This window comes from Brachyistius frenatus, unplaced genomic scaffold, assembly GCF_029030835.1.
Source record: "Brachyistius frenatus isolate BFR_SWC_R1_liver_20210118 unplaced genomic scaffold, ASM2903083v1 Contig_42, whole genome shotgun sequence".
NCBI lineage: Eukaryota > Metazoa > Chordata > Actinopteri > Embiotocidae > Brachyistius > Brachyistius frenatus.
Genome location: NW_027210641.1, coordinates 2680578 through 2751565, shown reverse-complemented (window position 1 = coordinate 2751565; position 70988 = coordinate 2680578). Strand labels below are relative to the sequence as shown.

Genomic DNA, 70988 nt, shown 5'->3' with positions numbered 1-70988 from the left:
AAACAGCAAATAAATGGCAGTGCTGGGAGAGCGATGAGCTGATTAACTGACTGCAGGGCAGTTTCTCATTATCCCCTTAACCCAGACGGAGACCTACCCAATCTTACACCCTGTCTCACTTACAGTAGGGCACTGTCCTGCGCCAGCCAGGCTGACATTGTCTGGGCTACACTTTCAGTGAGATAGAGCCCGTATAGATGATATATACAAAAAAGTGAGCATATGTGTGTCTGTGCCGTGTGTGTGTGAGCGCTGTGTGGTCCATCTCTGGGGAGACTGCTAATGTGTCAGCTCCATGGCTCATTTCTTTCAATTACGGTGGCTGGACTAGCAGAGCCCACCAGCGGTCCACTGACAGCTCCATATGGGTCCCATCACTGCTTATCAACGGGCCACTCGTGGATAATTCATTTACCCTTCATTGAATATGATATATTACCATTAACAAAAGAAGCTATATATCACACAATTCACACGTTGTTAATTAAGAGCAGGTTATCGTGACAGTCATTTTAGATGCAAAATTATTCTATTCAAACACAGGTCGTATTATTTATCTGAGCCAGAGAGGAGCCTTTTATAATTTACCACAAAATGTGTTGAAAAAAAATATGTTCATTGTGGCATTTTAAAACAAAAGCTTTTCAAAATAAGGTTTACTTTACATAAGTCAAAACTTACTAAATAAAGGAGCTCTATTCAAATAGACCGTCTCATGAAAAAAAAGGGAATTTTCTATTGTAAAATGTTGATTTAGCATGTCGCCTGAATATAAAGCATCATCACTCTGAAATGAGCTGTACTGTTTTCCATTGTGCCTCCCCTTGTGGTTTCAAAGCGAATTAATTAACATGATACAGAAATAGGTAGAATGCAAATGTTGGGAGCCCTCACTTTATGCCTGGGTATCCTTTTGTTCCCCTTTATTGTACCAAATTATTTAATTGGGTCTCTCCGATTGTGCACAGACACAGGAAGGAACACAGGCCATTGTTAGCTTTCATACAAGCCACAATACGGTATCAAATTCAATTCCCATCAAAACGGCAGGCTGCTGTACAGCCCGCAGTGGCCTTGGAGATTAATGAAGATCTGCATCAGGGCAAAGCGCTGGTCTGAGATGGGAGATTTCTCCCAAATAAAAGACCCCTTCACCAAGAACAAAAGGGGCCCCGAAAAGCAACGGGATGTTCTGAGAGGATGAAATAATTCAAAACAAAGACAAGAGTTTTGGGTGGGTGGGGAGGGGGGGGGGGGGGTCCTCTGAAAAAAAAAAAGAAAACACTTTCTTTCTTGTTGATTTATTTCATCCAGTCAACAAGTTGAAACACTGGTGTGATGTTTCGGTAGAAGATAAATAATAATTGCTTAACTGATTTAATTTCTCATTAATAAGGATGTGTATTGTTTTAAAATCCTGTACAGATAGTAAAAAAAGAGGGAAGGATATTCTACATTTTGTTAGAGCAAAATTAATTTGAAAATGAAGCTACACTTCAAACGACATTGTGTTGGTATGAATACGTTGTCAAGAAAAATATGTTACTTGGTGCCTTAAAGGATCAAGGAAGTCATGGTTCACCTTGATTGCAGTGTTCATCAAAGCACGAGGGACTAACAGCACGCTGAAAGCAATGACTGTCAGGGTCTGAAGTGAATTAATACACAGCCTTTCTCTGTTTTGTTCTAACAGTCATCTGAGGAGAAACACACTTCAACTGTATTCAGAGCGTGTGAATGGATTTTTTTTTTTTCTCTCCACTCGCTTTGTACGAACTGCAACAACTGGATGACGAGTTCCCTGAATGCAGCGTTTCGACAGGTGGGCTCCTTCAACTCAACTTAGCACGACGCCTGTTTGGTTGCTTGTCTGGTAGATTTTAAGCTCCGCGTTGGGCTCTCATCGTCTTCGGAGCTGTTTGATAACCGCAAATCGGGAAACAGTATTCGTGAAATAGATGTTCAGTTTAGGCATCGAGACAGGTGTTCCTTTTATAAAATATGTAATTGTTATAAAAGCTACTATTTACTATCACGGTTCCAAAACAGACAACAAAACAAGCACAAAGGGAAGATTTGAAGTTTTTGGCCATCGCCACCTAAACACTGCACTCCACTCTTTCACATTCAGCACATGGTGTGTCCCAGCCTGCCATATTTACTTCATTTCCCCCGATTCATAGATGCTGCTCGCTGGACCAGAACATTCCAGCTGCCACCTCAACATCTCATTATTTTTTTGAAATATCAAGCTTGTATCTTCTTGATAAATAATTCGCAGTAGTATAATGTATCAGACTAAAACATATTTTCAGTGGGGGCACGGAGGTTAAAGTGCCAATCTCACCTTTTTAATTTTTTTTCGCCCCGAAGACAGAGATTTCCATATATAGAGTGACCATGGTTTGTGTTCAACACGAGCAATCGGGATGAAGCGCACGGCGACACATATTGCTGTCAGAGATTGGAAATGAGGCCTGCTAACCTGTAGGCAGCCTCCCCAGACCAATCAGCTTTACACATTCCCAATGCATTTGGCGCCTCTAAAAAGAATTGTGACTGTGAAGTTTTTATCGGAGTAGTTGACAAACATTACTCTTTAATGCAGTTTTGTAGAAATGCATTCTTATCCCTCTTGGAAGGCATTTATCTACTTGAAACCTGCAAAACGGTTGCCACAGGGAAGGATTCCTTTTAATAGACTACAATAGGCTCAGTATGGGACACATTCTGATTTTTGTGATAGATAGGAGCCCCGGCCATATATTCATGGGAAATTGTTTATCTTCAAGCGAGACGAGTGAAAGGCCATTCCTACAATGGCATTTCAACTTTCATCTGAAATGATTCTTTTCACTGGTATAAATTGTTCTGTAGAATTTCAGACAGGTGCTTTTCTTGAAAAAAAAAGAATCCATCTGCAAAAGAAGACGTTACGAAACATGAATGCAAACCACGCTGATAGAGGGGGGGGGGAAATGATGTGTGTGTTACATAAACATTTTACTTATATTTCAAATTTACATATATTAACAAAATATTTTTTTTAATGTTTTATGATATCATAATTAAATGGACAAAACAGCTAAAAAAAACAAAAATGACAAACGGTTTCGTTGAAAAGCAGCGAGTAAACAAAAGCCCTCTGTGGGAGGTAAACGTCCCACGGCGGCTGCAATTCAGACGGAGCTACATTGTGCAGCGGTGCTGTCTCTCAGGCCGTCCTGCAGCTGAGGCTCTTTTCTTGTAAGGTCCTGGTGATGCTCGGGCAGGGCCTTTCCCCGGCCCGCCTCTGTAACAGAAGCCAGCAAACCGGGCGACACAATGTGAGAGCAGGGCCTGAGGACGGGGGGGCCTTGTGCACTGTTTAACGCCACTCTCAGGAAGCGGGGACAATAAATCAATAGACTGTCCCTCTCCAGTAGGGGCCAAATGTAAACAAATTGAAAAGGACGGAGAACAAAACAGGTTGGTGACTGAAACAGACAAACTCAATAGGGGCACTGCAACACATGAAATGTCTTTGTAGTTGTTTCCTTCCAGCCTTCAACACGATGTGTGCCACTCTTAGCAACATGACATGACAGCAGGTGTAACCAACTCCAGGTCGCAGAAAGACAACAGGTGCAAAGAATCTTACACAATTCTTTATATTTAGCATTTTGCAGCAGAGGTACATTTTTCAAAAACCAGCCTCTGAAATGCAGCGAGAAGTATTCGCCGTTGCAGGTAAGTCTAATTTCTCAGCACACCCGTTTCTTAAAGACGTACGCCGATGAGCCGCAGAAAAATCTCAAACTGTATAATGTACGGCGCTTAAGGGCACAAGCACAGAACTCTGTGCATGTCAGAGCTGCATGCCACAAGTTAAATTAATGAATCTTTAAAGGGTTTAGGTTTTTTTTTTTTTAATGAGAGAATCTGTTGTAGCTTTTTATCAAACCTCTTCATATTTCACTGAGGTGGAATGGTGCACCACATTTGTGAGGCAGAACTAATGCTATATAAATCTCAAGTAATAAGCAGGCCCTGGGGACATCATCTAAATGAAGATTTTACACCAATTTAAACCTGCCTGCAATTTGATTCCTGCCTTAAGTGCATTTGTTTAACAGGTGCTGGAGATGCGAGCGCTTCCCTCCAAAGTGTCGCTATGTCTCCTTTATTAATTTCTGGATGGCAAGTGGGCGGGGGAGTATGAAGAGAAAGGGGAGTTGACAAACACTAATCAAAGGTTCAGAGTGGGCTGATTCTACCATAGATCCAATGTACTTTTGCTTCATTTGCAAACTAATGATTTAAAACCCCCACAATCTGTTTGAGGTCAGCTCCTGTGTATTTTGGATACGCTTGGCTATTAGCATCACTGAAAGCTTCAGATGTGTCAAGCCTGCTCCCCCTCTAGTGATAGTCACCTACTTTAATTTCCCTGCAGGCCTCAGAGGGGGATGAATTCAACTAAAATCACAAGCTGTTTTGTTGGCAGTCCTTTGTGGCCTATAATGAATCTAATGAATATAAAGAGAGGAGGAGGGAGGGAGGGGGGGAAAGGGATGGAGGCGAATACATTTCAACCACGCTGTGTTGCTTTTACTTGACGATTTGTGACCCTCAACAATGGGACAATAGCGAGTGTTTTTGTACCCTTAATTTGCCTTTGTGTTTCAGCTTCATCTCTTTCACCGCCGCGCATTGAAAGTCGGCAGTTGAAGAATAACTGCTGACTCCACGGTCTGTCAGACAAAGGGGAGGTTTTAAGATGAATCCCTAACTATCGGCCAGCCAGAGGAGCAGAAAGGGAAAGGGGCTCAAAGACAACAACAGGCAAGTCAAAGGTAGAATTAGCCAGGGTTCCCAAACAGGCCTGAAGCACTTCCTCTCTCTCGTCTAACACACCACAAACAGCACTCCTACCTCTTAAAAGCTGCTGAGCATTTGCGTTCGCCCCTCCGAGAGGTGTTTGGCACATGAATTAAAGCGGCTCATCTGATAAGAGCAGAGGCTAGAGAAGGTGGAGGCCGAGTGGAGACGTGGCGCTGCTGCTACTGCTGGCATATTTGTGATTTCACAGGCCCCTCAGGTGGCAGGATCGCATTAACAGCCTCGTTGTTCTCAACATTAGCTCACATTCAGGTGAAGGCTTAAAGTCACAGAGGCTTTAAATACGTGTTGTATCTATTCGAACAAATAGAAGAAAAAAAAAAACGCTATTTAAGCACCATTGTAAATGACCACAGCAAAACTAACGCCATACTGTACTAAATATTTTGACACATGAACTTTTAAGTGCTGCACTGTGCGCTGGGTAGATGATAAAAAAAAAAAAAAGTTCTGTGTCACTGGTCCATGCCGGTATGCTCCCCAGTCCCTGTAATGATTTCTATTCATAAACATGCAGTGTGCTCTCCTCCACCTGGCAGCTGCCTCTGTGCATATGAGATTACTATTATGCATCTTCCAATCCCAAGGATAAACATCTCTCCACTTTTGAAGTTTGCAAGCATGGGGCATATTTTAGTGCCATATGACTTAAGCATCCCTTCAGGTATCACTTGCAATCTTTTCTCATTCTATATACATTGTTCAACTTTAATGGGTATCTAATTTGTGTTATCAGCTTACAGGGCAGTAAGTAATAATTTGCATGGCTGCCCTAAGCAAATATGCTTCCATAAGCATCCCATAGTATAGACACTAGAATGGATTAACCTCCATATTGGCTATGCCCTGACGGTCAATGCTTTTTTTTTTTTTTTTTTTTGCTTTTTTTTTTGTGTGTTTTTTTTTTTTTTTTTTTTAAAGAAATAAATAGAACAGATAGTTTAGTTTGGTTGCAATTGTTGTTGTGAAAAACGGCCTGGATTTATTACAAACCGCTCTTCTGTACATTCAGATGTCAGGGACAGTCTGGCAACAGTGAAATGGCATCTGTGAATGTATATTTCCAGCTTGGTCAATGACCCGTTGGTGGAACAAACACATAACATGGATTTGTACTTGAAATGCTCTATTTTAACTGGTGACATTCAGCATGTACTTTCACAAGTGGTCTCTTCTCCTTTAATGAACCCAGTTGCCATCTAACTTGGATCACAAAGGGGATCACTCAATGTAGTATGAAGTCCTTCTTTGCGACTATCTCTAGTAATTTTTGTGGGTATTCAGTAATATATTTTTCCCTGCCGTACTCTTGCCAAAGCAGTGATGAAAAGTGTAAAGGACAACAGGATTTTAGCGTGTCTTTTGTGCACAGCGAAGGCTATCACAGCCGCGAATTTCAGTATATTCACAACTAACAGTGCTCAAGATTCAAAAACCCATTCAATTTGCCAAAGAGCTCTTTCCCCCCTTTGACAAGGTCCTGCCAGTCCCTAATGTGGATTTCAAATTAAAGTAGCACTTCAACGTAAACCCCGTATCGATACTGGGGAGCGTAAAGCTGCTCAGTCCTGAGCCGCAGGTTAATCGACGTTTGAAATTAGCCTGCACATGTGCAGCGCGTGTTGCTGTGGTACTACAGGGTAAACAGGGATACATCCAGGAGAGTCGCTTGATATTCTACTGGCTTGCATCAGGCATGTGTGTTACGCTTGTTAGCTTAGTAGACAGTTAATTGCCATGGTGGGTGGTTAGAGTGCTAGGAGCCTGATCTTAGGAATATGTCATATTTGTTAATCGGACATGCAGATGCAAATAATGTATGACAGACTGTGACCAACACTACCGGAACATAAATACTGTTAACTTCAGAAATGTTCTTGGCTCAGAAATATTACTGCATAAAGGCTATAAAGACAACCCACTGTTTATCTATTTATTTATTTTGTTTAGCTATTTCTGTTGACGAGCCAATACGACAAAAGAAATGTGATAACAAACAAAATCCTACTGAAACTGTAGCGTGCCAGATTATGCTTTGTTGGGGGTTTCTGTGTACTACAATCCCACACTAGTTGGGAATTGTTGGCCTGATTACATTATAGCTGCTACCAAGAATTCATGTAAACCATGTGAAATCTGAACTGTGCACACCATGAATGGAGCTGGAACACTCGGGTTGCACAACCTAATTCATATTCCTACAAGGATTTGTAATTTGCAAAACATATCCGATATCTGACAGCAGGGCACAGCCTCTTTAAAACGATGCTATTCAAACTTGCGTACTGTTTGAAAAGCTCGTCCATAGATTGATTAAAGTTGTAAAGATTTTATATCAAAAGGGGTTCTGATTAAAGCTTCACGCCACAGAGAGGCTACTCTTTTGTATCAGCCCTGTAATCTCACGTACTTGGTTGAGATTGTTGTTAATGCAGAAATAATATCAATGCAAACTATATTAATAACCATGGTGAGAGAAGCTGGAGCGCTGTCACTTAATCAATGCAAACAAATCATGTACACCTTGCTCTGATTATCTGAAGGAGTGTGAATATTAATGTCTCGGTCTGAATCAATGCCGGGGTTGCATATATTGCCACCTGTGTTTACTCATGCTTAAGACATTTCTTCCCTTTATATTTCTGCTGCATCTCTTAGAGCAATCAATGAAATGCTAAATGGAGATATGATACCAGCTATTATATGGATTCAAAAACACAAACAAAACATGAGCGATAGTATTATTGTAAACTGTAAAGATGGGATGTTCAAATTTCAATTAACTTTGGTTTGTATTTGCTGATATTAATTAAGAGGGCTTGCAGAAGGACACAAAAGACACTCGTTTATTGTCTCAGATTATTCTCATGAAAGTAGCATCAGTATGTAGCACGACGCCACCTAATTAACTGGCATTGGAGGCAAGACATTACACTGAAAACCTTTTGATTTGTGGGCGGTAATAGCATTGGGCAAGAAACAGATTCTTTATTTCATTATTTGATAAGAAGGCCTTTAATGAAAATATCAGCCCAGGAGCAATGTAAGTCAACATCACTACTTTAGAGTTAGAAAAAAAAAAAAAAAAAAACCTTGCTTCAAGGAGTAGTGTTGGAAGCAATGAATTACTTCATGTCTACAGTTCATTAAATAAAATGTGAAACACACCTGGTGGGCTAATGGAGGTGAAATGTATAAGCAGCAGCAAGAGCGTTAAGGGATGTGGCAATCAGAGACAAAGCAGCACCTCGCCTCTCTGTGACAGGTTAATGAAATGCCTGCTGCTTAGTGTTCATGTTGCGAGACTCGGCTCGGTCGCGGCGGAGCTTCTCCCTTAGTCTGGAGTCAGCGATGTGACAGTATTGTATCAGTGTCACTGAGAGCAATCATAACATTCCTGCCCTCCGAGTCCAAGCCTTGTTTTAAATTCCCTCGGCAGCAGAATGCTTTAGGGGGTCAAACACACCAAATCTCCGAACAATAATGGGCCAACTATCAGTTACATCTCTCACCTGTAATCACTGGCCGGCATTAAAAGCATCTTTTTTTTCTCTTCTGCATACTTGACTGTGAATGCTTTTGAAATGACTATAATGTAATCTGTGCCGCGGATATCTCCTGCTTTTGTGCATCTATCCGAGCAGTGAATGGTCGGGCCTATCAGTTACTCTCTGGAGGTGATGTATACACTCTGTAGAACAATGTCACAAACAGATGAAGGCTATAATATGCTGCCCATTACCACTCTCTCACTTTTCAGGGATATTTGGCTTTTAGAAAAAAACAATTTAGGAGCTGCCAACTTCTTTTATATAGAGAAAGAGGTAAAAGCTCATCTTTATATCAAAGGTATGCAAGAAAAAAACATTTTCTGAGTTTATTTGGCAGCAACCTTAAGATAACTGAACAGTCTGGATGCTTACCAGCAAAGCGTCGTCAAAGCCAGCAGGAACCTTTTCATACGATATCTTATACTTTGTACATTAAGAATCGTAGGTGCCACAAACAGAAATATAACTGTAACACAATGCAAAATGGATGTAAGTGACTTTGCTTCTTTTACAAATCAACTTAATCAATAAAGTTGTGGTACGAACATATAGTGTAACAACAGAAACCCATATTAACGTAACCGACCAGACGTACAATTTTCATTACAGGACATATCATTTTGACATTATCTTCAAGATATAAAAGTTTTTATTCTTTGACTGTGATGTGTGTCAGATTATCCACCTGGCTGTCTATCTGTATTACCCTTTCATTTTCACACTGACGGTTTCAAGAATAAAGACACAGGGTTTAAATACATCTCCCCACCGAACAGACATTCTCCACCAGATGTGCAACAGATAATGTCGGTCTAATCTTTGAAAAGCAACAGCCCCAACTTTACTATGTATTTATTGAAAAAAAAAAAAAAAAAAGGATGATCTTCACAGATTATAAATTAATTCAGCTTTGAGGTTAAGTGTAACTCACTTTTACAAACTTTCTTTGAATTATAGTTGAAGTGCATTTGATTTTCTCACCATCCTTTAGGGGACAAAACACAAAAGTCCTGAAAATTCAATTAGAGAAATTATTGCGACTTTTTGCAGAAAAGATGCATAAAATAATGAGACTGCATTGTTTAAAACAGATATGTACAAAGTAGAGGAAGAGCCCATTTGAGCAATTATAAAGGGACATAAATGGGCCAGTTAGAATACTTTGCCCCACTTTATCAGGCATCTCCAGCATTGTCCATAGGGAGTTAACTTTTAGACTGTTTACTGGCTCAAAGGCCAGGCATGCATCTGAAGCCACATAGGCAAGATAATGTATCCCAGGCTACAAAAGCAGGCAAATCACTGTGCATTAAGACTGGACACACAATAGACAACAATGGCTTGCATAAACACTATTTAGAACTATTCACATGGCATTGAAGAGATGGGCGTCGACTCACTATTGCTGCAAAGCCGGCGCATTGTGCGGAGGTGAAAAGAAGTCTAATGAACAGGAAGCCTTATTTGAGAGAGCTGACAGTAACCATACAACAGCCACATTGTGCGCTTGCCACCAACCCTGTGGGTCTCTACATTAGGAGAAATGATGAGAAAGTAACCCGAAAAAGACACAGTGGGCCCTTGGACCCACGTAAATGCAACCAGACAATAATGGGGGACACAAGCTGTCCCCACCTTTACCCAAAGCTGCACGTTTACATGCACAGAACATCAACCGCTCTCATGGCCAAGGATAAAAGCCCCCTGGCCAGATGGAACTTTGAAGTGCATTTGGGTTAGTTTACTACCAAAGCCTGCAATTTTAGTGCAGCAGCAGTTAAAATATATGTCATACATTTTAAATTAAATCAAACTCTGCAGGGGAAAGTTAGAAACTCTAGAGTTTGGTGCACCAGGCCTGCCCTCACACAGACACACACACACACACACACACACACACACACACACACACACACACACACACACACACACACACACACACACACACACACACACACACACACACACACACACACACACACACAGACGCATTCACATTATGCCCCCTGCCTCAAGCTCCATCAATCTTCCACAAAGAGATGACATCACCAATAAGCATAGCCTTTTATAGCTTTAAGCAATAAGCCTTATTTACTGATGAGATAAGCCCTCGGCTATTGTCTACCCTCCACTCTGCTTCTTTCTCTCGCAGTTGAAGAATCAAACGGCACTTTTGGAAGGTGACAGAGCATGTCCAGGATTTAGGGCTAAAGCATGCAAAGAGGTTTCCTATTTGGTGGCCTTTCAAAGGGCCACATTAGCCAGTTTAGTTCAAAGTAGCAGGGACAGGTAAAATCAGAACAAATGGGGGTTTCTTTTAAGGCATGCTTTTTAATTTCAACAACTTTTGATATGAATAGATTAGCATTTGTTCCTGTGCAAACATTGTGCGCATCAACTTTTTAACTCTACAAGACGTTATCCTAACTATAAAATGGCACTCGCACTCTGCAGAGAATTAAAACACACCACGCCTGGATACTTGACAAAATATAATCATCCATTATATGAGTGACCTGTAATTGCTGTTTGTAGAACTATTACTCAGCCAGTCCAAAAGGCAAGCCGGGGTGGTCACTAAACTGCTGAGGCACCATGATACGGTGTGGCCTATTAAATCTCACATGTGCATGCTGGCAGGATTTTCTCGTAGTTACCGTTTGTGTTTGTTTACAAAGCTTGATCCAAGAGATGCTGCTAGTTATAAGTCCTCTAATAAGTTGGAAATTTACATTTTGGTAGTTCTCAATTTTCTACTTTCACAAAGTCTGTCATGAGGAAAACTAGGTCTAACTAGGTTGTTGCAACAATATAGGAAGTATAGCGTCAACATATTCCGAATTGAGTGCCTATTTTTAACAAGATAAAAAGCCATTTTCTAACACACTACATCCAGTGCCACCACATGTATCTTAAAAATGTGCCATTTGTTGTTTGTTTTTCTTAGCGCTACACAGAGTCACGTCAGTCCTTGGGAACTTGTCAGATATTCAGTTTGTAGTCACTTTAGAAAGGCTGAGCACAGAGTCTCTGGGGAATCGCTCCAGTCTCCCCATCTCCCCCACCCCATGTCACCAGCCAGGAACAAAGCCGCCATAGTCAATTCTCCTAATTTCACTGCAGCCTGTCGAAATCCTGTTCTCCTTTTCTCCTTCTCTTCAACAAGTACTTTATGTTGGGATCAGTCAGGTCTGAGTCGCCCACAAAAACCTGAGGCTCTCGCTTCATCGTCTTTCAGCACCGGGTTTGACACTCCCCAGCTCCCTGCCATTCAGACGCCTTCACCGTGCAATTTGTTTCCATTTGTCAAACAGCAGTATCCGTCACAAAAGAAAATGCTGGCACAACAGAAAGTTTGTGAAAAACATTGTCTCCTCAACCCAAAATGGCCTTCAGACTGCCTACTTATTGGCCCGTAACAAAACAACCTTAAACAATTTGCAGCACTTTCATTTGTTACAGATACTTGTTACATTATTCTTCCCTCAACTGACAATAAAACATATTTTACTGAATACAGCAGGTATCGCAACCTCAGATCAGCACCAACGTATCACTTCTCTCTTAAAGAGTGGACGGGCGAACCGCTGCAGTTTGAATTTGTCATTTTATTCACTGCCTCCACATTGTGCTGACTCTTATTTTGTGTTTTATTTCTTTGGGATTAAACCTCATTGTGTGGACAGACAGGTTTCCCAGACATTTGTTTATTAAAGCTATATCAGCACTATGTAGTCAGCGTTGCTATTCGCACACCTATTCAGATATGTCTTAAAATGGTGCTATTATTGGTGGACGTAGGGAGGTATCTGCTTAATAATACCAATTGTGCAAACTTTGTTGTCCCCATTCTTATGTTGGCTGTTATCGAGGGGAGAGCAGAGAGGATATATGCTGACTCTGATGTAGATAGTGCCATGAGTATTTCTATTGTGACAGCTGCCGTGTGGTGAAGTCTCTGATAGGGTTTCGAATGCTGTCAATGCTGTGTCAGGTGCATTAGCACCTCAGAGACCCGTGATGCTCCAGCTGCTGTGTGCCTATGTCTCCCCGGGCCCTGGCCGCCTGCCTGACACCCGACACAAAGTAATCACAGATCACAGCGTTTAATCACTGAAACAAGCACTCCAGAGGACCCCACTGTCAATATCCCACTCTCTCATTATCTGTTTGGATTGCACATCCACACTGTCAGATAAACAGAGTGGAAAATTAAGATTAAAAATATGGTAATTTCATTTCAGGCAGCAGGCTCCTCTCACTGGCCCATTATGCTATTGATTACCTCTGAATTCAATTTTTCTTTTCAATGTAAACTTTAATCTATTTGCAAGCCAACAATTCAACTCCCACGGGGCTATTTGAGAGTAAGTAACCGTTTAATACGACGCTGGCTGAAGATTCAGTGGCTTTAATGAATTGTGTAAATCACTCAGCTTTTAAAGGAACTGATGTCCCGCAGTTCACGACCTAAATTTGGGCCTGGTTAAATACTGCCTTTTAGACCGAGCTAAGTGTTTACTGACAACAATCTGTGAATGTGTAATCACCAGCTCGGCTCTTGTCTCTATGAAGCCAAATTAAACAGGTCTTTTCAAATGGAGCTGGTAATGACAAAATTACATTTCAGGATTTAATCGTCATACTGCACGACTGACATGCTGAAAGAATAAAGCGGATAGCTGCACCACTTTCCCACTGAAGCGATTTAAAAATCACTCCACTCAACACAATAATCACTAGGTTGTTTTCTTTGACCACTTACCAATTTGTAGCATCATGTCCTCGACCGGTTGTAACCGCTGACTTGAGGCAAATACACCATTCAGACAACTGAACACAGGATGAGCAACAGTGGGAGGAAACGTCAGTGAGTCAGTGCAGTAATAAAACAAAATGAAGACAGTACGGAAAAATTCAAGCAATACTCTTTTATTATATGAAATTGAAAATAAATCTATTGTAAAGTGCAAGTAAACATTGACGAAGCAGCTATAAAGTGCACACTCCCAAAAATATGACCTTAAATAAAACTCAATTTGCGCTATAAACCATAGACAAAAGTGAATAAATACCAAGCTATAAGTAGTCACAGTAAATTCAATCCATATTTTTGCCAGAATAAAAACGTTACATTTTCAGAGCAGCAACGGCACATTTGTCAAAGGTGTGAAGACATAAAGTTTGTATAACAGTGGAGAAAACTCCTCAGAGGCATTAAAGCTCCGTCCCACATTCCTACACGACATGTTACATTTAAACTGAGGTAGACGTGAAACCGCTAGAGTCAAAGTGCAGGAAGACCATTTCGTTAAAAACAGTGCAATTACTAAGAATCAATAGTCTGATTAAGGCACAATGATTTCTAAAAGCATTGGTGTCTCCTCTCGGGTTCTCCTTGTCTTGTCAAGTACTTTTCCAGATAATGAAAAGACCTTATTCCCACTAAACAGTGTTTGCTTTAAAAGAATAATTTAAGCCACAAATAATTTATTACAGCTGAATAAACACATCCAATATCTGCCCTCTTTTGAGCACCAGTGCAGAATTGAAGATACCCAGGAGGCCAGAGCACACATACATAAACATAGCAGTGTGTAATCAATAAAGAGCCATGCAGTAATATGGCGTCAATGAAAGTCACAGCCTGCTTCAGATACTTGCCTCGTTTAAAGGTCTATGCCAGTCACATGCAGCACATACTACACTAGGAAGCCTGAAGACATTTTAATGTACATCAAGGAATCTGAGTGAAACTGGTGGAAGATTTGGTCACTGATGGCTAACACGAGGCCCACAGCGACTCTCCAAACTGTCAAAGAGACGTCTCAAAGATGACACAGATGTCCTTGGCACAGCGCACGTCAGTCACCCGCTTTTTGCTCATGTAAACCTGAAAGCGGATCAAGGAAGCAGTGTCACAGAACAGAAGCACACTGTCCAATCTGAGCTGCGATCTGTTAAGGTGTGATTCATGACAGATCCAGTCAGAGCACGGTGATGGGATTTATCATCCGCTGAAGCATGCCAAAGTGGCTTATTTAGCCTAATAAACAACTGTGAAAATCAGGGGAGAAAATTTGGTGAGATAGATAATCACGGGAATTATTTGTGGAGTTAATTTTCTCTTGAGAGTGGCTTCTAAGCTGAACAGTGAGCCACTATTTGAAAAACCGGATTGCAGCGTTTGCTCAAAATGTCTCTAAAATGTGTGATTTCTTTGTGCAAAGAGGCGGCGACAGATGAGCAATTTCAACAAGGAAAGTTTGTGGAAAAAAAAAAGACAGCAAACGAGGTGAAAGCTTGGCCACAGCTTCAGATACCCAGATACTCTGCCCTCGGATTCTCTTTCAACATGCACAAAGGAGCTAGAGGTTGATATCAGATTATTAAATGTATTTAAAACTTGACTGACAACTATAGAAACTTGACACACAACATGTGGACCGTCTCAGTATTTAATAAGTGGTGGTAGACAGTTATGGATGCTGCAGTAATCTGATCTAAGGAGAGCACCCTACAATAAAGAAAAGGAAACGTAAGGGCCTGAACAATGTCACTACCAATCCGCCAGTGTGCAGGGTAAGACGATACCAAATAATACCACAGTGTGCTGAGTCTTTGAAATCAGTATTTTACTCATTTCACTCCTCTGGCTGAGAAGATACAGTTCCGCTGATAAATTTGTGCGAGGGACAGAGAGAAAATGAAATGATGCCTACTTTTTCTTATTTCACAAAGACCTGTTTGAAGTTGCAATATGGTATCTGTAGTCCCAGACAGATGCACATAAAATGGAATTGAACAATGAATAGCCGGCTCTTATCTGCTCAGTGTCTGAAGGGGAAATACATCACAAATGAATTTCACAGAGGAAAAAAAAAAAATATGGACATTCTCTATTACAGTAATCCCCATAGAAAGTTTATCCCAAATCACGATGAAGTTAAAGCCAATATTTCAAAATAGATATAGTGCAAAGAAAGCTGCTTTTCTAGAATCATCGCGAAAATGATCTCAAAATTACATTATGAGAAAAAAGATTATACGGAAAGTTTCTTTGATAGTATCAGAGGATGTAAATCTACAAAGGGACAATTTCTCTCTTGAAATTAATGTTATGGTGTCGCAATGCTGCGCGTAGACACTTTAAATTAAAATGGTAATCAAGTGTCTTTGCATTGTCAGGGTTACGCACATCTTCTGTTGCTTCGCTGTATTATTTTGGAGGTGAGCAATGAAGTCTGGAGTTAAAGGTAGAATCTGGGATTAGTGTGTCCACGGCTGGACTCTTATTTAGCGACAGCCCCGTCCTGGGACAAAGGTGGATGCGGTTACCTGTTTGGCTGCATGTAGCAGGGAGGTAGCCTCGGCTCGGCCTGTCTGGTGGACCATCTGGTAGAAGAGCCCATCCTGGTTCTGGAGCAGCACATATGGCTTGTCATACTCCCGGATCCGGCCTGCATCCAGAACCTGCAATCACACATACAATAGTGGGTGTGTGTGCCACTGCCTGTATACTTTACTTTGGGGAAAACTGACATTTCAGCTCTTTCACTGCTGAGTGATGCATGCAGACAGTGCAAGTTGAATGGGGAAACGGTAGTTCTGTGCACACAGGAACCATCCATTTTACGTGAGTCATGCCACAGCAAACACCAGTGCCTGCTTCTGCTCGACAGAACCGAGGACAACGAGAGTAACCTGTTAGCAGCGTGAAAGTCTAGCGCGCTGACTCTGACAGACAGGAGATCAGTGATTTATCCATGTATTTATCCTGGCATTTCAGTGGCCTATGGGTGGTCCGCAGTCAAATCCTACAAACACACCTTTAAGACACTCCAGAAAATTACCATCATTCCAGTGTCATCACATGCCATGTAAACCACACAAAGAATAGTGTCAATTCAAGCAGTTTGGAAAACACTACAATTATATCGTAGACAAATTTTAACAAGCCCAATCCCCTTACTGCGGTAATGAGCAGTTTGTTATCGGTAAAGCTCACTTTCAGGGGGTGTTTAGTGTGAAAGGGAGACTCCTGCAGCTGCTGTCATGATCAAAAGTTTAGGAGCAGGCTACCCAGAGATGCAGTTTGTATGTTGGACAACATTCTGCGTCGAAAGACGGCACAGCTGAAGATTTGGACCAGGCAATTCACACAGGTCCCAGTCCAGTTCTCCCGGAGTGTGCGACAATCTGGGGGCATTTAACACAAGTGTAGGCGTGAAACAGTCCCCACTGTGTGATATTTGGCTTTTCTCAGCAACCCCTCTCGGTGACCAAGCAGCCACCAGGTCGCGCCCTGTCCTCCGTAGACACTTAACAAATGCTGCCACAAATGGCACTAATTGGCACCTCTGCAGGCAGCAGCAGGAAAGGGCCAAAGATCAAGTGGCACGAGCGTGGCTTCAGTGAAAGGGAATGCTGTGAGGGAGAAATCAGCCCAGCTGTTGCGAAATAAGGCGAGTGAATTAAATCTGCAGATTGGGAAATGCTGTATCGAGGTGTGTCTGACACACAACAATGGGAGTGAATGTGAGGCGCATGTTTTTGCAGGCAACTTTATATTAAACCACAGATTCTGAACACAATAAGAGCTCAGTTTATTGTATTTGATGAGACCTTCAGTTTATGAAGGAATATCATGAAAAAATATCTTCTCTTACCATGTTTGTTTGTGAGGGCTAAAAGCACTTCAGGGGTGCTCAGTTGGTGTTAAGTAGTTATCTTCTTTCAACTAGTGCTTTCTGTCTATCAGTGTAATCAACTTTTCCGAGGAGCCCAGTCTCATTTTTAAAACACTGACTGAAGTGCAGCACAATGGAAATTTACCGCATCCTCCACTTACCAGTATTCTGTCACAGTCAATGATAGTGTTGAGCCTGTGAGCGATGGTGAGGACGGTACACTCTTGAAACTTGTCCCGGATAGTCTGCTGGATGAGGCTGTCCGTTCTAAAGGAAGAGGGAACACAACACCTGAGAACAAGAAAAAGCTCTCTTCCTGAAGACCCTTGGGCAGGGATTTTACGCAACACACAACAATGGCTCATCAGCAGCAAAATATGTGCTGTAGAAGACACACAAACTAAAGCATGGCAGAGGTCCTTCGCTTTGCAAAGATACGTTTGGTACATTTTACGACATTATATTTTTGGATTATCTCGACCTATAATATTTTCACACAAAAACCTGTTTTTCTTTCACACTAGTAGAGTATCATGTAGGTTTTATAGCTACTTACTGCATGGATATTCTGATCAATCTGTCCCTGAAAGGCACCAGTAAAATAATTAATCTGACAAGGAGTTTGATACTACGCCCACTGAGATTAGACTCCAGCTCTAATAAGCCAAATATATGACTCTTTTATTCCTGAAATGATTCTTTTATGTACTCTGTTTACCACTGAGCAATATGTGCTACAGCTGATACACCTGGGTTTTTTTTTCAAGAGGGTTTTCAAGAGGTTTAATACTTACTGTATGTGCCTCTGACATATTTGTATGGATGCTTAAACATAACTGTTGTTTAAAGAATACCTTAAAAAAAAAAAAAAAATTCCCCTCGGGGATTAATAAAGTAAATACCTACCTACCTACCTACCTAAAATTGCTCTATAAATAAACTATTTGGTGCTACTACAGCTTTATTAAATTAAGCTAAAACTACCCATGTTTACAATAAACAAAGCTACACGTAGAATAGACCGTTCCGCACATTGGTGTGAAATAATGCGCTTTTGAAGTGTCCCCTGACCTTGGGTCCACGTTGGCTGTGGCCTCATCAATAATGAGAATGCGGTTCTTCCGGAGGATGGCCCTGGCCATACACACCAGCTGCCTCTGGCCCACGCTGAAGTTCGAGCCCGACTCAGTGAGCACTGTCTCCAGCTTATTGGGCAGCTCCTCCACCACGGCCTTCATCTGCACCTGCAGTGAGGAGAGCACAGCCCCAACCCTTCATTACTCCTGCATAAAGGCATCCTGTGGGGATGTCTTTAAAGAGCCATCCAAACACACCCATTAACTGCCTGGCACAATGCAGGGCCAGGTCCACTGATGACCTTGGCCAGTGCTCTCTTGTGGCTAGCCTCTAGCTTTAATCCAGGCCACCAAACCCATTCAGAATCAGGACCAGGAGCTGAAGCCCTTCACTGTGGGGGGAGCCTTCATCCCGGTTGGCCTGACTGCCCAAACACATCTCCCCCAGCACTTTCAATGGTTCCCAGTTACAAGCCGCACATTGAGCTGGGCCCCATGGCCCTAATGGGATTTCCCCCCATGACTTGTGGCGAGCAGGGAGGCTGAATGGCAGCATTGTACAGGGGGACAGAGGGATCCCCCCCTGGGCCGGCGAGGGGGAATCATTCAGAGCCACGCTGGAGTACCTCTTGGAGTGCATTCCACAGGTCCTCATCTGTGTGCTGCCTGAAAGGGTCCAGATTCTTCCTCATGGTGCCCGTGAAGAGAACTGGGTCCTGTGGATAGATGAATATAGAAAGAGAAGGCCGTGGCCAGTTAAGATAATGACAAGGGGGAAGATGTATGAAAGGGTTAAGACAGGCTTTATAGAGGACCGCTAGGCAATGTGTGAGGGGAAGATGTTCACAAAGGGCTTGCTCCACTCAGGAGCTCCATTCAATGCTCTCGCCAACTATGCTTCAATAAGTTGATCTTTTTACTTGGAAAACCAGAACTTGTGCACTGGTGCTGGTGGGGAGGAGCTCTGCAAGCTTGTCTTAATATATAACACAACTCAAAAGTGCCACCAGGTCAACATTAAAATACCCCCCAAAAAAATGCATACAGAAGCTGCACTAGAAATAATTATATAAAAATGTCAGCCAAAATGTACAAGCATCTGTCAATAGGGGGGGGCTACCCTCATGAAAGGCCAGCCGCAGATCTCAGACAGCTATGATATCCATGATATGTATTTATGGTTAGCCACACACCTGTACCAAGGTTCAGCCGCACAGCCACCTTTTAAGAGAGCAAATAAAGCTCTTTATTACAGTGTGAAGGAAAGAGCCAGCGATTCCACAAACCCTGTTCCCACATACTACTCTGTTAGTGGTAAACCCGATAAACAGGAGCGGTGCGGCTTCTCCTCGTGTCACGTCAGATAATTCATAAATCCTGCTCCAATGTTGGGAGTGATTTACTGAACACTTGCCGGAGGACTCTTCCTAGTCGGCATAAAGAGACCCTCTTACCTCTCATGGTAAACATCTGCTGTAGATAAGGTTTTCATATGGCATCATTTCGGCATTGTTTTATCAGTGAACAAACACGTCCTCGGATTTCCTATGAATCATTGCACTGAATTTATGACACTTAAATGGTTATAATGACCATTTGAAAAGAGGCTTTAATGACGTGACTGCGTCCGTCACAGTAAAATAGAGGTGACGCGGCGCGGCAACTATCCAAAAGGAAAACTGATGCTTCCATTGTATCCTCATCAGGGTCACGGCAATCCAATAACTCCAGTTTACTCAAGATTTGAATCAGTTTACTCAAGATATGAATCTGACCTCAAATCAAGACACAAAATGTTCACCTGGCAACTGGGAGATGAGACCCGGAGCAAAAGTAGTGTACACAGTGGGTCTAAAAGGCTTAGTGTCCTGCATTAAGGTTAGAGAAGTCCACATGTGACTCACTGTCCACACCTTCATCTCTGCTCTTAACAGGCCAGTTTCAGAGCCGGCGCTGTGACAGCAAAACAGAAAAGAAAAGAAAGCCTGCGCTCATGTGTGGAGGCACACAGATTTACAGTGTGAACACACCTCAAATATAAAAATCCCATCTCAACAAACTGTCATGTTAGTCAGAAAACTCAGGACTAACTGCTCAATTTCCATCCAGAAAAAAAAAAATAACGCTTTCAGGACTTCATTCCTGTTCATACCTGTGCCTAAAAAATTTTTCCACCTCTTTACTTCCAATGAGCTTTTCCCTCTGTCACCAAAATACCACCTTGTCATTAAGCCAGCTGAAGTCCCAATTCAAACTAGTTTTGTGACACACTTTAATTGAGGATTCAATGTTAGGTCGGAAAAACTGCTTTCAAGCACAGCTTTCCACAGACCGATTATGAGCTCCACCAATTCTAAGCCCTCTGTTTGCCACAGAATTCATTTTTTACTAAGTCATTCCTGAGAATTCAATAGAAACTGAAATGGATCCTTTTTAATGCCATATGCTAATACAAGCTTATCATAATCAAATCTGTAGGTGGCAAATAATGAAACTCCTCACTGGCAATGTATAGTATACATATCACAATCTAAATTCCACATGAAAAGTACGGCAACTAGCAATTTATATCAAGATATTTTCCACATGAAGGGATGACTGAATATCACTTCATCTCTGACGTCTGGCAGGAGAATAAAAAAGGCTTTCAGATGAATTTGTGTAAATCCAAGAGAATTCTCTCCATACATAAGTTTGTAGAACTAAGAGCACAGTGCAGAGAAACTCTTCTGACTGCTGCCTACATAATAAAAAATGCCATCCAGTACGTGATACAGATGGGTGTGCAGTGGAAGTTGTGAGTCGTAAACCTGCCACTTTGTACAATCTCTCCCTCTAGGAGAGACAGAAAGAGTAAACAAAATCACATCAAACATACATCACATCCATCTCAAAACTAGTTTGGACTAGGAAGTAAAACTTTATCTGAAGTAGTAGCAATGCCAGAAACCTATCAAATCCACAGAAAAGCATTAATGAAACTGTTTTTGGGCATCTTGGCTGCACCCTAGAAATGTTAGAGACTTGGGCTAAGTGACGGTGTACAAGGGGACTCTGACTGTGAGGATGGGGGAGACTTCTTCTAAGCAGCTTTCCCATGTTTGGGGGGTAGAGGGCTAATCCTCTGTCAGGGATGGGGAACTGCTCTCTTCACAGTACAGGCCGTGGGAGTCTTCTCCCCTCCCTCCACTCTGCTGACACTCACCCGCAGGCTGGCATTTTCTTAATGCCGTATCAGTTTCAACAAGCGGAAATAAAGTTAAACTGTCTCAAGGCATCCGTTTGTCTCACTTTCAGAAATCCCCTGAGTGATGACTGTAATTCTCCTCACTTGTTTTAGCTTTTTAAAAGCCAGGCGTATAAAAAATTTAAAAAAAAAGAGCCGAAGCATGAAGGTTTCCGTTGCCATCGTTCACCTGACATTTCTGCCATTTCTCAATCATGAAGAATCACCTTGCTGAGGCTGTCAAAGCAAAAGTTAAGCAGTTTTACAGCAGTGGCTGTAGTAGATTTTTAATAAATGATGACATCTAATATCTTCCTATTTTAAACAAATTCCACTTAAATGTACCCAGTGGTTACAGCATGGAGTTTCAATTACCAAGACACAAGAGCTGAAAATGTGGCAATTTAAAAAGAGCACCTGCGGGATGATCGACATTTTCTGGCGAAGCGTGTGCAAACCGATCTCAGAAGTCAGAAATCCGTCAATCATTATTCTTCCCTCAGGTTCTGCCAGGCGGAACAAGGCAGAGATCAGGGAGCTTTTACCAGCACCGGTGCGTCCGACGATGCCAACCTACAGTGGAGAGAATTATTGTTAGATCTCTGGAATTTCAACATTGTTCTTCTCCTTTACACTACGAATCACGCTGATGCTTATTATTGAAGAGAACTGTCACTGAGGGAGCATTTCATACGGCAAACAACAATACAAACCCTCGTATGGCACTGAAATTAATAGGGACTGATGTAAAGCACATTCACGTTACTTTGTCAGATAGTTGAGAAAATCCTTCATAAACCTTTGATTCACGTGTATTATTTAGTTTCAAAACAAAAATGTTTTTGTATCGTGATTCTTTTCATTATTAAGCTTTTTTACACGGTGTGTCTTGATGCTGTGTCAAATAACTAACAAATGATAATATTCTGTTGGTTAGAACGTGTAGTTGCTCATTATAACTCATATAAGAGGTGAAACCGTAAAGCAAAGCTCTATAATCTCTGTAGGTTTAACCACCCATCTCTGTATATTTGTGGGTATAAAATTTGCATGTTCTATAATTCAGAATGAACCCATTAAATCCATGAAATGTAACTGAGGAGGTCTTCACTCACTTCTTATTATGTGTGTGGTGGAATATCAAAGTCGTCCTGCCATTGCTGTGGTGGAAATACCTGTAGGTCTTGCCATTGGCTGTCCCTTCAAGACTTCTGCAAACCCAAATTATGCCATTCACAGGTTTCTGCTAATGTTATAAGTAGACCCGAAGAAGACTAATGTAAGTAGTGAAGAACAAACTGTTCAGAGGATTTTACTCAGACAACTTTTGCCTGAAAGCTGCCACCGTAAGATTCAGACAGTAGGTTTAATCCAGTGAATAGAAATGGTGTCAACGGGGGGAACAACTGCGCAAATCATCACTTGTTACACTAAACTCAGCTGATGATGCCACACACAGCTGCCTGGCAGCACTTACAGTAGGCTTCTTATTTTAAACAGGGGTCCACCAAAGACACAGCAGACACAGAGCAGTGGTCTTTCTTCTCTTTTTCTAGCTGGCTCACTTTGATATTTTTAGCACGCGGATACAGAAAGATAAATGGTTAGACCGGCAGAAATTAACTATTGGCTGAAGCCTGTTTTTTTTCCTACCACATTCTCTAATGAGCTATTGAGGGAACCCACAATACCGTTTTTCAAGAGCACAGGTCTAAGTAAGGTGTTCAGCATTGCTCGCTTACCTAAGCAACAACATTGGTTATTGGTAGGAGCCTATGTGGAAAATTAAAAACATTACTTTAATAACTGTGTCTGTTGAGCTCCTGCTTTAGTTGAGTTATGGTTAAATCTGACCAAGAATTTGGTTAAGGTTAGGAAAAGCTTTGACTTTTTTTCAATTTAGTTAAACGCAAACTGACTGCTTCTTTGAGATTAAATCCAAACTCTTATCTCTACATGAAAGTCAAAGGTTTTGTTAACCTCTCGATCCACCTTGCACTAAAATAATACCATCCTGCTTCCTTATTGGTCCTGAATGTAAACAATCATAAAGCATTTTAAGCTATCAACCAATAATGTTTTTTTTTTCAAGAGGATACATCAAAACCCAATAAGAAAGCATGACGTGAAACTACAGTTGAGACACGAGTGACGACTGTGCACATTTCTTGTTTGTAGTGTTGTGAAGAGTTGTGTGTTTCTGTATGACTGTAAACAGTATCTGACTGTTGTGCAGGACAGAGTGAAGGGATGTTGAGCTGTAGGTGGTAGGTGCAGGTTAAAGGCTGTCAGGGGAACTGTCAGGATGCACAAAGCCTTTTACCCCCATAGTATGCGGCAGAGATCCCTCCCATGGGCTGTCAGAGCCAGGGCCTCTACACTTATCAACCCATCCATTGTGAAATCAGCCGCCCTGGCCAACCATAGCCATGCAAAATACACCCCCTGCATTAAACACAATTTCAATCATCCTCAACCATCTCCCTCTGCCCTCCTCTCTCTCTCTCCTCCGTCGCCCCTCTCCCTCGGCCTCTCCTCTCTCTTATAGTGAATAAACAGTTGTCACCGTCAGGTAGCTCAAAATGCAAATTGGAAACAAATGGATCCACTTGAACAGTCTTAATTACATGATATGTATTCCATGAATCACAAATGGTATAGTCCTGAAGATTCAGCAGCACAATACGGTGTCCCTTTAATAATTGATTTGAAAATAATGCCACATAAAAAAAGAACCACCGCGCACCCGCTACACTAACTGGATATCAACCTCAGTCATGGGCTGTGCACACCAGTAAGCATGCAGTGGTGGGAATGGAGACAAGAACCTTTTCTCTGGCTGTGAAGACGACAGTCAGGTTCTTTAGGACCAAAGGCTGACTGGCACTGTAAGAGAAGTTGACTCTGTCAAAGGTGATGGAGCCTGTCTTGGGCCAATCACTTGGAGGTTGTTTGTCCGTCTCCCACGGTGCCTCACTCTCCAGCTCTGCGTACTCAACCACCCTCTCCACTGATGTCATCTACAAACATAATGTGCGTGTTAGGCAATTTTTTTTGCAATGAATTTTGCTCTTTTGAACACTTTAAAAATATACTTTAAAAATAAAATTTGCCACTCTTGATGTGGATGTCCAATCGGTGCTGAAATTCCTCAATAAATTATCTGCGTCTCTGGAAAGCAGCTGCAAAAAAACTGTTCTTCCAGCACCAGCGCCGTCATTTGTTGTGTACAGTGACGTAGTTGATGGTTGAAAGAAAAGGCTGATTGAGCTTTCTTGTCTTTTTCTCTCTTCCAACAACATTTTCTGGCTGCTTATCATTTTGTGGGTGGTACAAGGAGAGAGACTTTTCAATGGTAATTGAAGAATTTAATACCTAACTGTCAGAAGCAGAGACAAATTTGAACAGAAGGATATAACTCAAAGTAACAGAAGCAGAAACATCCTGACTTTTATTCTTGAGTATGAGTCAAGCTCCAATAATACTGAATCCTACAATTTCCATAATACAATGTAATAGAGTCTTTAATTAAACCCTGGCTCCCAAATTGGCACCTGAAACCTCACACACTCCGTTTGTATTGTGGGTCTTTTGTTAAAATCTTGAATATGTAATAGCCCTCTCTTTAAAAACACAAGAGACATCAAACCAGTTTTCGCAGGTTGAGTAGTACTCCTTGTTACGGTAAATTTAACTATAAAATCCACAATTCCAGTAAGATTGGCAGAGATTTTTGAACATGTTTCACAGCTCATCCAAAAAGGTTCCTTCAGTTGGAAACCATCTGGGTTTCATAGAGATGCAGGCAACTCAGGATCCTTCCCAGCAGGTTACACCTGAGTTCCACTGTGAAAGGCAACACGGAGCCCAAAAAAATCCGTTGGATGATTTCGAAACAGCTGCTCAACAAGAGAGTGAGACAGGTTCATTTCACCATCGACGCACTTAAAATAAAGACTGGCCAGATGCTCTAGGAGCTGACATCACATCTACCCTGTGAAGTCCTCAAGGTTGTTGAAAAGACACCAAGGACAAGAAACGACAGACAAGTGAATTCCAAATCAGAGCTGAAAAGATGAGAGGTGAAACGTCTTCAAGAATGTCAAGACAGTCCAGCTGTCTTTGGATAACTCTTAGATAGACCGTGACCTGGACGCCTCAGAATCCCACAACACAGTTTGACACCGATTAAAAATTGAAAAGAAAGCCAGAAATATGTTTTGTAATGTCCAAACAAAACTGGATGCTAAGTGAGCAAATGTAAATGTGCTCACCATGTTCTCAACCTCAGCGCTCTGCCTGACGCCCCACTGGAACATGCCTGTGAGTGTAACAGCATAGGACAGAGCCAGACCCACTGCACCCGGTTCTAGTCCTATGACATCAGACAAAAAGTCAGTGTGCAGTCACACATTCATGGGTTTATCATCATAATTTAAATGTGTCAGAGGTCAATAATGTGCTTCTTCTTGTATTCAAAAGCTCATACATTACCATCTCGGAGATAAAGGCAGCCAAATGCAGTAATGGTGACAAAAATTGAGCAAATTCCATCCAGACGCACTGCAAACCAGCGAGAGGTGGTCAGGAATAAGAACCAGGCCTCTGTTAAAAACACAACCACACTGATTAGGCAGCACAAGTGATCTTTACAGTCTAAATGTTGGATATAAATATAGTTTTTATAGCACGAGTGGCTTTAGTTTCAGCTTCAGTTTTCACTGTGATTATAGTCTGGAAACCCTATTCGCAATAACATTCGCTCAGCCACTCTGAAAGGGGACAATCAGCGACCGGTGCGATGACATTGAAGAGTAGCCTATTTTTCTCAATGTGGGTTCAGCGGTGGTGGAGTTTCTGTCGGTTTTGGCACATACCAATCGGTTAAAACTATTCCAATCATCTTAAAATGAACCCGAGGCCCACGCCTAGTAAGATGCAACAACTGCAAAACCATCCCCGATGGAACGTACGCAGACCCATATATTGACACAGTAAATATGGGTCTGATATCATCAGGCTAGCTTTGCATGGGTGTGATATCAGTACAATGTACTTAACGGAAATTAATGTTTTGCCTTTTGGACCTTTTAACTCGAATACAAATTTTCATTCTCACCAGAGTGAAGATCTTGATACTCATCAAACATTTGCTGAAACCTCTGCTGAACCTTGAAGGCACGGATGGTGCTGAGGCCTTGGAGAGAGGAAGAAAGATGGGAGAAGACCGGACTCCGAGCTACAACAAATAGAAACAAGCCGTTGTTAGCAAGTGGACCAACAAACATTTGTAAAACCAACACTTGGTTTAAGATTTTCAAAAATGAATTCCTTACTTTATACTACGAGGTGTGATCAAAGTGTTCAGAGACTGATACCGTTGTGCACAAACAGAGGGTACAGTGATGGACATTAAGCAGGGCAAGCTATAACTTTTGTAAATATTCCAACTCACATTGCTTGATCAACATTTGCACCTGTTAAACACACACTTTTCTGAACCTGAAACTTGTGCTGAAAGTGCACATCAAACTTAGTGTCGGGCCTCAGACTGTATATAAAAGTGTTTGTAGCTTCCGGCTCTGAAAAATGAGGCCAATGTGGAAGTACCTTAACCTGTAATACCACCGGGTGCCGCTAGAGGTCGGCTTCAAAAAGCCTCCGGCTCCATAGACTCCCATTCAACTTCTCTCATAAAATGCTCAGTCAGTAAAAATTCACTCTTCCAGATTAGTGTTCTGGCCGTCCATGCTAAATTTCCCCAGTGTGGGATTAATAAAGTCTTATTTTATAAGGGGGTCTGTTTGATTGACAGGCCATTGATGCAGTCAGGTTACGGCTATCGGTGGGCGGGACGTAGTATCGCCGGGTTTCCAATCCGATCGAGTCAGATCCCCCCCCCCCCCCCTCCCCAACTCGCCCAAATATGGTCACTACCAGCTCCAAATTGTGTCTATATTACAGTCAATTAAATTTCAGGAAACCAAACTAATAATCCCCTTCTTTGATTTAGTGTGTTTTGAGGTGTTCTACTTGATATATTGATATATGAGAAAGTGGAGACAAATAAAATGTGATTTGGTATTCGACAGTGAATGTATGTCTACTCAATCATACAAACATAAAACATGCTGATTTAGCAAAAGTGTTGCAATTCAGTGCTCTTTTGTTTCTATTTATTAGACTCACAAAGTCACTGACCAAATCTTAATGTTTCCTTTATGCTTTTTAACAGAACTTTTGTTCTAAAAGATGAATTGAACCTGTTGGTCAGTATGCATCTAGGCTCTGAGCTCAGAATAAAATGGATGAACTAAAGCCTGCTTTGGCCTAGTCATGCCCACTTGGCATTTTCCCATTGTATGTGATGTCATGAACTCCCATCCCTTGAGGAAACTGCGTGTGGCCGAGCCACAGGCCACCGCCACCTTTAGCCTTTATGCTAATGATTATGACTTTCTTCAATGGTCTATTAGCATTCCCGTGGTCTGCTTTTGTCTAGTCCCACAAATGGACAAGGCCACCCCCACCCAACCCTAGAATAAAAAAAAATTACTGGTGGACTCGAGGCGCTTGATGTCCCTGGAGGTCTTCAGGAAGTAGCATCGCAGGAACAGGAAGACGGCAAGAAGAGGAACAACAGGAATAAGTATCCAGGGGATGATGATGGCCGCTACTGCAATCACTCCAACAACTTGGAGAAATACCTGGGAGAGAAGGAGAGGTGGGAGCCCAACATTAACCAATATCAACCGAGTCAGAAGCTCCACTGCTGCTGCGCGGGCTACCGTCGGGGCAGTGAGGCCTATTTCTTCAGGCTGAACAAGAGAAAATCTTTCAGCTATATTTGTGTGAGACCACCACAGACGTACAGTAAGGTAACAGCAGGTTGTGGGACTGAGATTATGTGACTCACAGTGTGAAAGGAAAACGATCGCAGCGCTAATTCTCACTTAGGAGCAGGTGAGAATTTACCACTTGGCCACTGCAGCTCATATCCTTGGCTCTCTTGGGCTTTCCCTTCAACACTTCTGGCCTGTAAGCTGCCCTGGCAGAGCAGCCAGCCAACAGGCATGGCCACAGTGACTGGCAGAGAGCTCTGGGAACCACACTGTGGGTGTCTGATACATCGCACTCAAACCACACAGCCCTCAACAACACAGTGACTCATCACCCGTGCTAATGGCTCTGTGACACATCTAAACCAGGATACCAGAGCTGCCTAAACAGGATCGGAGGCAATGACAGCTTTCAAAGCACCCATACCTGTAACTGTGTTTAGAAAATATCATTATGACTATTTATATGCTTATACTGTAGCCCATCTGTGGTGGTAATTGTCAGGACCTTGGGTACATTTAACCAAGGCAAATTTACTGTATTTCCTTTACAATACAGATAAAAAAAAGATTGAACTTTTAACTGATTTTGACAGCTGTGGTTGCTTTTGACTTTTCATTTAAAAATGTTAATTAAGAAACATATGTGATCCATTCAAATGAACACATGTTTCTTGGGGCGAAAACCCTATTGTTCTTCAAAGAATTCTTCTTCCCTATCATTCTCGTTCCTTAAGCTTTTTGGCGGCTTTAACAAACTCAAAAACTCATGAAACTTGGACCCCGCATCAGTCGTAGCGAAAATTGCTTCGTCGAGCTGATTGATACTTTGAACCTAAATTCGGGTCAGAATAGCCTTAACATGTTGATGTCAAAGGGCGTCACCGTGGCGATGCGGCAAAGTTTGATACATCTGATATGTGTTTTGCCCATGGGTGTGGCCAAATGACTCGCTAGCGCCCCCTCAACACAAACCCCGGCACCTAGTTTAACCTACACACACCAGATTCGTTGGACGTGTCTCACACCGAGATGTACAAACAAGTCTCTTGGCATCATGACCTCAACTAGCATATTTAGCTATTGTATGATTTTTTTTTTTTTTGTCAAATTTTAGACGACATACTGATTTTTTTTTTTTATCACATTTTGGACGACATGGCATAGTATGATTGCAAAAAAAAAAAAATTGGAAGACGTGCAACTGTATATTGTCTGTTAACCTAAAGGAGGATTTGAACCTACAACCGTGTGGCTGAAAGGCTGCAGCACTTACCCCTACAACAACTTCTCATCAACCTTCTAAACAATGTGCTATAGTATGAATTTTCGATCCTATTTGAGACAACATGCTATAATATACGGGGGGTTTTTTTTTATCACATTTTGGACGATATGCTATAGTATGACTTTTTTATCACATTTAGGACGACATACTATAATATGATTGTCATTATATTTAGGACGACATGCTATAGTATGACTTCTTTTTTTTTTATCACATTTAGGACGACATGACTTAGAAAAAAAAAAAAATTGGAAGACATGCAACAGTATGCTGTCTGTCTCTTAATTGACATGTGAGCCATAAGCAGAATTCAAACCTAAAAACATCTGGCTGAACGGCTGCAGCATTTACCTCTACACCACTGATACGCTGACTTCTTTTCATCCTTCTAAACAACATGCTATAGCATGAGTTTTCTATCACATTTTGGACGCATACTATAACATGCCTTTTATCATATTTCGGACGACAGGCTATACAATTACTTTTTCATCAAATTCTAGACGACATGCTGTACTGTGACTTTTTAAGTCATATTTTGGAAGACATTTTATAGCATGACTTTTTTTTCATATTTTGGACGACATGCTATATTATGACTTTTTATGATATTTTGGACGACATGCTATAAGTATGGCTTTTTTTCATATTTTGGAGTATGCCCCGACCCGCTGGCTCCCTAACGTGCAGCATGCGAGGGCCGCATATCACTGATTGCAATTTTAATTTATTTTTGTACCCTGAATCCAATTTTGTTTTTTGTTTTTTTCATTCCCGAATGTTTTTTAGGATTTCGTTAGTATACTCAAATGGACGTGGAAAAGCAGTAAGAAGAAACGTAGAGCCCCTCTACATTGGCAGACTATTGCTGGACACTTATATGGAGCCAAATATATGTGTTTGTACATTTGTACATTGTACATGTTTGTACATGTGTTAAGTGTAAAAGAAATTATTTATAAGTTATATACACTTTGTCACTTAAAATACCTGACCGAAATTCAATATTCCCATGAATATATGGGTCTGGCTACACCCCGTTGAGGGTTGTTTCCAGTCGTTGCATACTGGTAGGCGTCACCTCGAGTTATTTTTGAAGTTATTGGTGCAACCTTTAACCAATGGGCATTAACGCCCATACACTGTATGTTTTGCGCTGAAACACTACCACCACTGTCATTGTCAGAAAAAAGGCTTTACTTCAATGTCATTACAATACCACTGGTCGTTGCTAGGTCCGCCCCAAACAGGGTTTCCACACAATAATCACAGTGAAGACTGAAGCTGCAAACACTAGTTGAGCGGAGTCAGGCTACTAAAAACATGCCTGAGGGGAACACAACAGATTTAATATAGGCGTGAAAAAGTACGATAAGATCCATCTCTTTTTTTGTATTTTTTTACTTTTATATTTTTGTATTTAAGCCCCAAACCAAGTACTTCTGATTTTTCTACTCACAGTACAAGTACATTTTGTGATATTTTCACTGGCAGGACTTTTAATTTTAATGCCGTGTTTCTACAACGTGGTATTACTTTTTCTTAAGAAAGGGATCTGAATACCTCCTCCACTCCTGAATATATGTGTGAGACCATCTTTACTTAACTGAAAGGTATAGTGTGTTCCACATTTCATATTCGATTGATACATGATAAAATTGAAACCTCACACCCTGAAATTAGATGCATCCTAAGAGATGAATCCTAAAACGTGGAGATTAGGATCGTACTGTTACCTTCAGTGGTCTCAGACTAGCCCAGAGAGATGAAAATTTAATTTAGCACCTTAATTACGGATGTTATCTGCCACTTAAGCACACATTTAAGCATGATCACTTTCAGTGTAGTTTTATGATGAAAAGCCACTCAATTCCATTTGCAGTTCAGATAAGAGGGAATTACTAGTCTAACCATTGCTGTGGTGGAGCCCACACAATCAAACAGTGAGTCGAAGCTACTGAGCACAACTGATCCCAAGAATTTCACAGTACATAAGTTTCAATCTTAGCCTTGATGGAAGGCTACCAGACTGCAAAGTGAGATGATGGCACACGGGCCATTACTGCATGTTATCCAGCCTTCCCTTGAGGGGATCAAATATTAACTCAACAAATGTCTTATCCTGTATACCGTTTTTCTTTCACTCCCCAGCTGATGATTGGTGACACAGTGACACTGCTCATTCATCTTTGCTGGTTAGTTAATTTGAATTCCAATTGAGCCCAATTTTTAGTGGCGGCCACGAAGGCCTGAGCCAGGTCGGCTTATCTGACAGCGGGGTCATCTGGGGGGACGGAGGAGGAACAGGAACTATTAGATACAAGTCTTGCCTCCTCCTGCTCCCCAGGGCCCGCTGTTGCCAAGACCCTGTTTGATCCATTTGCGTGGTTTGGCACTTATCTTGTCAGCATCGGGAACACCGTGGCCCCCACCCACACTTACACACAGATGACTCCGATAAGTGATCCTACAAACACACACCTCACCCTCTCAGACCACATCCATATCTCCCATGAAACCACACAGGAACAGAAAACTCCCAAAGCCACATCCCGCTGCACATAAAAGTGGATAAAAGGATGAAAGGTTTTGTATACAAACAGTTTAAATAAAGAATTACCACTAATAGCTCTTTAGCAAGAAAAGAAAGCTACCGCACGCATGCGATTCAGTCATTCAAGCAAACTGGGTGCACTGCTGTGTCCAAAGACCATTCAGATCTCTGCTGACCGTAATTGCTTTATTTTCTCAGTGATTCTATCAGCTCTTTGATGTCTAAATAAATCTAGAAAATTGAAGTTAATTGCTATATTTGTGTTCAGCAATGATAGCGACTGTTGTCCCACTGCAGAAAATAAACTCTTGCCTTTAATTAAACATCCCTCTGGACATAAGAAATCATTATGCTTTTTACAACCTCTTTTTCATCCTCCCTTTCTTTACTGACAGTGTGGAATATTTGCCACTGGGAGAAAAAAAAAAGTACAAACAAACAGGAAATGAAGCACGAGCACAGCAAAGAGAATTTCTCAAAAGAAGTCCTCTGTCATCACAGGAATGTTTCTTTTTTTTTTACTCCACACTTTCTGTGGCAGAGCGAACAATACGTTGCAAGGGTCAGTGGTACTGAAACAAAACAGGGCTGTTCCACTTGCGCTCTGGAACAATAGAAGTGACCCAATCCATTCTCGTCTGTGTTTGGGCTTTATTTTAGCATTAAATGCCCAGATGCTGTGGCTTTTCTTTGGGAGAAATGACTGTGGACACCTCCTTCACTTTTTCCCTTTCTGGGCCATTTTCACTTCATAAAGCTGCAGTCAATGTGTTTTGTGTGCGGTGAGGAGGGTCTGACACATACTGTGGTGGTCTCAGTCGCTGTCTACATTGGTGGCTCAAGTAGTCCTAGGATTAGGCCTTTGTGTGCTGTGAAAAGGTAAAAGAAGTCACTTATTTGGGCTCAGTCAAGCTGCTGATTTCCAACCCCATTTTGGAAATAAGAGAAAGGCTTTGAAATGCGGCCTCTCTCACTCCCTCGCTCTCTCCTATAAATCACTGGTGTCCGGTAAATTCATTCATTCAGTCATCGCTTCTTTCTCCTGAAAACAACACTAAAACATTTTCAAATACACACACGCACAGAAAAAAAACAATTCACACAGAGAGAGCACAGAATGCATTATCGTCATCATCCAGACATAAGGTGAGATTCTAGATTAGATCGGGACTTTTGTTATGCAAGTTCCCAGGCTCGAAGGACCCCGGGCCTGGCCTGGACGTCTGAGTCAGAGCAGCTGAGGTGCTGGACCGCAGCATCACGGGAGACCACACATACACACACGGGAAGCTTTTGCTGGCTGACGCTCGCCATCAAATGACCGTGTGTGGTATTTGCTGAGTGGCCAGTTAATTACACCCATAAACACCCGCACACATGACGATGTTTTCTTGTGTTTTGGTTTGTATTTACACCGATTCAGCAGGCAAGCGAATTAAACAGAAGAGATCTTCTTAAGACGTCTCATCTTTCCGTGTCTCTTCTTGTTTTTCACCTTGCGCAGGAAAACAATGGTACTGTCATAAAACAATGCTCACAAAGGGACGTATGGCACAGCCTTTATATTTCCACACTCCTGTGTTTCTCAGGCTAACCTTTGTAATGCCTGAAGCCAGAGCATTCTTCACTCCTTCTGTCACCGGCGTGGTAAAGAAGCAGAGAAAGCCGGTGAAATCTCATCCTACAGCGCTCACGGTTACGTCAGCAGTTCTCATATCCCACAAAGCCACTGAAGAGGACTGACACACAATGTGCCACAATATACAGACTCACAACGATCCACCCGCCAGTGTTTTTAGACAATAGCCATCTTTGCTCAGTGTTTGCGTGCGTCTTCGGCCCTTTTGTGCTGTTGTTTTTCTCGCACACATAACTATTTTCTTTCTGCAGATGACTGTAGAGAGCGCCATTGTTTATGCATCCTTATATGCCATAAATACTGGAGAAAGCAGGCTAAGTCACCCTTGAAATGCAAGTAACTGTCAGCTGGTGTCTTAGCATAAACATCCTGACAACACAACTCAACTCAACTTGTAGAAATATAGGTTAAATTAAATGAAGAAATTTAAATTGCAACAATAAAACAATGTTATAAGAATCAATAATTAAAATTCATGGAAGTAAAGAAAAACACAGGATAAAAACAATCATCAAAATTTTAAATCAGGATGATAAACATCACTAGAAAGCCAGATTAAAAAGATAGGTCTTTAGTTTCCGGTTAAATACACTCTCCCTTTGCCATTCTTGATGTCTGAAGGCAGTCAGTTCCACAGTTTAGGGGCAAAGTGAATTTGTGTGACAAAGTGAATTTGTGTGGACAAGAAGGGCTATAAATGCAGTGCAGGACCCAACAGTTGGTGGTGTGACTTGGTCAAGAGCCTTCACACAAAATCCACTGAAAGACCCCTGTACTCACCCCTTATTGTCTTTCCCTCCTCCTCTGCCCCCTCTGTGAAAATAGAGGCAACCCAGGATTTAAAGGTCAAGTCCACACAAAAGCTGACAGTCCCCAAACCCTGAGGTGTTTTTAATTGACATTTCTGTCTTTGTCCCGTGACCATAAAGAGGAGAGAGAAAGAGCCTTTTCCCCCAATATACTAAATTACTACTAAATGAGACCTGTGAAAAAATAGAGCTCTGGGGTGTAACCAGGTTCCCCCAGCTCGAGGGAATCCCCTTGTTAGGCGGGTATGGGGCAGTGCTGAAGGGCTGTGAAGTGCTTACTCCACCATAAAGGGGGGTGGGGGGGCTCAGGCACAAATCCCTGCACAGAAGCGGCCTCTCTCCATAGAGAGAGATAAACCAGTTAGGGCATTGTTTATGAAGTTTCACTTTATTCCCCCCTGACAACCATTTAAACAATGACTGTGGGGAAATGTTCCTCTGCGAATGAGCAACAATAGTCAAGATCAGCAGCCTTTTCGAAGCAGCTAATACGTTGATAAAAAGAGTGAAAATCTTCCTTCCTGAAAGCATTAAAGACTGCTCTCTGAAAGACACCTGCAAACAAGAGCAGAAAGCTTTTGTCCACGATCACAATCACCTCCCACTTTCTGTTGCAGCAAAGGACCAACTGAAACGGGCAAATTACACATCCAGTCTTACTTTGACACAGCTCGCTCTTCACTTGTTAAATGCAACTTTTCACCGCAGTGCTAAAACAGTTGAAATAGTTTTGTGGCTTGTTTTTTGACAACCAAAGGTGATGACTACTTTGGTAGAAGAGATATAAAGTTAAGTCAGTCTGACGCAGTTCACTTTTTTCAGTTGGACAGCTGGGCCCTCCACAAAGTTATTATTTTACTTTAACCAGTATTCACCTTATTATCAAAATGAGGAGAACTATAGCAAACAAAAAGCTTTTGTGCGTATGATCTTTTGTGCTTTCAGCGTTTAAGATGGCTTTTGTCTACTGTGAGATGGGTATCTGCCACAAACATCACTCAGGCATTGTGGAGGGGGGATTCATTTTCAGCGTGTCTTTGTTCTATTCTTTGGCCCAAACCAAGGAGCCACGCCTGCTCCTCTACCTCGAATTGTGCAGCGAACATTCCCTTCTTTGTGGCGCTAGGTGCATGAGCTGGCTCATCTCCGCGGGCTTTCGTGGGAGATGGCTGTCACGGTGGCAGGGTGGCATTTGGTAACCTAACCTGGTTATGCACCAGGGTGGCCCTCGGCTACCAGGCCTTTAAGACTGTAAAGCATTAGGTGAATTATGCTGAGAGGGGAAAGTCCAGCTCGAGATCTGTTCCAACTGACCTGCCCCCCCCCTCCCCCAGCCCCAACCCCCTTTTCCAAGGTCCACTCCTGTAAACAGATCGTACGCCCACTGCTCGCGTTTTTTTCCCTTTGCTACCCGACGCATCATCCTTGTCACACCCTCTTGGACTCGCCACTGTTTCATCCCCTCATCTCACCCATCATAATGTGGCTTTATGTCCTCTTTGGTTCCTTTTTTCCTCCCAATCACTTGTCTGGTCTCCATACACATCCTCTGAAGATGCCACTTCTGTTGTGTCACACTATGGGAGCCACGCCCTCGGCCTATGTGCAGACTTTTATTAAATCTGTGCAGGCGCTGGGCCGCGCTGGCGGGTAATCCTACAGTAATTGTTTCCAGATTAGGCGACCCGGACCACAAAGCAGGTTTAGCCAGGCATGAAATGGCCTCCCCATGCTGCAGCGCCAGCGACCAAACCTGCCGAGGTGAGACTCACCTGGATAAAGTCCACAAACGTCCATGGAAGCAGAGAGTCCAGGTAACCAATGTCCTTCGAAAACCTGTTGAGGATTCGTCCTGAAAAACAACACCACACAAAAGAACAGATTACACGAGACCAGAGTTTAATAGAATCACACGTTTGACAGCAGGGTTTTATTATATTGGTTAGAAAGATGTTGTGCCGTTTGTATATTCACATTCAAGTCGGCTGAAAAATTTGGCGATTACTTGGAGTATTTATCATGTAATGTAATGTCGAGTTTCAACTTAAATGAATCTCACTTGACATTTGGAGCAATGAATTAAACACAGATGCTTTATCCATTAGCCACATTGCACCGATAAAAAAAAAAATATTTAGTTTGTTTATGTCAGTCTCAATAGACTACTGAGCAACTCTTCACAAAGTCCCCTTACATTTTCTAGAACAGAGCTTGAGCTGTACATTCAGCGTAATATCAGATGGAAAACACCAGCTTATCTCTATCAAACAATGAATCTTTATTCGTCTAGTATTTCATGAAGACCGCCCGACTCCTGGCTGAATACTTGAGGGAACTTTTTGTTTGGAAACAAAAGGGCAACAGAGGCTGTGTACCTGCCTTTGTTGTTCTGACTGGCAGTGTCAGTGACGTTAATTGAGTTGCCTCCAATCTGCTCAGGTGTTCATTATTTTGGCTGGTGCTCTGCAGGTGCTGTGGCAGCCCTTTATTGTCACTCCTTTAGTAACTTTGCTCCCCCTATCCTGATCCCGCAGCACATAAGATTACACTCCAGCTGCTTTCACACAGTGTTTACTGCAGGGTCAGTGATAGCCAATCCCCACAGTACACTTCCTAAAGGCAGGCAAGACAGAGAGGCTTTTACTATCCGTGTCCCTGAAGGAAGCCCTCAGACTCTCAGAGGCAGACAGCAAGCGTTGCTAGAGCTAGACCCGGGCTTCACGTTAAAAGCCACCAAGTTGGAGAATGTGCAGTTGTAGATTTTAGTGAATTTTCCCCGTCAAAGGGTCTCCAGTACGGTGTCATTATGTTTTGAAAAGTACTTAAGCAACCAATTGTCTGTCGACATGACACATCTCGAAGCAAACAATAAGAGCTGTCTGAGGAGAACGCAAATAAGCAGTACTCACAAATGTACCCCTGATGAAGTGAAACTAACAGATGAGTTTCTCTCGGCTCACAGAATAGGCCATGGCACAGAGTGGGGTAAAGTACAAAGAAAGGAACAGCTGAGCGGCACATTGGCAGCATGTAGCGGTATGGCACCCTGGAGGCGTGGTGCAGCCATGGCACCGCTGACCTAAAAGTTGCCTCCCAGCCTGTGAGTCAGTCCTACGGAGGTGGGCCCTGTAATCACCTCTCTCCACGGCCGTAAGCAGCTTACAGCTTTATCCAAAATGCCACTCCCGCCTAAAAACATGCATGCAGACGAGGCCGGGCTCCCCATAACAGCCATTGCATAAACCTAGCCAGAGCATTATTCCCCGCAACAACCCAGCAATGCTCCAAATCAGTACTGATTCAAAGTCAAGTGGCGTAAGCATGTTGTACACTTGGAGGCAGACTAATCTTATTCACAGTGTGAGTGCCCCTTTAGCATACAGACATCCCGAGGGGAGGGTTCAAGCAAGGGGGTAGAGCTGCTGCTATACCAGTGTAGAATATCGCCGCTTTAGTCTGGGAATGGGGGGAGTGCTTGTCAAACTGTGTTTGTGAACGATCCAATAATATTTTATGTAATTTTACTGTCTAAGCCATAGATGACCCAAATTCATGCATATCTGACAAACAATGGCAACAAGAAAAGGATAGGTTTCCGCGGGTTACATCATACCATGGTTAGAGGGTGTTAGAGCAGAGCACATCAGTCAGCTATCAGCTGTTTGACAAGCGGCTCAGTTAACAGAGTTTCAGAGGGGATGAAGTAAAGATCCTTCTCCATCCCGCCAGACTATAGAGGGGATACATTACAGTGATGCAGTTACACAAAGACATTCACTGCATGGAAATGCCTATGAGGTAAGATCGGCATGGGACAATGGCTTCAATCACTCTGGGTGGTTGTCAACAATATCACCTATTGTGTAGAGAGGGGTATAGACGTTTCAGGATATCAGCAGCATTAGTATCAAACAATTTCTCATGCTTTAAGACTCCAGGGGTGATTTGCACCACTTTTCAGGCTCAGGAAATATCAAGCCCTCCCAACTGAGGTGGCCTCTTAGGTGGAGATATTAGGTGAGCAGGGCTCCCAATCACACTTATAGAAGTGGAACAGTGGGGTCCGGTTAGAGCAGGGCGTGTGGCAAATCGCTGTTCCCTGTAAACATCAAGATAAGGGGACGACTCAGAGCCGCGCCATGTGTGGGCCCCAGTGCAGTTGGAGGGGCCTTTCAGTGAGGCAAGTGTGATAATGAAGGAATACTGGGGAGGGGGCTGCCAAGGCTGGAGGTGGCACAGCTCACCTGCACTTCCATGAAGGGCCCAGAGGCCTGGGGCAGCCTCCCACCGCCGGCGCCTTGCTGCCAATACTAATACATTCTAAATCCATTCTCTTCGCTCACACCGCCAGGCTCCTGCAATCTCCTCTCCTTCCCTTTCATGCAATTAAATAGTGGAAGTGCCGAGCGAGGGGGAGCCCTATCAGCCATACTGCACACACACACACGGCTCCATCTCCACATTCAATTTACACACTTCGATATCATCATCCTCTCTGCAGTACTTCCTTCACTTCACTCTTAACACTCTTGCATTCCAGACCTAAAATACAGACATTAAAAACATTGCCTCCGTGGACACAATTAGAATCTCACATCAGTGACTACTGAAGATCTAATGTTCCCTGCATCAACAGCAACCGCGCAACGCCCAGCTCTGAGCTGGCCCACTATGCTGATGTGAAACAGGGACTGTACACGTGTGTGTGTGTGTGTGTGTGTGTGTGTGTGTGTGTGTGTGTGTGTGTGTGTGTGTGTGTGTGTGTGTGTGTGTGTGTGTGTGTGTGTGTGTGTGTGTGTGTGTGTGTGTGTGTTGACTAAAACTCCACTCCTCGACTGTGCTGATGAGCTGAAGCCCTGGCCTGCAGTCTCTGAGGGGATTAGCCCACTCAATGACACTAAATTACAGGGATCAACATCAGCTCAACACATCCACCGCTGTCTGCGCTGCTCTAACTGGATCATATTTGGATGAACTGTACATATTACTAAAATTGAGCAACATGAATATTTAAAGTTATAGGAATTCATAGAGTAGAGGAAACAGCTGCTTGTGTTTTTATCAATTTTATCGAGCTATCTTGAACGTTACCGCACAGTATTGTTCAAGAATTGTTCAAGAAAGAAGGTTTTAATCACCAAAAAGAACCAACTTGGAAATCTCGACACAGCACAAAAGATAACGGATTCAAATGGCGTAGAGGCATTCAGAGGCAGGTACAGAAGGTCTACAATGCCTTCTCCATCACTCATAATTCACCACAGATGTGCTCTATTGTTACAAACCACATTCACAGAATAACAAATTAGACCTTTGTGCAGTGACGCTTGAAATGGTAACCTTTAACTCTGAGGACAGCTATCAAACAGTGGGCCTGTTCAGCAGCCCCGGCACACCTATCACTTACACGTGTAAACAGCTGTCAAATCCTTAACAGCACATGGGCACACAGTTACACATTTCTCACAGTGACGGCAAGACAGCAGCGGATGTGGAAGCTGTGATGGAAGTGGCAGTTATTGTATGAAGGAAAACAAAAAAAATTAAGACAGAAGCAAAACATTAAGACAGGAAAAAAAAATAAAATAAATAAAAGAAGCCGGCAGAGCTGACAACAGCACGCTTTTTTCCTGATGTTTTTCTATTAAGATTTTACTCAGGGGAATGAAGGAGTTTGAAAAAAATACAGAAGAAGCAGAAGAAGAAGAAAAAAAAGCAATGTAAATAAGTGGGACTTATTAATATTGTAAAGATAAAAATGGTCATATTCATGCTTAATCTACTGTTAAGTGCACAAAGGAAACAGACTCAGGGACATAAATCCAGTCAAGCAGAGTGTTATTTGCCAGCTTGGAGGCCAAGTTGTAATGACTGGACTGGTCACACAATGGTTACTGATAGCAGCACAACAGCAATCAGATAGCAGTGTCTGTTAAGCCTCTCCTTTGCTGCGCTATTAAACAGATTATTACATTATTCAAAGTGTTTGTTCTCCTCCTGTGCATAGATTACCAGGCAAGGCACACCCAGATAAGCTGTAAGGTAGTCCAATGCACAACACAACGGCAGGAGGAAAAACAAGTCAAAGATTAAGACATGCGGTGTTTGCTCGCAAACACAGCTCTGCAAAGGAAAGCTTTGTTGCTACACCCACCTCTAATGCCAGTAGAAACCGCAAGCTCCTGAACTCCCTCAAATCATATTTAGACTTGTGTTACCGGCTTATTATGACTCATTATACAGATACAAGTTCCCTTCTTGTTGAGAATTCCCACCCGAGCTGATTGTGTTGTACACGCATGTCACTATGAAGAGATTAAACTGGGTAATTATCGGCTGACAGGTGAACAATGCTCAAAGTTATCAAAGTGGGCCACTTGACAGTTGACTTTGGATATGAATGACAGATTATAGTGACATTACCTAATTAAAAGAGGTCTTTAATTAATACAGATAAAATATCAAGGAGACCAAAAATTTTAACGAAAAAATTGTAACAAATCTTTAATTATGCTCCCGGTTTTATTGGTCTCTATTTAAAAAAAAAAAAAAAAGTGTTGTAAAATTTGTCTAAAGAATAAAAAAAAATAACAGCAGCCCTGCCTGAGTAACGTCAGACGCGTTTGGCGTGTTTTCTCACTTTAAAAATCATGAGCATCTGCCCACTCCATTGACCCGGCAGCTACAGTCTGCAAAGCTAATGAAATAATCAAAATTTCTGATACAGCGCACAAGACAAATATGTATGTATTTACACAGCGTTATAGTCCAAACACAAAACTGCCCGAGATCTCCTGCAAACAGTAGTTATTCAGTTTGATTGTTTGCTTTCTCTTAAACAGGCACACAATAGAAAAATATAGCACTCTCTTTGCACGCTTTGAATAAATTATGCTTAAATATTAAATCATATAAAAATATTTTTTGACTTAAGTGACATCTTCTTTGCACCGATTTTACTTCCCAATAGGAACTTTTATGATACCAGTTCATTCACACTCAAATTTTAAACAATCTTACTCAAAAATGACAGTTTCTATATTATAGACATTGGAGTCTCTAATTATTATTTATCAGATATCAACACTATTTATGCACATTAAATGAGCATTTAGATATATTTATATATAAAATCTCTTAATAGAAAAAATATGTATGGATTTAATAGCAAAAAAAATTATAAATGTAAATTAATATATCATATGGGACTTGATAGCCATGACCAACTATGGAGTTTAGGGGGAAGCATTTGGATGTTTGTAAGTGGAGCTAAACATGGCAAAGTAAGTAACAGTCTGCTCTCTAGTGGTGAGATCTTACAACAATAACTTCTGCAGCAGGTCCATGTGGATGTCAACATTTCATTATCATCTCATCATTCACATACAACGTTTGACCATGCTGTACATGCAAGTTCTTCGAGATTTAAATGAGAGACTGACACGCTGGTGAGCCACCTACCAATTGGGTTGATATCGAAAAAGTGTATTGAGGTCCGCAGGATGGCGTTAAACATGCTGTTGTGAAGGGTTTGGGCTGAGCTCACCAGGACATTGAAGAAGATCAAGCTGCGGAGGAAGCCAAACACAACTGAAGTGGCTGTTAAACCTAACAAAAGCACACAAAAAAAAACAAAAAACAAAACAACATTAGTACACTACAATGCAATAATAGTGAGTGTTCTAAGATCAGCTTTGCATCGAAGGGGACAATATTAAAGCATAATATATGATACAAAAATAAATATATTCCACTTCATTTTTTCCTTCAACTGTTTTTTTCCCCCCTTGAATGCTGATTTATCACTGTGAATACAAAAGTCTGAAAGAGTGAAGAGTCTGGGAGTCACAAGGAGACAATCAGAGCAATCCAACAGCAGAGAAGAAGAAAGGCGCCGCTATCTCCCTGTACAGCTGAGGCCCATGTACACATACACTGGGCCTTGAAGGCCTTGGGCCACAGCCAAAGAACTGTGGATGTGTTCATTGAAAGGCTGCCGTATTCAGAGCCTCAACAGTACACAAAAAGCAATGTGCGCATAGTGAGCTTCACCTGCGTAAACACCTAGGTACAGGTCAAGGTCCAGCTGCCGAGGGAAGCTGCCATTGAGGTGCTCTGTCACACTGATGTGCTTCTGTTCAGAGGCCCTGCAAGTCAGTCACAAAAGAAACAAAAATCCACAAGGACAAATAAACACAACGAAGAAAGAAAGCTGCAACATGTAGGCACTATACAAAATACATGCCCCCACATACACAAGGTTAGTTTCAACAAGTGACAGATAATGTCAAGAAAACCTGTTTGCTTCAGTCATCTTCTAGTAAATCATCAACCATTTTCAGTTGCAGAAAATACATTAGTTTGCCTCCAAAAAAAAATGGTAATTTTCAGATTTCTTGCAAGCATTTTTGTTTTGCACAAGTGTGTAAAAAGACAAAATCTCACCAGCACGCAAGCCACCAGTCCTGCAGAACAAATGTGATCTAAACATGACACAAAAAAAATCATTGAGTTAAACAATAAAACAGCAAAGAATAAACACATTAACCTAAATTTGACTCTTAATTATTAGATCATTCAGTTTTATATCAAATTAATTTAAGATAAATTATGTCTTACAATACTGATAGAAAATACACATCAAATCAATTAAAGAAATGAACTCACATGTGCTAGGGCATTGAGTAAAATGAGGACCAGGAGGACCAGGAAGTTAGCGCCTGCCATGAAATATTTCACATACATATGAAGGCCGACGTTTCCTTCCAAGCGGCTTTCCTTCTCTGCTGGTTGCACTACCTACAGATAGACACTAGTGTCAATGCCAGCCATCCAGCATCACTTCCAACCCGGCTGTAATAAACAGCACAGAAAAGGCGAGTATCTTCTGCTCTCTAGTGGCTGAAAGGATGCACTACAAGCAGTTTCCCACAATTACATTTTTCTACATTAAGATGGCTAAAAACTGTTTTTTGTTTTTGTTTTTGTTTTTTTTACCAATTATAGTCAAATTTTGAAAATACCTACCCCTGCAAGCGGCTCTACTCCGTCAATCAAAGAGAAGTGAGAGGAAGAAAGGGAAGACATAGAGGAGTTGTCCGAGAGTGTCTGTGGGGTGCCGGGGACGGGGGGGACGGGGACAGTGTTCGTGTCCGACCTCTCCTCCTCCTGGTCCTTATCCTCCTTGAGCAGGGTAGTGAAGTCTAGTCCAGAACCCTGCAACTCACTGTAGGTTCCCCGGGACACCATCTGGCCCTGACAAAGACAGAGAAGAGATGCAGTTAACTCCCTGAGAACTGGCTCAGTCATAGAAACTCCAGCATTCGTGGGCGACATCATTTGCAAATATTACCAATAGCAAAATTGTTTATGCAAATGTGTTTGTTTTACCAATATAAGTAACGGAGAGACAAATCCTCAGACTCACTATTTCCTCAAATGTGTCCTCTAAGTCAACAAGTGATATTGTAATGGAGGCTTTTCAAAGAATGTTGTGAAATGTTTGACACCACCTTGCGAGAGGACAAACGTACTGTGAAAAACAAATTGCCTAGTAACAGTTCAAAGAGGTAAATAATGCCACGTCCAGTGTTTCAATCAAAGCTATAAAGATCAAATCTGAAAATCAATATCAGGCCTGTCGCAGTTCTTACATACTTTCCTGATTGCAATTTTAATGGTAATGGCACGAGAAGAGAATTAGAGTTCATCTCGAGGTGCTAATATTCAACAGACCATATTTCCTTGAGCATCTATTGACATTAATATTATGGATTTACCATGAGTGAATAATGTCTGTTCTTCTTCATGAGCTGTGTGTGTCTTATTAAGCTAGGGCTAAACTATATTAGCATAAATTGAATAGAAAAGACAATTAAGTCATTAATCGCAATTATTTGTATGAAAATTATTGGTCAGTTAAAATGTTATCATTGTGACAGCCTCGGTTAATATTATTTATCGTTCTATTTTATATCACTAGATAAAATGGCGACGTGCTCGTTAGATCAGATGGATGATTTCGGTGGAACCTTTTTTAACAGAAAGGCTTTTTTACATTATTGTTTATTTTACAGTTCACACAGTTGGCATGTCCTGTAACAAATAAAAATGCATACCGTTGCAGAAAAATCCTCTTTTGATCATTATTTAACATCATAACTGACGGAGAGATTGTGAGCATATTTTGCATTTATGTCGGATTCTGGATTGGTGACACTAATTTTGTGTTTATATATCTTTATGTCACATAATGGATGTCAATTTGCAACTTGAGTGATTGGTGGAGGCTTGATTCTAGTTCTTCTTTTCACATTTGAACTGCTTAAAAGGTACCGAGCTGAGGAATGCAAAGGAATTAGACATGAGGCAAAATGTTGAGGCTGTTAATTGTGGCAGAATTATATCCCTTATTAGAATCATGTCCCTGATTAAAACTATTTGAATGCACATACCTCCTTTAAGACAACAATCTGATCTGCAGCCTTCAGATACTGGAGCTGATGAGTAACCAGGATACGAGGCTTCTTCCTTAAAAGTCCACAAATGCACCTGGTGACAAAATGTAACAATGAAAAACCTTTTGTTATTATTGAAGAACAAATGAGTAATGGAAATGTCATTACACATTTTCACACACAATGATGTGACGATAGCAACAGGACTCACTCTTCGAAGAGGTGCCGGCCCACCTCCGAGTCCACAGCACTGAGCGGGTCATCCAGGAGGTAGATATCTGCATCCTGGTACACTGCTCTAAAAATACACATACGTGGAGGTTATCTCTGTCACTGGCGCCAGAGAGGAAGGTGCACTGCTGTATTATTACCAGCACACCTTGCCAAGCTGACCCTTGCTTTCTGTCCTCCACTGAGGTTGGCCCCTCGGTCCCCGACCAGCGCCAAGTCACCACCTGGCAACAGGTCCATGTCCTAAGCAGGGTCCAAATGTAACATGATGTACCAGATATTCATATTTACACTGAACTCAATACGAGCCAGATGAGATCAAACTTTGCCTCAACTACACAATGCAGCAGGGCATGTGATAATGGAGAACATGATCCAAAGTGATTCTCACTCTCTTCAGGGCGCAGGCTCTCAGGACTCTGTCATACTTCTTGGGGTCGAGCGCCTTGCCAAAAAGGATGTTGCTTCGAATTGTACCAGGTAAAATCCAGGGTTGCTGAGATGTGTACGTCAGCTCTCCTTTGACTTTCACCACACCACTTTCATGACTCAGCTCTCCCAGTATGGCGCTGAGGAGCGAGGACTGACATGCACGAACAAAAATTAAGATTTAAATGACAATTTTGACTTTTTGAAATAACTTTCCGGTATGTTAAATGAGAAGATCAATACTACTGGAACTCAGTATCAAACTGGAAATGGTAGTTTGTGTTTCCGTATGAATTAAACAAACTTACAACAGCTTTAGTGCCAGGTTGGCTGCTATAAAATTGGCAGTAGATACAATTCAATTTCAGTATTTTGAGTTACTTTACATGTATGTGTGTGGCTGAACCTGAGACTAGAGAACAGCTCTGACCTTTCCCGCTCCAACAGGTCCAATAATAGCCAGGAGCTGCTCGTGTCTCACTGTGAAAGACATGTTCTGTAAAGTTGGAGTTTCGAGATTCTGGAAAAAAATAAAAAAATAAAATAAATGAGCTGGAACATCAGTATGTAGTGACTTAGTCAGTTAATGTTGGGTTTACTTGAGAGGGTAAATGCCAATTCTTGGCCCACAGATTCCTAAACTACGCAGAGGGAAAAGCTGTTTAGGTGTTTAGCAACGGATCCAACCTAATCCTAACCCTCTAACCCGACTAAAACATACCAACCAATTAGTGGTGCTCAGTCCGGATATGCAGGACCAGCAATGGCATTCAGAACTCAACACCACAAATTTGTGGTCTCCTCAATTTTAATGCTCAAGGCACATAAAGACTGCATGTGATGCTTATTGACAGCAAGATTACAGGGAGAGACACGTTTCCCACAATGTTTCTCACCTTATCCCAGTGGCATATTAAGTCCTGAATTTTCACCATACAGTCCTTCTTCTCTGCCACAGGAAGTCCCAGATGGTGAGGAGCAACTTCATCCAGCAGCAGAAATGTCTTCGAAGAATAGTAAATTTAAAGTTTCAGTTTTTCAAAAAAAAAATAATCAACACACACTGGTTGTAAATGAAGCCTCTGTGTTGGATGTATTTACTTTAATCCTTCGGATGCTGATGAGAGACTCGGAGACCTTCTCTATGGCAAACGGAAAAAAGAGCGTGATGGTGAGTCTGACAGCCCCGTAGAGGGAAACAGCCATAAACACTTTGCTAGCAGACAGCTTGTTTCCCGTCAGTACGTAAACACAGACGGTGATGAAGATGATGATCTTGCTGGCCACGAAAAAAGACGCCATGTTCAGGGCACGCAGATATGAGCTTTTCATGATCTTGGAGATTTCCATCCTGCACAAAACAAAACATGTTGTGAGTAAATGCGGTTTTATCCCTTTCATTTTTGTAATCTCCTCATTTGAACTCCATTAACTATTTGTGAACTGTTTTCAGCTTAGTTTTTGTAGAAAGTAAGGCATCAGAGTTTATAACAAGTAGTCATGAAGAAGAACTGCTGAATCTGCACAAAACTAGATCTACTGTACCTCCTGACCTCGTCCACCAGAGCAGCGAAAGGCTTCTCCCACCCATACATCTTTATAACTCGGATCCCAGAAATAACTTCATTCATTGTGCGAATTCTGTCATCCGTCAACACCGCTGTTTCAGCCCTAAAACAGAAGACACAAATTGCAGCAATGAAAGCAGCAAGGCCACGGAAAAGTAGAAAACATTTCATTAATACGGAAAACAGATGTATTTACTCTTGATAAGTCTGACAAAAGATTACAAACCTGAGACTTGAGAACAAATGTCCAAACATGGTCTGCACTGGCATCAGAATGAAAAAGACAGCCATCCCGGCAAGACATGATGGGCCGATCGAATACATCAACAATAATATCACAGTAACTGCTTGTAGAGGACCAATCCACAAAAAGTGCAAGTACAAAGTTACCTGTAAAAAGTGATGAAGAAAAATATCATAAAGTCTGTATGTGTGCGTAAGTCAAAAGTAAAATATTCATTTAAAAATCGTGCCAGTTTATTAGTGTTACAACCCTGTAATAAATCCTGCCTTCACTATGGTTTTGACTTTTGTGTTTTTGTTTTTACTTTCTTTGATGTAACTGTGGTGGACAAAATAATAGAAACAATGGTCAGAATAATGCCATTCATTTTAACACCGCCGCTCACAACAGCCTTTAGAATGATCATAACCATTCAATCAATACCTCTCTGAAATGGCTCCGACAAAAAGTAAACACAATATCCTCAAAGAAGAATTCAAACTAGAAAATTGAGTGTAAATAGCTACCTCATCAAATTTGTTGACATCATTGGATAAGAGGTTCACAACCTGTCCTGTGGTCGTTTTGGCCATCGCTGAGCTGTTTAGAGAAAGAGCCTTCGCAGAACAAAGGTATTAAATCAAGTTAACCTGACGGAACCAAATTAACACGCTCAACAGGGTCATACAAACTACAGCGATGTGACAGATCCAAACATCTGTGCTTTTATAAACACAGGCGTGTCATAGCGACGGACCTTCCGATAGATCATGTGGCACATGGCCACACGAATCTTCATGCCTGCTCGTTGGACGTGGTAGAAGTACAGGTGATGAAGCACAGTCAGGCCGACGGTGGACAGCGAGATGCCTGCGGCGTAGCTGTAAGCCTCGTAGACTGCGACTTGGTTCTCAGGGTCGTGACTCTCAAAGTATTCAATCAACTTCCCAAGAAGCAAGGGCTGAATGACTTTGATAACTTCCTAATAGAAAAAGGAACGCAAAGCAGAGCGGCATTAAATCAAAACGTACTTTATAATGCAACATTGGAAACTGTAGACGTGTAGCTTTGCTGTGCGACTGTACTGTACCTCTATAAAGATGTATATCCCAATGAATAGGTAGGACTTCCAGTAGCACTGAACAAGAGCTTTGCTAAGTTTAGGCGGCCGCAGATCTTTTGCTGCCTGTTGAACTTCTTTATTCCAGTACCTTCAAAAGCATGTAAAAAGAAAAAGTCACTGTTACACCAAGTTAGGAAGCTTTTTAGTAATAAATGATACTCACAGTAATGCTGGTGATTCTCAGGAAGACAATAAAATCTACTGAATGTTTCTCCAATGTTTCTCCTGGATGTTAACTAACGTGTGATCTACGGTATCAAATGCTTTGGTTTGCTCCACAAACAAAGGAACACACACATCGAATTTTCTACACAATAGAATATTCTAATGAGTTAGTCTGATATTTATACGACTGTAGCACAATGGGAAAGGTCTATTTTGGGCTCCACTCGGTATTAGCAATTCTGATGCCATCAAACCAGATGAGAGTATCACCTGCTCTTAAACAGAAATTGCCACAAACGGAAACACTTCATTCCTCAGCTGTGACTTTATATCCTGTCCATGGAAATCTCACAAGCCAGGAGAGGGACTGACCACGTAGATATACAGTATATATAAATGAGTTCGTGGCAACAAAAGGCAAGGCAAGTTCCTTGGTAATATACATCACCTTTCAATACTCAAACTGAACACACTTTGCCTGCAAAGCCAAGGTCTCCTGAAAGGGGGAACTCCTACAAGAGTCAGTATGACCAGTGTGGGGGAGGAGCCTGCCTGCATGTGGGAGTTTGAGAAGTACTGTCTATATATAGGTGGGCCCACTTCCAAGAACATTGTCCACATTGACACCAAACTCTTAGAAAGGGGGCAGGCCTCCCCCCCCTTCCCTCCCATAAGCAGGCTGAAAGGTGCCAAGCAGCGGAGGGGTCATTCGAGGGTCTGTTGTTGGCAACTTATACACTTGGATCTTCTCACAGTGGAAAAGGGAGTGATTCCGATACTACTGCTGCTGATTATGACTGTACAGCTCTGGCTGTTGTATATAGTAGTGTAGGGTACTCTGCCTTGGGGGAAGTAGTCCCTAACCATATACTGTTAAACTGGCAATGACTAGAAACCCTGATGTGGCATGGATGCCAAGAATGTCCTCTATGATCTAAATCGGAGTCACTTGTTGTTGGTTGACATCTCTGCTCGTCATGCGTCCAGAACACATGCTTGGCAAGTAAGAGCCTCACTATAATATGTTAAAATGTGTTATTGTGGGTCTGACCACGCTCTATTTGAGATCGCTTCCAGTAGTTGCATCCTAATCGGCGTAGACATCGAGTTATTTTGAAACTATTGGAGGAGCCTTCAATCAATCAGCGTTGACCAGCACGTAGCATACGTTGCTCAAACAGGTTTTCCAGACTATAATCACAGCAAAGACTGAGGCTGTGAGCAATAGTTGGACAGAGCCAGGCTCGTCAAATGTAGCTGGTTTGTTCAGTTTATATACCAAAATAAAATCAAAAAGGTGAGATGGACCATTTTCAAAATCACTATCATTAAAGCAGATGCCAATAACAGACAGAAGGTGTTTTTTGCTCATCCTCTCGAAAACCTCTGAAATAAAAGATAACATCAGCAGGGAAATGGGAGAGTCAAGTTATGGAGAGCTAAAGGGTCCTGAATGGCCAGAAAGGTTGCATTCACATTATACATGTAAATAATATTTCATGTATATTTTCAGAATAGCAAAGTGTTTCACAAATAGCCTTATAAAACGCAAGTATAAACAACAAAGACTAACTGAGTATAGGAGCAGTTCAAACAAGACAAGAATAAGAGAACAACCTGTTGTGCAATTTGTGATGGAGTTTGAAGGGACACAATGATGGTCGATAAGCCCACAGCTGTGGTGAATGTGGATCTGATCCAGTGTTTATGACCCTGCTGCTGGTTCATGTTGCTCAGATTAATATTAAAAGGTTGAAGTTTTATCAAATCCAGAGTTCAATGGTTTGTATAGTTTGACCTTTTGGATAATAACTGTAAAGATCTATTCAATTCAATGCAATTTATAAAATAATTCAAAAATTAAACTAAATCAATAAAAGACACTCTCATCACTCACCACTGTAGTTCCTCTCCAAGTCGATCAGATGCGTCCTCTGGGAGAACTTTGTACATGTCATCTTCTTCCAACTTCTTCTTGTACCCGACTTTGAACAAGGGGTTCAGCCAACTACAGAAAATGTAAACGAAAGTACAATCAGTAGAAAACAATAGTTACAGAAATGGCACTTTATTTAAAAGGAGTTACTTTTTACCGTATAAGTCAGAGGTACACAGAGATAAAACTGTGAAATGTTATTTCAATAGAAATAAACAAATCTGAAAAATATGATCTTGACATAAACGATGAAAATTGGTTTAGAAGATTGATGATCATAGAGCGTTAAAATCCCAAAGGAGACAGAAAATGACATGACATTGCTCGATTTTAAATGAATACACTTAAAAGCTACTTGTTACACAAAATTCAATGAAAGGATTTATTAGAAAGATGTTTCACTTTTACTTCTTTGATTAATTTAGTTTCTAATACTAGTTTCACTGAAATATAAACTAATATTACTTCTGGAGTACTGCTACTTTTACTTTACTGCACTCTTTGTTGTATTATTATTATTATTATTATTTTTCCAAAGAGCCTGAGCTCTCCCCTTCGTGCCAGAACATGGTGGTTTATGTTTATGCACGGACGGATGCTCTGCAGCTATCACATCCAGGGACAGGCTGCTCTCGAGTAGCGTCCACAAACTGTCACACAGGAGAGCTCTCCATTCAATTAATGTCACACAAAGCTGTCAGTGTGAGGCCGGTTTTTCTTACCAGAAGAAAATCTTGGAGAGAAGATTAGCTGAAGCCGACGGATTATCCTTCCCCTCCTTCCGCAGAGGTTCCATGCCCCCCCCCCCCAACAGTCAAAGCAACCTGAAGACTTTCTCTGCGGCCTGTGTGGCAGAGGGATATCGATAAACACTGAAGAGGAGGAGACACTGAGAGAACAGCTGCGGTAAAGTCGAATGTCTGTCAATATTACACCTACCGACATTCAGCACAGGATTACTACAGGAGGCTGACAGCCGGCTCGGCTGCGCAGCACCGCCCACCGCGTCGGGATTGGCTGACGCAAGTCTCCATCAAACGCCCTCGTGTCATCAACTCCCCTATCGACCCCGCAGCGGTGCAAGTGTAACTTTACCATATACTTATTGTATATTAAATACTTTTAATTTATTCCCCGATTGTTGCCTAAACAATCCCTAATATGCAGCCTTTAAACATTTCTGTTTAAGGTGGCGATTATCTGTAATACTTAATATCAGTAATAGAGTGCAAATGATAAATGTCAGATGACAATTACGGAGTATTGATTTATTTACTATGTCATCTCAAAGCCTCGTATTGATCTGCTACCATTTGTGCTGGTAATAGTAGTCTCAGTAGACAGAAATCAGGCTTTTATTGTGAAACATTTTCAGGAGTGTGTTGTGACTGAAATCAGACAATCACACTTTAGATGTTTTGTCAGTGACACCCTTTGGGAATTGCACGATTCTCTTGTTGACTTTATTAGATTAAAGATAAAATAATCTAGGCAACATCACTGACTATTGGAGCTCATGTAAACTTCCATCCACATGAATTACACAACCTTAAATCTTAACAGCGCGCTTCACCTGGAACAAAAGTATGATAAGCTCATAAAATATATGGATAAAAATTAAATTAGTGATTTCCAACCATTCTGACTCAAGTTACAAAAGAACAGTGTCTAGTTGGGCCCGCTGTCACAGAAGTCTAAACATTGTTAGTCACTGATTTCCCCTCTAAACATTTCACAAGGTTTTACTTAAATAGCTGTAACTATCCTAAGTTTTACAACAAAATAAAAAGTTAGAGAATTTTTTTCAAATAAACTTGCAAAAGAATTTTTCTTACAACCCTTTGATTTATTTGGTGCCCTTCTGTAAGGGGCCAACCACAAGTTTGGGAACCACTTTGATAGCTCGCTGTTTACAAAGTAGTTAAACCTGAATCAATGAGCCAGGATTAACAATGTGAAGAAGTCAAATAAGTATATCAATACAAGTTATATCATTCACAGCAGGGCAGAATGAGTAGTGAAGTCAAGATCTGAGTCCTTCTTCGACTGGAGATCAGCTTCTGTCCAAAATATTTTTGAAATAAATGTGATGATATCTTTTTTTTGTAAAATAAAAGAATGACTGATTCCTCCCCAAAAATCAACACTTTTCAAGGCATCATCCGTTTATTTAAATGTCTACTGTTGCATGGACACATTTAACCAAATTCAGGTCATAATGGAAAATGTAATACATGTGTTAGTCTTTCAATGAGGGAATATAGTGACACCTAAAGGTCAGTTCTCTTCTCAACCTGCCCACAAGACAGCTTGCATTGTATCTCAAATAAATAAAACCTACAACCTCAAACAAAGTGAATGGAAACCCATTTTAGCCACAAGACATGTAATTTAGTCTCAAACAGTTTTTCTTCCAAAGGATTAGTTTCTGTACTGATCTCTCACATCTCTGTAAGATGATGTAAGGACATCTTGGAAAGAAAATGAGTGGTATCTTCTGTTATTGCTGAGGTCATCAGGTCATCTTTGATCATCTGTTGAGGCTAGAGGAGAGATTATCTCTGAATAATTTATGAATATGATTTAGCATTTGTTTCAAGAGAAACGTATTACCTGTATGAAGTCATTGGGTAAACATTGTCATGGTTACCTCCATTCAGCATGTTCACCAGCAGATTTATAAAATGTTTATCAGCAGGATAATTCAGTATTGATGAGTATCTAAGTCACTTTAATCTTTATTTTCAGGAGAGAACAGGTAACATGGAAAACAACATACATGTTCACATGTGAGCTGGCACTCATGAGTCATGCAGTTTCTGAGTATCGTGGGCAGAAATAGATGAACCAGTAACTGGACTTTGCCACATTGTCTCCTGTTTTTAGGATTACTGATTACTCCTTTATTATTTTTTTGCGTTAATATGAGACTTGATGTTATTTGCAGGTGAAAACGTGAACAAACAAACTGACTATTTCCCATAATCCCCTTCCAAAATGTAATACCTAACTTCCAGCGGATGTTTCCTTTACTATTTCACTTTGAGACAACAGTGTCCAACCCTCTCCACTAGATACGGAGACAAGATTTCTTGTCTGTTAATTATTTAAGTGAAACACATGTTAACAGTGTAATTTACCCGCCTGAAGAGATTTTATTTCTTCTCGTTTCTTGAATCTGCAATCTCTTGAATCTTGAATCTCTTAAACCACCAAATGACAGTTTTGCAGATTCTGGCTTTTGTCAGCGGCCTGGCCGGGCTGGGCGCCATTATGGGGGCCACCGTGTCCAATGAATGGAGGGCCACCAGCCGGGCATCCTCAGTCATCACAGCAACCTGGGTGCTCCAGGGTCTGTGGAAGAACTGTGCTGGAAATGCTATTGGAGCTCTGCACTGCAGACCACATCATTCAATCCTTCAGATGGAAGGTAAGCGCATTAGGTCATTGTTTCACTGCTGCCACATACGTGTGTCTGTTTACCTCAAATTAAATACTGAGTACATTGTGTTTGTACATCGATTTTAAGATAATGTGTTGTGTGTGTAAATTGAAGGCGCTTTATGAAATGTTCATAATGGTGTAATAATACAGTGTAAAAAAAATTTGATAAACACTAAAACATAAATGTGTGTCCTTGGGTTAAAAACTATACATAAGGAATCAAGCTGCTCCCCAAATTATTTTAAAATTCAGAGTTTACAGAATAAATATAGTTCAAAACTTTGGAGGTTATAGACAGCGAAATTTTATTTAAGTTCAATTAGTAATCCTGAATGATGCAAAGAGATGTAAATCTCAGGGGATAATTGCCAAACTGAGAAAAAGAGTGTCTTTGTTTGAAAGTTTGTGCGAGAGGTCATCTTGTCGAATATCATATTATGACATTTTGTCACTCACAAATAGCATCCATTTTATATTTTTTTAAATAACAGAAACTATACCTGAATATATACCTATACCTAAAATAAGCACTGAAAAAATAATCAAATAATCAAAGCGTTTAATGAAATTCATTTCTGTTACAGATTATTTCTGGTGTCTTAACTGTGGCAAATGTTTAATCTTCTGTCAGAAATGGCAAACTGGGAGCGTCCAAGCTGAGAGACAGTAAATCAAACCATTTAGGCAGAAACACAAGGAGCCAGTGAAACAGAAAAGTACACTTCATCTCCAAAATCAACTTCAAATCATCTGATGATAGTTTGTGAGAATCCATTTATATTTGATGTGGGTGATGATAAAATTATACTGACTTCCATTTTCTGAAAAAAACAATGATGAGGTAAAAAGTGTGATCTCTATAAATTTCCCTGACATTCGATCTTATCAATTTCTTTGTACAATTGTGTGCAAATGTTTGGGCACCCTTTGTTGATTTTTGAAGTGAAAATATACAAAAACAACACATGCAGCAAACACTCTTTGAAAAATAATTCAGTTTGGTGTTCTGAGATGATTTTAGACTGTGCTGAATTGGTACAGTATGTTCGGACACACCTACCTATTGAAGATGATGACCTCATGAAGCTGATTAAAATGATGCAAATAGTGTGCAAAGTTGTCATCAAGGCAAACAGTGGCTACTTTGAGGATATCTAAAATATAAAACCTATTTGCATTTTATGTTTTTTTTTTTCCGTTGTTGTTGTTGTTGTTGTTGTTGTCTATATAAATCCATATTTTTTCATGGTTTTTGTTGTCTTCAATGTTGTTTTACAGTGTAGAAAATAGAAAAAACATGAAAAATCCTGTGTCTAGTCATCAGACAGTAAAGATTCCTTCAGTTTAGAGTCTAAACTGTGATGACTGTAGTCTAAACTTTAGACCGTGTTTGTGTATCAGTCAGTCGTGCACCACCACTCCCGTGTCAGCTAAACCTTCCAGAAGCTTTTTGCAGTCTTATGGTGGCTTTGCTTCTTTCTGCTTGGCACACATGCAGTTTTATCTAAAAAAAATAATAATTATTGGCCCAGATTTTGTCTTCATTTCCACAGTTCCTCTTAAGTGCCATTTAATGACAGTTTGATGTCCTTTTATAGCCCTCCTTTATTTTGTCAGAATCAGTTCGTTCCATTTTCAGATCCTCAAGCTGTCGCCCAGACGAGCCCAAGGTTGTTTAACAACAACACGTTTATCAAGCAATTTATTGGCTAAAGTTATAGGACCTAAACATTGGCAGTTTTGTTTTTTATAATAATTTTTTTCAATAAAAATGATAATTTTTAATGTGTGTTTGAAGCAGAGTTGTATTTATTTTTTTCCAATTCAAGAATCAGCTAAATTTGTAATGTTCCCAAGGGTGTCCACATTTCTGCATGCAACTATATGCTGTAGTCCTAATTATCTTAACCAGTGGGCGACAGGGTGGTTTGAGATTGTCAGCGCCATCTGGTGGTGGTAGTGACTTTACCTGCAGTGTGCAGCCACCAGATGGGGCTCAAATTCATATTCCAATAACTTTGTGATTTCATTGTTGGTTGTTAATTTCCCTTGTTTGCCTCAAGCAGTGACATCCTGATCTTTTTTTTTGTATTTATTCTTCTCTAAACACATTTCCTCCGGTTGCCAAGACATCAGTGACGTGTTGTCATCTAAACTGGATATTTTAAGTCCATGTGGAAGTTGAAGCACTTTTGTTCTGTATGAATTATAGGTGCCAGTGCAAGGTGGCAGATAGATGGTGACATTTTATTCTCTCTCAAATGTTTTGTATTGGCAGTTTCTCATGTCAGCTTTAGACTAATCATGCAGGGAGCAGAATTCAAAGACCTAAAGAGAGCAACAAAAATAGCTTGACCTCAAATAAATATTACTTATGCAAAACTTAAAATGGTCATTTTTCCTTTTTTTTCAGTTTATATTGACTTTACATTATAGACTAATCACAATTTACTGTCAGCCCCCACTTGCCCCAAATAGCCACATAATATTCTGTAATGTTATGTTTAAGTTAACTTACTCATCAGTTACAATTGTTATAACACTGAAAAAAAAAAAAAAAAAAACCTTTCACAGGTTAATACATTAATAATTAAACACTTCAAAATAAATTCTGAGTTTAATCCAGAGATGCAATTATTTTTACCGGAGCAAAAATGCTGCTGTCAATGATATTTTTTTCCCCCTCTACATTAGAACTACTTTTACTTTACTTTTAAAGTACACACAATTACCCATCCACTATGAAAGCAAAGAGTTGCGTGTGTAGTGGCATCATCACAGCACCTTTCAACCTCCGGTGTCTGAGTCACAGTGACGTTTGGGGGGAGGAGTGGGGAGGAGGGGGGGGGGTGTTGAAAACGCTTTAATAGACTGTTGGCCATTTAGGACCAAACTCCTCCCTACCGAATATAACAGTCCACAACATATTAACTATCAATCACAGCCATTGAACCTACTGCTACAACCTAGAAGTTTTACCAGCCAGGGAACCATTAATCAGCTTGAAGTCCCACCAGTTTAATTAGCAGCCTCGGTGGTGTGGACGAGTCTTCTCTGCAGCATGAGCAGCATGATTCAGGAGATTTTAGCCTTCGTTTTATCCACCTCGGGTTGGGTGCTGGTGTCTTCCACGTTGCCGACGGACTACTGGAAGGTGTCCTCACTTGATGGGACAGTCATTACCACGGCTACCTACTGGTCCAACCTGTGGAAGACCTGTGTCACTGATTCAACAGGAGTTTCCAACTGCAAAGACTTTGCCTCGATGCTGGCACTGGACGGTCAGAGCTGTTCCGTTTTCATCAGATGATCTATCTTTGACTGTACCTGTTTTGTTTTTTTAACTTTGTTAAGCCATCATTTGAACATGTTAACTTGATTTTTCTGTGTGTATGTGTTTGATTCTCAGTTCATGAGTAAGTGGTTACATCTGGAGAGGGTGTAAATGTTCTTTTAACCTACTTTTCTATGTTTAGCACTGATTTATCATCCTGGTCTTGGTGCCTCAAAATATCAAAACTTTTTCTGTTAGTTTTGCTGGAAAATTCAGGTTAAAGCTCATTGCTACTTAAGACTAATAAATATGATGAAGCCTAATGCAGGTGACCAAAGAACAATTCATTTACCTGCCAATGTGTCAATGTTTAGCCATAGTTCTTTGAGCTCGAAAGCCATAAAGGAAATTTACTGGGAACATCGGGCAGTTTTGACCACGGCTGACTAGTTTCAGGAGTTAACTTTGAAGGTGATATTTGCTTCAAATTCGCATCTCAATGGCAGGTTTCATATTGACACAGTCACCACCTTTACCACAAAGTGCCTAACAGCAATTAAAGTCACTTGTGCCAAATTGTATTTCTTGCTTGATGTGTAAATTGGCCCCAAGGTCAATAACTCATTGACCTTATGCGCAGCTGTGTGACAGAATGCAAAACCACCTAAACGAAGCATAGGACAGAAAACTCTTGATTTCATAGGTTGTAAGTTGTTTTCTGATTCATGTTTTCAGGTTACATCCAAGCTTGCAGAGGTCTGATGATTTCAGCCGTCTGTCTGGGTTTTTTTGGTTCTGTATTTGCCCTGGTCGGAATGAAATGCACCAAAATTGGAGGGACTGAAAAAAATAAAGCCAGGATGGCCTGCGTTGCTGGTGTAATTTTCATTTTTAGTGGTAAGTATACATGAACTTTTCGTTTAATAGCATTTCTATTGATTTAATCTAATTACTTTTCTTGTTTTTTTTCCCAGGCCTCTGCTCACTGTCAGCGTGTTCCCTTTATGCACACCGGATAACGTCAGAGTTTTTTGACCCAATGTTTGTGGCGCAAAAGTGAGGAGCACATTTGATCTGTAGTGTTTTAATTTAATTTAATTTAGCAACATTACCTTGAAGTACTATTGTTTGTCTCTAGGTACGAGCTGGGAGCTGCTCTCTTTATCGGCTGGGCAGGTTCTGTCCTCTGTATTCTGGGAGGCAGCATATTCTGCTTCTCAATTGCAGATACTTTTACCAAAACGTAAGTATAAGTAACACAAACTGTGTTTACAACGTTTTACATTGAAAACATATCATTTAATAAGTACGACCCCAAAGGTCTTTGGCGCCAGCAGCTTTTTACAGCCCACAGCTACGTTTTATGCAACCTCTAGCGCTTGATGATGTCTATATGATGGGAATTTTACTTCGTTATAATGTTGTTTGGGAATTCAGGGACTCAGTGCGGTTGGCATTTAAGCCACAGAGGCTCACAAATTTGGCAAACTAGTCCGCGGGTAACATAATGCAGTTTTTCTACTAAAACATCAGTTTTTAGCCAATGTGGACCTGAGCGACTCCATTTCTATGGAATTTTTAAAAGAAACATTAAGAAATATCTTTTTAGCCTGACTTTTAATTGAGGGTTTTGCTGTTCAATCTTTGTTTGAACATTGAATTGTTTTTTCTTTATTGCTGTTATTGCATTTTTTTTAATTTTTTTTTTGTATCTTGCTCTGGGAAGAACTTGATGATGCTCTGTTGTATAAAAGGTGATATACAAATGAAAACTGAGGGTTTTTCTTCATGACAGAGGGAATAAATGAGGCCATTGAGAACATTTTGCTCAGACAAAATATTTGATGTAGATACACTCTATTCGACTATATTGACTTGCCATCCAATGATAAATGAACTTCTACAGCCTCAGACGTTTCTGAAAACATCAGCAACAACAACACAACTCGTGAACTCTGAGCTTTCAAAAAAATGTATAGATCTGAGATAGTGAATTCAGATGGACTTAAATACGACCCCATTTGAAGGCAGCATGTGAAGCATTGGGTGGATGGGTCAATACAAACCCAGATTTAGGCGTTCACTTCCCATTTCCAACCACAAGTCAGGAGTATTTTTTAAAACCGTGTTTACTGTTGCCATGGTGACAATAAGGCATTAGTAACTGTAACACACAACATGGTTCAAGTCATCATTTTTACCCAAACCATTATCTTTCCCAAAACTAACCAAGTGTTTTTTGGGGTTTTTTTTGTGCCTCTACCTCGAAAAAAAAAAAAAAAAAAAAAGCCGCTATATGGTCGTATGGTTCGGAGGACTTGTTTAGATACATTAGCCTTTATAGGTCATCGTACTGTATTCATAAGTTTTGTGTGTGTGAGAAGATTAATTTGTGTTTTTTTTCTCCTTATAGTCACAGTCAGGTGAATTATATCTACGGAGGAGCTGCCTCACGTTCCCATATCTCCTCCCACCCGAGAGGACAGGAAACCTCTGTAAACCAGAGGCCGCCTCCGGACTACAGAAGCTCCTCCAGGACGCAGCACTTTGATAAGAACGCATATGTGTGAAGGATTTGACTTTAAAACACTTTAGTGTACGCCCCTGGTGGGTCTTAAGAGATATACAGTACACTAAGTACAAAAGATACAGCAGACTGTGTTTAAATTGTTTTTTGTCTATCAACAGCAGAATCACCAGTAATTGAGTTTCAAATATTTACATGTTTCTTCCAGATGTATGACTTTAAAGTTTTCTGAAACAGTTTACTCTCTGAACTTGGGGAATATATATTTACTATGCAGCAAACATTTTCTATATTTAATAGTTTTATGTACTACTCAGCATTGAATGTTCAGATAATTAAACACCAAAATCAAAAACACTTGGTCCAAAATGGACCCCTCTAATCAAATGTCTGCACCACTTTCTATTTTTTTGTATCTGTAAATGACAATATACTTTGCGTGTTATACTGTATTTTGTAAGACATTGGTTTGGTTGGTTGTATCTTTAAGGTGTGCGTGTTGTTAATCTGTAATGACAATATTTAAAATGGTGTCCGGCAGTCATTTTATCTTGTTTAACATGACATAACCATTAACTACTTTTGTAATGTCCAAACTCCAAGAGGGTATAATTTTTTTTTTTTTAAAAGCACAGTGAAATGTGTTGTCAATAATGACTCGTCTCAGTTTCTTAGCATACAACGTTAACAAAGTGAATTAATAAAGTTTAGTTCCAACAGATTGTGTTATGTATTTTGTGTGTTTTGTTGGTGGATGATGTCATATCTGCTCCTCAGTGATTCTCCAGCATGTCTGCAGAGGGCAGCAATTATAATATGTTAGTACGGTAGGCCAAAAGATCTGAGGTGATTGCATCATGGAATTTGTTGCAAGTACTAATATATTTCTGATAAGGATGTGTCTAGCTGAAAAGGTAGATAGAGGTGGTGTTAAATATCTGAAGCAGCAGGCACACTCCTCAAAGTTGACAGTAAACACTTCATACAATGGCACACAACCCTCATCAACAATAAAGGCACACGGCGCAGACTCCCCGTGATCCCGTCCACTGTTTGACATGAAACGAGAGATTCTGTCCGAGTTGCTCGTCCTGCTGGAGTGGACGTGAAGCCCGAGGGGATTTTTGTTCCGAGCAACTCAGCAGACTTTTTGATTTTCAGCAATGAGGAAACGTCTGATTCAAATATCTGGTTTCCTGATTTCAACGCTGGGATGGCTGTTTGTGCTGTGCACCATGGCAATGGACTTTTGGAGGATCACCCAACTCGGAGGACAAGGAGGCTCCTTCATCATCAAGGTGGCCTGGTACTGGTCCAACCTGTGGAAGGACTGTTTTACTGATTCCACAGCTGTCACCAACTGCAGAGACTTCCCAGTGCTCTGGAGTGTAACCGGTATGTTGCATATACCTCAGCAATAATGTCTGTATACTACATAATAAGCTTTGTAATACTGCTTCAGTTATTCTTTCACTCTGAACACAAGTTCTGCAGTCCTGTTGATTAACGTTGATTAACATGGTGCAGTTATAGACAGTTCACAGTGAAATCAGTGCTTAAAGTGAGACTGTGGGACACTTGAAAGAAGAAGCTACATCATTTTTGTCTTTGAAATGAAACAGTTGAATTCATTAGCAATACAATGCAATTGGTTAAGTTTTATTTCCAATAATTTCAGAGGTTTTGTAACCACAGCGTGTTTTTTTTTGGACTGATATAACTGGTAGCTTTTGGTTGCTAATGTTGGCTAACCTTACATTGTATACTTAAGTCTCCGTTTGTATAACCTCTTTCTTAACTGAATTTAAATTGAAATGTATTTAAATTACCTCTTTGGGTGTCTTTCACAGAGGTGAGGCCTCTTTTCTGTCTGAAAGAAATGTAATATTGCCCTGAAACATTTGTTGTTGTTGTTTTGTTGAATTATTTCTCATTTTATCCATCCTGAACTCTTCTTCTTTCTCCTGAAAATCAGCTTACGTCCAGGGAGTGAGGGGATTGCTGATGTGCGGGTTAACTCTTGGATTCTTCGGTGCAGTGCTTTGCTTTGTTGGGATGGAGTGTACTTACATTGGCGGAGCTGATAAAACGAAGGACAAACTGCTCTTTGCCGGAGCAGTGTTTCATTTTGCTGGCGGTGAGTACAGGGCACGAGGTGCAGTTTGTCTTTGTAAATGACGGAAATGTTTTGCCCTCATTTATTTCTTTGTTTCAATGACACTTCTGGACGCAGGCGTGTCAGATATCGCGGCCTACTGCTTGTACATCAACAGGATCGCCAGAACGAGCTTTTCTAACACTTTAGCACCAGGAGTCTTAAGGTAAATTGTTTTAATGATCTATGTTACTTTTTAGTTTAAAGTAAAATACAAAATAATTGTATTTAAATTATATTATGGATTTTTTTTTCTTACACTTATTTCAGGTATGATTTAGGAACTCCCATATTTCTGGGGTTGGTGGGAAGCTTCTTCATCCTGTTGGGAGCCGTGTTTTACGCTGTGACAGTCTTCCAAGTAATCTGCCCTGAAAGGTATGTAAGCCATACATTCACTGTACATCCTTATTTCTGGGCCAAGTGAGGTCATACCACATTATTACGCAATGTCAATGCTTTGGTCCTACAGTAAAGTGGTGGAAGTCTACGGAGAACACACATACATGGCCCCGGTCTCCAGAGAAAGAACCCTGTACAATGGATACTACAGATCCTCCAGGCAGTACCGATCTTATTATGGCTCAGGACGATCCGGCAGCTCCAACCTATCAAAGCTCTCTCAAACAACACCAACAAAAAAGTCAGAAAGAGATGCATTTGTGTAGTAGGTTAATTATTTTTTTTATTGTTTTGTTCACAGGCTGTAGTTCTATTTTAACAAACTGGACATGGTGTCTCTAAATCTAACAATCAGCATAGCTCAAACTGTAGAAAACAGGAACTATTATAATATTGTTTTGGTGTCGTGCCCTTGTCCTGTTTTGATTTGTTTAGTTTTTTTGTCTCATAGGTCACATTCTTCATAAAATATAATCCTGTATATAGTCGTGTTTATTCTTAATATGTTAATGTTATTGTGCTTTAATCAAAGCATGTATTACAGTTAAGAATGTAGCTGGATTATCAATGATGTCCTGTGAATTGATAATAAAAAAATATTTTACTTTTCAATGAGGTTTGTGTCTTTTTAGCTTTTCAGTAAATTAAGTACTGGTGTTACTCAGGGCCGGATTCAGCACCGGGTTTAAACCTTTTACACAAATACATGTCAATTATTCTTCTGTAAGCATCATCATCACTTAAAAAAAAACAAGAATTACCCCCTTGGTGTTTGTACACGATCACCCACATCTCAAGTTTTTGTTTACATCCATGTTTGTCCAGACTCCTGAAATAGCGTGTTCATAAGCATGAGATGAACATGAATCACAGAGACTAGAATTGGACAGATGTTAGGTTACAGCAGATAACTAATTATCTCGGTGTTATTAGTCCTGGATCAATAAAGAAACCTGGTACCTCACAGATATAACTTAACAGACTGATATCACAAGGTAGCTACTCAATGCATATACTAACCATTTAGCCTTTAAAATCAATGAAAACACCCAGAAACCGTTTTCAAATTAAATACAACAGTTTCCCACTTTAATTTAAGGCAAAATTAATCAAATAAAAAAAAGTTATCCAGCTGGGTTAGATAGCAGCAGGCTACAGTCCGTCCACGTGGCTGATCAACTGTATTAACGAGCAGAATACAGGTCACAGAAATATCAAAGTTCGTGTAGAAATTCACTGCTTCTTCTCCAACAGGAAGTTTTACAGATTATCTGGCTGATAATTCAAGATTTAAGAGAATATTATACTTTTCCTGACCACTTTGGCAAAACTACGCCAAGACACCGCTTTTCTCATTAGATTACATTCTGTGATATTGTGTTCAAAAGAACGGGATGGACGGATGGGGTGGACGTGAGGTCACAGTTCTTGACCTCTGATCTTCGATGACGAACATCTATTCAAGTCATCCTTGAGTCCAAGTAAACGATCGTGCCAAATTTGACGGAAGTCCCCACCTGGGACGCATGTATGTATGTACAACCTGAAAACACAATGCTTCTGGCTGCAGCTGTCCTCGGTGTTGATGAAAACTGAATCTAATAAAAATGACTCCTGGGCACCAACAATAAACACATTAACCAAAGGGATCTTTCCAAAACACAGGAAATGCAGTACAAAGCAAAACATGATGATGATGTACACAAACCCAGTTTGTCCTTGTGTGTGTGTGTGTGTGTGTGTGTGTGTGTGTGTGTGTGTGTGTGTGTGTGTGTGTGTGTGTGTGTGTGTGTGTGTGTGTGTGTGTGTGTGTGTGTGTGTGTGTGTGTGTGTGTGTGTGTGTGTGTGTGTTTCCATCTTTATGCAGCAACTGATGAGGATGTTTAGAGCAAACGTGTCTGACAGTTTGAATCTGTTATTTCTTTTTCTGAGGTGGCTGAACGTGAAGGAAAGGAAGGACTGGTGATGTACACGGAGACTGGCTGCTGGATTTTTGTGCGTCTGTATTTGCTTTGTTTTTGCTGCTTTCTATCAATCAGTTCTGTTCTCAGGGGGAATTAACTTCTGCTCGAGTCACCTTCGCTGCAGGGATAAACTACCTTATTGGAGGTAAGACCTGGAGTTGTTTAAATGAAGTCCCATTCAGATACACTATACAATTCATCTTTAAATTAGATGTGTGCGTATTGTTTCAGGGATGGGTTCCATGATTGCTTTTTCCAATTGTGACAACAAAATTCCTGCGAACCACACAAAATATACACAGCTACTCGTACACTGTACGTCCTTATGGTTGCTGGGCCTTCATTTTAAATATCTGTGGTGACGGCATCATGACACTTTTCAACATCCAGAATATTCAGTCCCCATTGGTATGACGTGTACAATATGAGGGGGTGGAAAAAGCTATAATAGACCATTGGCCACCGTTTTGGGCCAAACTCCTCCCTAAACCATAAAACAGTCCACCACACATGAACTGTCAATCACTGCCATAGAAACCTGCTTGTGCACTTCTTTTACCAGCCGGGAAACCGTTTATCAGTTTCAGGTGCCACCAATCTAACTACCAGCCTCAGTGGTGTGGAGGATTCTTCTCTACAGAATGAGCAACCTTTATATAGAGATTTTCGCCTTTGTTTTAACCACTTCAGGGTGGGCGCTGGTATGTTCCACGCTGCCAACGGAAATCTGGAAGATTGCAACACTTGATGGACTAGTCATTACCACAAATGCCTACTGGTCCAACCTGTGGAAAAAAAAAGAAAGAAAAATTGTCTAATCAACCAAAAATTTCACGGACCCCCTGCAGTACCTCCGCGGACCCCCTGTTGAAGACCTCTGCTCCGGGACACATATATGTCCATTATTCTTCTGCCAACATCTTAATTTTCAAAAAACAAAAGTTGCACCATTAGCCTTCTCCTAGTTTCATGTGTGGCACATCTTCAAAATGGACTTCGACAAACTGGTTGAAGTAAAAGCTAAATATTCTACAAAACTGAATCCATTCTGTCACCCTCCGGGTACCAACAACAAAACTCACTGACCACAGCGATCTTTCCAAAACACAAGGAACACCGCATGGCAAAACATGTGATGATGTACACAAACCGAGTTTGTTCTCCTGAGTGCAGGTGTTCAGGTGTTTAGGTTTGGGGCAGCTGAGGAGGAGCTATAGAGCAGGCAGCTCTGGGCAAACAGATGTCCCACAGTTGGTGTTTGGGAGATTTGGACTTGTTACTTCTCTGTCCAGCGGCTGAACTCGAAGGCAAGCATGGGTTACAGGACTGTGGTGATGTACATGGAGATCGGTTGCTTTGTGGTCTGCGTGTCTGGATGGATCCTCGTCTGCTCCACGATGCCAACAGAGATCTGGACTTGGTCTGAAGTCGACAGCATAGTCCTGACAACGTCAAACTACTTCTCCAACCTGTGGAAGGATTGTGTATCTGATTCAACAGGAGTGTCTGACTGCAAAGGAATTCCGTCAATGCTCGCACTGAACTGTAAGTAAGATGAATTTCAGAAAAAGGCATATCCACGATTAAAACCAGTGAATTTAGTACCTCAATCTGCACCATCAACTGTGTTGTACATTGTTTCTGCTGCCTCTGGATAGGGGATATTCACATGTGCCGGGCTCTCATCATCATCTCTATTATCCTGGCTTTCTTTGGATCAGTTTTGGTCTTGGTGGGAATGAAGTGCACTAAGATTGGGGGGTCAGAGTTTGCTAATGCAAGAGTAACCTTTGCAGGAGGGATGAACTACCTTATAGGAGGTAAGAGCCGGAGTTGTTTGAATGATGTCACATTGCAATAAACTGTATGATTATTTATTTAGATAAATGTGTGCTCATTGTTTCAGGAATGTGCTCCATGGTTGCTTTCTCATATTACGGAAACAGAATTAGATCAGAATTTCAAGACCCGCTCTTCAAAGCTCAGAAGTACGTCAAATGTAGGCTCTTAAATATACAACAAATCTGCCTTTTTATTGGATCAACATTGCTCTCATTATTCTGTGCAGAAGGAACTGCACTTTTATAAATACTTAAAAAAAAAAATCTATTGGCAGGTTTGAAATAGGCGTTGGTGTCTTCATCGGCTGGGCAGGCTCCACCTTACTTGTTGTTGGAGGCCTTATTTACAGCATCTTTGCAGGAAGGGAAGGCTGTCACTCAAGGTAAACTGCTGCTCGTGTATCATGTTTTTTTTTCACCAGCATTTTTTCCTCCTCAACCCACAGAGAAAAAAATAACTGTATTTTTCTTTAATTGAAACCTCACAGCTCAAAGAGATACCCTGCCTACCAGCTACCAGATGCCTACACAGTTGTTCCAACAAAAAAGAGCCTTGTGTCTTCAGCTGGCACAGATTTTAGCGAGAGCGGGAAATCATGGCGCACCAGTGGCAGCAGAGCCAGCAGCATCTCCACTTTAACCAGCACGACCAAGACGACAGCGACTAATGCATATGTGTGACTCAAAGGTGGAAATTAATTATTTCCAGTGTTTTTGTTCTTCATAATGGGTGGCTTAATTTAATATCTTCATCGTAAGTACTGGAAATCAGCCATTATTTATTATTAATTATTATCAGTCACAGTAATATTGGTAACAACTCAACTTCAAAATGCTTCTTCGAATTGTTTAAATTTGATTTGAAATTAACTGTGACATCATGTTAAAATATAATTTGTGAAATCTTTATATATATATATATTTGTTTTTTATAAACACTGTCATCAAGATGCACCATTTGCACTATGGCCCTCTAGTGACCTTTTCACATTAAATGTTTATTTTGCTGAATGGAAATTAAAAGACAACAAAAATATCAAGTAAATAATTATCTATAAGAACACCATCATGTTTTTTTGTTGTATTGGGGAATATGTTTTTAAATGCAATGCAACCACTTTGTCTGAGCATAATTTTAAAAGTCAAATATTCTCTTGTTCTGATCTGAAGCAAACATGATTGAACTATCTATTAAATTGTACAGTATGTCAAATTGTGTATGTGAAAACAGAACTAATATTGGCAGAAATTATTCTTTAGATTCATAACTTATAGAGCTTGAAACAATGTCAAGTCATTATAAGAAAATAAATTATAATGTTTAATTGTTCCTCCCCGCTTAAAAGTACCATGAAGCATTAGAGAACATTCGCGGTACTAAAATACAACAAGATCTGACTAAATGGTTTGCAGATTTTAAATTCACATTTAATTGTCTATGATCATCAAACATTCAATAAATAAACACTGACTTACTCAAACAAATTGTACAATTGAGGCATTACTGTCATTAACATGTGCATTTTGTGAGGATTTGTAGTGTAAGATATGAGACCTACTACTTTATACAACATCTACTACAAGCCACCTAAAGCTATAATAGATAAAGTTGTAGTTATGTTTCATGTGAAGGTTTTAAATGTAAAGTAACTATCACTTCAGCTGCATGAAACATAAAAATGTCACGTATTTCATAGAGTTTAAGCTACTGAACCGCAGACTTACTTCCACTTACTATACTATCAAACTTAAAATATTGTTTGATAAATGTCAGTGTTGGTATGTCACTCATTCGGTACTTGTGTACAATTTTTAGGGACTTACGTGTTTCCATTTTAATACTTCTTGCATTTCAGACGTAAATATTACACTTTATATTCTATAAATCTAACAATTGTTGTTACTGTTTAGATATTTCATCTTTTCTTTCCCCATTAATCATCTCATGACCCCTCATATTTATATGCTGTTCTGCTGCTTCACTTTTAACAATCTTTTGATATTATTTCTAATAATAAATCAGCCGGAAGGACTAGTTCAGTTCACTACAAGTAAGGTGACAGCTATTTTTTTTTTTTTTTTTTTTTTGTGCTGCCGTGGCTGCACTCCGTTGAGCCAGCAGATGTGGGCGTGGCTTTCCAAACGACGCAGCCAATCACAGCCGCCCACGCCCGGTCAGTTGAGTGTGCTGCTTTAAAGGGGGAGCGATGCAGCACATGGGACGGTGGAGAATTAAGCGAAAAACATTAGTTTAAACAACATCAGCTGAAGTCTGCGGGGACGTGACGACACGGGATACGCGAGATCCGCATGTAATCATGGTTTCCATTGACCATATAGCTCACAAAGTAATTACTTACATCCCGTATGTTCTTGTTTTGATGGATATGAGATATGAAGGTAAGAAGCTGAACCAGCTGTGTTTTTTGTTTTTGTTTTTTTTTTACTATTCGGGTTAATGGTAGCTGCCTAACCAGCTGTTTAACGACGCCGTTAACGTGAACTTCTTCGATCACCTGTTCCGGTCGAGCTGACACGGTGACAGGCTCACGTCAATCATCGCGTCAGCCTGCCAAGTAGCTGATGCTAAGCTAAGCTACATCGAGGAAAACTTCTAAATAACTGTAACTTCTCATTTTACAGGAAGTTAACCAGTTTGTTTGAGCCTAGAGTTGCTTTTTATTTATTTATTTATTTTTTGGTGACTTTTAGAGAAATTAACGTCACAAAAAAAAAAAAAAACTAAAATTAACTTGGGACGATACGAGCTACGCGTCAAAGTCACGTGTGTCGGCTCTTATTGGTCGGACGGTGACGCGAAAAGTTTGAAAGTGAGGTAATACGTGTCCTTATGTCCCGTTTAGGACATGTTTCACAAACATTTTAATGTGTGTGTGTGTGTGTTTTCAGGGGTTACATGTGGCAAGGATGGTAGTGTGGACAACCACATGGAGATGGGGAAGAAACTGCTGGCTGCTGGTCAGCTGGCTGATGCTCTGTCTCATTTCCATGCAGCTGTTGGTGAGTTACAGAAACAAACACAAATGTTCGCCTTGTTGTTGTTTTTTTTTTTTTTTGCATCAGGAAGTACAGTTTGAAACCTGCGTGTTCATACTTTCTTTGTCACTCTTGCCAGATGGAGATCCCAAGAATTACATGGCGTACTACAGGAGGGCGACGGTGTTTCTGGCGATGGGGAAGTCAAAGTCTGCGCTGCCAGATTTGAGCAGAGTCATTGAACTGAAACCCGACTTCACGTCTGTGAGTTAGTGTTTTTACAGCTGGGTCCGGAGAAACTCCTCTTCACTTTGTTTTATGACGTACTGCAGAGTTGCTCTGCCGGTTTGACCGAGCCGGGTGAGAAATAGATCTCCACCAGTGATTTAAATGAGGCTTAGATATGCAGGAAGTGCATGTTTTATAGTTGGTCTCAGCTGTGCTGAGAAATCAAGTGCATAGTTGTGTGCAAAGCAAGTTCTCACTGTTTCTGTCTCAACAGGCGCGGCTTCAGAGAGGAAACCTTCTTCTAAAGCAGGGAAAGCTGGATGAAGCAGAGAGTGACTTCAAGAAGGTGGTAAGTACAGAAATATGTTGGGACACTGAATAGTGTGACGTAAGCAGAGTTCACCAGGAGGTGTCAGTGTTGATCTGGTGTTGTACTGAAACTGGATTAGTTTTTTCAGTATGATAACAAATAAAGACAATCAATTAACAGCTTATTTGATGTGACGATTTTCTGTACAATCTGCCCTCTTGATTTATTTTATCATTATGGAGGCGAGCGCATCATCATGGATGTATTTAGACAGATATGTCATTTAATGAAACTTTATTTTTCCTTCTAAAGATTATGTTTCTTGCTATTTATGTTTGCTTTCTCTGCTGTATGATATTGTAATTATACACGTTATCAGTGGTTACAGTTATAAGGTACACGTGAGAGTTTTTGTTGTTGACAGGTTAAATGGACGAAACGAAACGCAAAGTGAAACCAAAGAAGGAAATTAAAGTCTTGTAGCGCCGCAAGACCCGAGAGAAAAGGAAAACGGTGTATTCATAAGTTATCCAGTAAGATATAGATCATTACTGGCAGTGAACCCTCACTTGGCCTCCGGGCATCATTTGATCTGTTCCCCAAGGAATAACACTGGAACTCACTAATGCATCTTTCCACTAAAAGGACCATTTTTACACTGAAGTTTCATACCATCCCCAGAAGACATAAATGCCCTCGTTGTAGGGATTTGGAAGCACAATTCACATAAGCCCCTTTTCCACTGCTGTTACCGGCTCAGCTCCACTGCGCACATTTTTTGGGGGGAAGGAGGAGAGGGGGGGGTCCATTGCGGAAAACTTGTGGATAGTACTTCATGTGTCGCATTGACGATTACATGATGGCAGTTTCGTGCAGCGTTGCTATAGTAATGACGCCGCATTCAGGGGTACTATCTAAAGTGAAACACTAAATCCAGAGCCAGTACCGGGGTACCATTAGCTAGGAAGCTCGAGGCGAGACGAGCCGTGGAAAAGGGCTCTAATGTGACATCGTGCCACCAGCCTGTATCGAGCCTGCAGCTCGTAGGCCTGTTTTGATTATTAGCTCTTTGCCTTTTACATTTTAATTTTCTTGAACTCACCAGTACACTTTTGATCTTATTACGTCTTGGTTGGAGCTCAGTGATTAGTCCTGTCTTGT

The 70988-nt window shown here is 40.9% G+C and overlaps 5 protein-coding genes across 6 annotated transcripts in view; 4 read left to right on the top strand and 1 right to left on the bottom strand.

The window, feature by feature from the left end:
* Nucleotides 1–13354: 13354 nt before the first annotated feature.
* LOC138623241 (ATP-binding cassette sub-family C member 4-like) lies at nucleotides 13355–51581 on the bottom strand. The gene is made up of 31 exons (XM_069702640.1): nucleotides 51408–51581; nucleotides 50647–50757; nucleotides 48552–48672; nucleotides 48219–48443; nucleotides 47989–48078; nucleotides 47465–47628; nucleotides 47216–47341; nucleotides 46772–47021; nucleotides 46567–46674; nucleotides 46101–46190; nucleotides 45633–45824; nucleotides 45390–45484; nucleotides 45222–45308; nucleotides 45008–45104; nucleotides 43581–43808; nucleotides 43221–43352; nucleotides 42999–43036; nucleotides 42606–42700; nucleotides 42015–42161; nucleotides 36326–36405; nucleotides 27981–28131; nucleotides 26544–26663; nucleotides 25919–26029; nucleotides 25699–25799; nucleotides 24253–24444; nucleotides 21842–21997; nucleotides 18825–18914; nucleotides 18194–18366; nucleotides 17284–17389; nucleotides 15771–15905; nucleotides 13355–14325 (listed from the first exon to the last, which is right to left on the bottom strand). Exons 1-31 carry the CDS (start codon nucleotides 51479–51481, stop codon nucleotides 14248–14250), a joined length of 3963 nt encoding a protein of 1320 aa, XP_069558741.1. The 5' UTR covers nucleotides 51482–51581; the 3' UTR covers nucleotides 13355–14247.
* A 2320-nt stretch (nucleotides 51582–53901) lies between these two features.
* Nucleotides 53902–60201, top strand: LOC138623244 (claudin-10-like). Of its 2 annotated transcripts, XM_069702642.1 has the most exons (7): nucleotides 53902–54052; nucleotides 56342–56354; nucleotides 57190–57410; nucleotides 58139–58300; nucleotides 58378–58459; nucleotides 58542–58646; nucleotides 59817–60201. In XM_069702642.1, exons 1-7 carry the CDS (start codon nucleotides 53902–53904, stop codon nucleotides 59971–59973), a joined length of 891 nt encoding a protein of 296 aa, XP_069558743.1. In that variant the 3' UTR covers nucleotides 59974–60201. The 2 variants fall into 2 exon arrangements, with proteins under 2 accessions (XP_069558743.1, XP_069558744.1); XM_069702643.1 differs by lacking the exons at nucleotides 56342–56354; nucleotides 57190–57410 and having other exon boundaries at nucleotides 53902–54115.
* An 869-nt stretch (nucleotides 60202–61070) lies between these two features.
* Nucleotides 61071–63099, top strand: cldn10l2 (claudin 10-like 2). The gene is made up of 5 exons (XM_069702645.1): nucleotides 61071–61325; nucleotides 61906–62067; nucleotides 62164–62251; nucleotides 62356–62463; nucleotides 62558–63099. Exons 1-5 carry the CDS (start codon nucleotides 61094–61096, stop codon nucleotides 62751–62753), a joined length of 786 nt encoding a protein of 261 aa, XP_069558746.1. The 5' UTR covers nucleotides 61071–61093; the 3' UTR covers nucleotides 62754–63099.
* A 2590-nt stretch (nucleotides 63100–65689) lies between these two features.
* Nucleotides 65690–67188, top strand: LOC138623246 (claudin-10-like). Its single transcript, XM_069702646.1, has 5 exons — nucleotides 65690–65996; nucleotides 66110–66271; nucleotides 66358–66439; nucleotides 66568–66675; nucleotides 66781–67188. Exons 1-5 carry the CDS (start codon nucleotides 65765–65767, stop codon nucleotides 66971–66973), a joined length of 777 nt encoding a protein of 258 aa, XP_069558747.1. The 5' UTR covers nucleotides 65690–65764; the 3' UTR covers nucleotides 66974–67188.
* Nucleotides 67189–68479: 1291 nt separating this feature from the next.
* dnajc3a (DnaJ (Hsp40) homolog, subfamily C, member 3a) overlaps nucleotides 68480–70988 on the top strand; it is a 9122-nt gene continuing 6613 nt past the window's right edge. Inside the window, exons 1-4 of the mRNA XM_069702641.1 lie at nucleotides 68480–68692; nucleotides 69203–69313; nucleotides 69429–69553; nucleotides 69792–69866. Of these exons, the coding sequence (XP_069558742.1) occupies nucleotides 68611–68692; nucleotides 69203–69313; nucleotides 69429–69553; nucleotides 69792–69866 (393 nt within the window). The 5' untranslated portion in view covers nucleotides 68480–68610. The remainder of the gene's footprint in view (nucleotides 68693–69202; nucleotides 69314–69428; nucleotides 69554–69791; nucleotides 69867–70988) is intronic.

Coding starts and splice junctions, on each gene's coding strand:
- LOC138623241 (XM_069702640.1), bottom strand. CDS start 51,481: ATGGAACCTCTGCGGAAGGAGGGGAAGGATAATCCGTCGGCTTCAGCT. Junction 47,342..47,464: donor CATTTGTTCTCAAGTCTCAG/GTTTGTAATCTT, acceptor CTTCTGTTTTAG/GGCTGAAACAGCGGTGTTGA. Junction 45,485..45,632: donor GAGCCTGCGCCCTGAAGAGA/GTGAGAATCACT, acceptor GACCCTGCTTAG/GACATGGACCTGTTGCCAGG.
- LOC138623244 (XM_069702642.1), top strand. CDS start 53,902: ATGACAGTTTTGCAGATTCTGGCTTTTGTCAGCGGCCTGGCCGGGCTG. Junction 58,301..58,377: donor TGTAATTTTCATTTTTAGTG/GTAAGTATACAT, acceptor TTTTTTTCCCAG/GCCTCTGCTCACTGTCAGCG. Junction 58,647..59,816: donor GCAGATACTTTTACCAAAAC/GTAAGTATAAGT, acceptor TTCTCCTTATAG/TCACAGTCAGGTGAATTATA.
- cldn10l2 (XM_069702645.1), top strand. CDS start 61,094: ATGAGGAAACGTCTGATTCAAATATCTGGTTTCCTGATTTCAACGCTG. Junction 62,068..62,163: donor AGTGTTTCATTTTGCTGGCG/GTGAGTACAGGG, acceptor TTCTGGACGCAG/GCGTGTCAGATATCGCGGCC. Junction 62,252..62,355: donor TTAGCACCAGGAGTCTTAAG/GTAAATTGTTTT, acceptor CACTTATTTCAG/GTATGATTTAGGAACTCCCA.
- LOC138623246 (XM_069702646.1), top strand. CDS start 65,765: ATGGGTTACAGGACTGTGGTGATGTACATGGAGATCGGTTGCTTTGTG. Junction 65,997..66,109: donor GTCAATGCTCGCACTGAACT/GTAAGTAAGATG, acceptor GCCTCTGGATAG/GGGATATTCACATGTGCCGG. Junction 66,440..66,567: donor CCGCTCTTCAAAGCTCAGAA/GTACGTCAAATG, acceptor ATCTATTGGCAG/GTTTGAAATAGGCGTTGGTG.